General features: G+C 36.2%; 1 long non-coding RNA gene and 3 pseudogenes across 1 annotated transcript; 1 reads left to right on the top strand and 3 right to left on the bottom strand.

The window, feature by feature from the left end:
• Positions 1 to 16,616: 16,616 nt before the first annotated feature.
• On the bottom strand, positions 16,617 to 20,194 carry LOC142635373 (subtilisin-like protease SBT5.6; annotated as a pseudogene).
• A 22,947-nt stretch (positions 20,195 to 43,141) lies between these two features.
• On the bottom strand, positions 43,142 to 51,559 carry LOC142637262 (uncharacterized). The gene is made up of 2 exons (XR_012844586.1): positions 51,071 to 51,559; positions 43,142 to 43,463 (listed from the first exon to the last, which is right to left on the bottom strand). It is a non-coding gene; the product is annotated as an uncharacterized LOC142637262 (long non-coding RNA).
• LOC142637261 (pentatricopeptide repeat-containing protein At4g18975, chloroplastic-like) lies at positions 51,524 to 54,754 on the top strand (annotated as a pseudogene).
• Positions 54,755 to 65,943: 11,189 nt separating this feature from the next.
• LOC142635372 (alpha,alpha-trehalose-phosphate synthase [UDP-forming] 1-like) lies at positions 65,944 to 71,371 on the bottom strand (annotated as a pseudogene).
• Between the last annotated feature and the right edge of the window lie 718 nt (positions 71,372 to 72,089).

Below are 72,089 nucleotides of genomic sequence, written 5' to 3'. Positions count from 1 at the left end.
TAGATTTGCTCTAAGTCTACCTTAGGTTGCTAGATTTTAAGGGCAGGCTTACTGGTTTCCCTCACTAAGGTCTGATGGAAAAGGGTAAGCTTCTGGGCTTTGATAATAGGGTCTTCTATAGCCTCTATGAGGTCTAAAAGAAGTTCTTCTTGTCTGTTCAACACATTGATGGTTTTGTTTCTGCAACAACCATCTTTGCATGGCGTAGGTTCATCCGGGCCACTAGAGGTACTGGTACTAGAGGAATCAGAGAATGACCTGTATATTTGCCTAAGCTCACTGTCATTAGCACTGCTAAAAGACTCTCTGTCAGAGTGGTCAAGTTCTAGTAACTTGAAGATCTCATTCTTGCTGGGTTGGTCACTAATGAGGGTATTGATAAGGGATTTGGCCTTAGCTCTACACTCACTCTTGAAATGACCTTTCTTTCCACAGTTGTAGCATCTACCTGATGCTTGTGGAATGGGTTCCTTGGATTTTCCTTTCTTATAGAAATCATCAGTCTTGTACTTCTGTTTTCTATAATACTTGGTTGCTTTCTTCCTATAGGATTTCTCAAAGGATTCCTTTCCTTTGTGCTGGGATTTCCTCTTGGAAGGTTTGACTGAGGGTAAGCCATACTGAGTACAGAAATGTCCTATTTCGTACTTGGCTTTGTTCTTGTTGATATGGCTTTGGATTTTGAGATCTCTGCACATCTTCATTCCTTCACTTCGAATGGTGCTAGAGATGTCTCCATAGGTTAGGTTATCATAATCTATGACACCTAAGGGGCTGCAAAGGGTTTCCTTGACCTTCTGGCTGAAGAGGGTTGGTAAACCATTAATAAATTTCTCTTTCCAAAATGGAGAGTTACAATCTCTTCTGTGCATGACCCTAGTGGTAAAGACATCTTCATACCACTTGTAGTCTCCTAGGGTTTTACACCTAAGGTTACTCAGCTGCTCATAAATCCTAGCTGTGATATTGCTGGGTTTTCCTATGAAGTGTTTCATGATTGTATAAATCAGGGTATTGACTCCATCAGGAATTCCTTGTTCTATTTCATTGATGATGGGGTTTCCTTCCTCATCTTTCTGGATGGCGTACTTGATGTCTTCTTTAGACACTTCAGTAAGGCAATTGTTCCACCATTGCTGGAGTTTGCCTGTAAATCCTAATGTCATCATCTCAATGACTTCTTTATGGGGACGGCCTTCGTCCAGGTAGTTGTTGGCTACCATAGTCATATGCTGGATTTTGTTTAGGATTTCCTGTTCTGATAAACCATCTATGTTCCATTCATAGAGTCTACCAGAAGATACAGAGAATTGGTTACTAACATTCCTTTCCTCGTACCGGAGGTCAGGGGGTGATGGCCTAGGGTACCAATTCTTGGTTGAGCTGGTTGGATCGGGATGGTAAAGCCGTTTTACCTCTAAATCCTGAAACTGGTTTTCTAGTTGTTCTAACTCCTGGTCAGAGGCTTGGCTAGAACTGCTAGAGGCTGATTGGATATCTAGAACTTTAACTGATGAAGGGGTGGCTGGTTCCCTCTTCACAAGCTCATCCAATTTCTGACTGACTATCTCTAAGGTTGACTTTTCCTTAGGATAACTAAGGCTGGTGTGTCTAGTCGTGGGTAACTTGACTAAAGGTTTTTCTAGAGCTTGGATCGGCTTACTAGAGTTTCCTGGCTGGAGGATAACTTTGTTTTCGATCCTATCTTCTATCCTGTCAAGCTGTTTTCCTATGACATTTAGACACTGGTTGGTGTAATTGTTTTGCTCAATAACCTTGTCAACCGGTTGGTGCCTATCGGCGGCGGCTTTGAAAGGAGAGGCTATTATCTCCGTTCTCCGATGATTAAAGGTTATGGCTTCTAGTGGTGGATGACTAGACCTTACAACTTCCTTGGTTGCATTGGGTCCTTCTATGGTCCAGGTTTTGGTGAGGACACAAAACTGCTTGTGCTGGCCAAAATACCTTTCGAAGTAGATGAAAAAGGGGACATTACGGGATATCTCCCTCATGAATGCCGTCCATGAATCAAATACTTTTTCTTTTTGATCTCTGGTATAATTGGCTTTGTAGGCTTCTCTTTTAGTCCTGTTTTCCTCAGAACTAAACTCCTTACCTAATTCTTCTAGGTCAGGAATGATTTCTCTGTTTAGGACCAAAATGTTCAGAGATTCCTCTTGCTGATCTGGAGGCTGTTCCATATCAGTTCCAGATGGGGATGGGGGGGATTGCTCACGATCGTCATCCTCATTGACAATCGAATCCTGTTTGGCTGTGTAGCAAGGTGTGGTGAGTTGGGAATTGGTTCTAACTCCCTGAAGCTGAACACCTATGTCTCTTCTAGACCTTGGGAAAGGTGATCCTAAAGGTCTGGTTGAGCAATACTGGGATGCTGGTCTGTCTCTAAGGTAGACAGGTGACTGCCTACGGGACTGACTTAGATCGGTTGGAGATCTAAACTGGAAAGGACATTCCACCAATGAAATCCTTGATAAAGTGCAAGATTTATGGGAAGACTACCATCATGTTGGTAATACAGGAAGAATTTCTGTTTTCACCAACAAACCCTATTCTGCTGCTATTCCAAATCTCCAAAGGGTTGATTACATGAATCTCAACCGGTTCATCACTAAGGAACCAGTTTATGAGCCATTGATGTATTGTGGACTTTGCAACCATTATGCCAGTTATCACGAGCACAATTTTGATGAAGATTCCCCATGGGATCCTTACGATGGATATCCATCAGATGCTCCTGATACTGACTAAAGCATCCTGACTCAAGCAACTCAGGATAACACTTCTCATCAAAGCAACGAGGAAAATCCCTCAGATGAAGAAGATGATCAAACAGTTAACCCTACAGCTGACCTTATCCAGGAACCCAGCAAAGAACTGTTTGTTGATACCATCAGTAGGATTAACTTCCACAAATGGCATTCCAAAGTCAGGATTGTCATCAGCAGAGAATTTGAATTTGAGGTTTTAGCCTTAATAGATTCAGGTGCTGATCTTAATTGCATTCAAGAAGGAATCATCCCCTCCAGATACTTCAAGAAGTCTAAGGAGAGATTAACATCCGCAAGTGGCGAAAGAATGCAAATTGATTTCAATATCCCACAAGCTGAGGTTTGCCAAGGCGGCATATCCTTCATGACAAAATTTGTCCTTGTCAAGAACATGACAGATAGAGTCATCCTAGGGAACCCTTTCTTGTGTTTATTATATCCTTTCATCACAGACACTGAAGGAATCACAGCCCATCCCTTTGGACAGTCAGTAAAGTTTGAGTTTATGAGAAGCCCCGAACCTTGGGAAGTCTGCTCCCTCCAAAAAGCTTCTATATCAAAAACTCTCAGTACTATCACCATCCTTCCATCCAGTAATCAAGCCCAGCAACTTGATTCAGCTAAAACAATTGATCATCCCTTTGACTCCAATCAATTGTCATCATGCATTCATCATGAAAATATTTGCATCTCTGCATCCATCAAAAAGGTTTTTAACAATTATTTGAAAGTCTCAGTCAAACCTTCCAAGAGGAAATCCAAGCACAAAGGAAAACACTTCTAAGGCTGGACAAGACCATGGTGATCTAGATTTTCTGATGATTCCTTTCTTAAGGAGGTCCTCTATTTCAGCTTTACAAGTATCCATAAGTTCCTGGTTCATTTGGATAGGACGAGCTTTGGTAGGGATATCCTTTTCATTGAAATCTTTGACATATGGGAGAGCTACCTCGTGTCTCTTTCTATGCCAAAAAGCTGTGGGTAGATCAGAGCAGACTTCCTGCTTAAGTTTTTCCTCGAACTTTCTGATCTCTTCTTGGAGGGTTTTACGAGTCAGTTGGTCCTCAACTTTCTTGTATCTTAGTTCCTCCTGAAGGTACTTAAGATGCATGGACTTGGCACTAATCATGTTCAAGGTTTTAGAGGCTGTATCAGCTTGGATGGTGCTAATGTTTCTAGGCACTGGTTCACTAATAAACTTAAACTTGATGGTTTGGCCAAAGGGTTGGGTGGTGATTCCTTTACTATCCACTGTGAAAGGGTAAAGGATGCAAAGGAAAGGATTTCCTAAAATGACCTTGTCTGTCATATTTTTGACAAGAACAAATGTGGTTTTGAAACACATATTATCTTGGCAAACATGTGCTTTAGGAAGTTTGAATTCAATCTGCATTTTTCCGCCACTTGCGGATGTCAATCTTTCCCTAGACTTCTTAAAATACTTGGAGGGAATGATACCTTCTTGGATGCAGTTGAGATCAGCACCTGAATCAATTAAGGCTATGACCTCGAATTCAAAATCTTTGCTAATGACAATCCTAACTTTGGAATGCCATTTATGGAAGTTAATCCTAGTGATAGCATCTAAGAACAATTCTTTGCTGGGTTCATAGATGAGATCTGCTGTAGGGTTAACTGTATGACTAACTTCATCATCTGAGGGACTTTCCTTATTGCTTTGATGAGAAGTGCTTTCTAAGGGTTGAGTTTCTTGGAGGGCGTTAAGACTCTGCTTTAAGGCCCTAATTTCACACCCTGTTTCCTTGGTTTCTTTTTGAAGGTCGTTGATCATAACTTCCTTCTTGGACAGAACAAATCTATTGAGGGTTTGGTCCAAATCTACCTTGGGTTGATGGATGCTGGGTTTAGGTTTACTTGGTTCCTGTACCGAAGGCTGTTGGGTTTGGCTAGGCTCCTGAGGCTTGATAATGGGGTCACCTATTTTTAGGTGAGAGGTTCTGGAGCTACAATCTTTTTTGAAATGGTCACGCTTGCCACAACTATGACATTTTCCAGGCTTATTCTTCTTTGTTTCCCTATAAGCTTTGGAAATGGGTCGATGAGCTCTTCTAGCCTGTCTTTCAGGTCTTTTTAATCTTAGGCGTCTCCATTTGGCTTCTAGGGTTTCATCTTCTGTTTCAGAGGAGGAACTACTAGAGGCTGTACGGATTTTTAACACCTTAAGCTGACTTGTACCTTTTTGTGAAGGAACGGCTGGTTTCTTAGCTAGCTCTTCAAGTTTCTGGGTAACTATTTCTAAGGCTGATTTGTCCTTAGCATAACTGGGGTAGCCGACTGAGGCTATTTGATTACAATGACTGAATGACTGAGTCACTGGAATTGGACCTCTGAGGTTGCTATCAATTGTTTGCTGGGACAATTGGACCTGTGGAAGACTGAAGTCTTGCTTCCCTTAAATAGGCTGGAGGGAGCATTGGATGCTGCTGGACCATTGCTGAAATTACGGAGAGTAAATTGCTTTTACTGAGGTGAAAGCTGTTTCCACCGAAAGCAACAGTAACTCTTGATGATTGTGTCTGTGAACAGTAAAACTTTCACTGTTCATGCTACAGTGATTTGTCCTTTTGCCTTTTCACTGTTGAGATCTCTGCACATCTTCATTCCTTCACTTCGAATGGTGCTAGAGATGTCTCCATAGGTTAGGTTATCATAATCTATGACACCTAAGGGGCTGCAAAGGGTTTCCTTGACCTTCTGGCTGAAGAGGGTTGGTAAACCATTGATAAACTTCTCCTTCCAAAATGGAGAGTTACAATCTCTTCTGTGCATGACCCTAGTGGTAAAGACATCTTCATACCACTTGTAGTCTCCTAGGGTTTTACACCTAAGGTCAAACCTTCCAAGAGGAAATCCAAGCACAAAGGAAAGGAATCCTTTGAGAAATCCTATAGGAAGAAAGCAACCAAGTATTATAGAAAACAAAATATGGGGTATGGGAGATCTATCCATGAAAATAATTCAAAATAATTATAATGCCAAAATAATCTGGATAACTATGGCGGCAGTGCCGACCAACTTGATTATATGATAAACAGTAACTTACAATCCGACCGGGCCAAACTTGGCTCTGATACCATAAGGGGGTAAGTTACAGGCTAAGGCCGGTTGAGGCCAGTGTGCGGAAGGTAAAAGGTAAAATACAACTGAAAGCCGACTGAGGCTATTTGATTACAATGACTGAATGACTGAGTCACTGGAATTGGACCTCTGAGGTTGCTATCAATTGTTTGCTGGGACAATTGGACCTCTGAGGTTGCTATCAATTTTTTGCTGGGACAATTGGACCTGCCGAAGACTGAAGTCTTGCTTCCCTTAAATAGGCTGGAGGGAGCATTGGATGCTGCTGGATCATTGCTGAAATTACGGAGAGTAAATTGCTTTTACTGAGGTGAAAGCTGTTTCCACCGAAAGCAATAGTAACTCTTGATGATTGTGTCTGTGAACAGTAAAACTTTCACTGTTCATGCTACAGTGCTTTGTCCCCTTGCTTTTCTGGATTCGGACACTGTTGAAATAGTAATTTGTCGGGGAATCTGCTGGGTGCGGGTACTGTTCATATCAGTGGCTGGTGCTGATTTTGAATAGTAACCGGATTGCTATCTTATCCTGAGTTGCTGAGTCAATCGCTATCCAAATTATACCCGCTGTAAGGATCTTAGGAATCCTGGAAAGGGTCAATTGGACTGTGGTTAACTGATCCTTCAGAAGTAGTTGGAGAGACCTGTTCTTCCGACTCTAGCTGCTGAGAATGAGCCATTAGCTGCTGGGCTAATTCTTTTAACTCTTTGCTGGATTTTCCAGCAAGCTGGACAGAATCTAGGCTAGTCTGAGATCTTGTCCTGTGGGCAATGGATTTCTGGACCGGAGGAGGATAATCCTTATAAACCTGACTGATGATTGGTTTAATCCTAAGGCTGTCCCACCATTTAACTGAGAATTCTCGGTCCAAAAGGTTGCTGTTAATTGTGTATTTCCACATACTGATCCAGTGGACCTTGTACCTCTGGGAGAAGACCAAGATTACTGGGAACTGGGATCTGTGCTTAGAAGAGCTGCACCTTGAATCAAAGTACCTCAAAGCATCTTGTAATGGTTCTGGGAAGATCTGGGGGATGGATCCAAACATCTCCCACCACTTAAGGAACCAGGAGGGGGTCTGGCTATCAAAATCTTTACTGAACATTAAGAACCATGAATGGTTGAATTTTTGGTTCTGGAAGAAAAGTGCTTTTTCAAAAGCATCCATGTAGTCATAATAGCTGTAATGGAGTACTGAGCCTGACGGAGATCTATAATTTTTGAGGATCCTTAACAGGGAAGGATGCTGTCCCCATTCTTTACTACTGATAAAACCTGTGATGATGAACTTGTGATAGAGGACAATTGGGGGGTCCCCTTTGCTGTAGATGTTTTCTATTTGAGCAGACTTTTCCTGGGAGAGGATGCTCTTATAGAACTGGATATTTTTCTCTGGGTGTTTAGGTAAGAAATGCCAGTTTGGTGGCAAGACTTCCATGGCCAGGGCTAAGGGATCTGTTATACGAACCAAGTGGGGTTCAATATAAGAGATATGCTGGGTAAAGGTCTTTTTGACATAAGAGGACTGTCCTCCTTTCTGTGTTGGATAGAAAGAAGGCCTCTGGGTTTGGATATGGCTAAAATGTTCTTCTATCTGATAAGGGTTGATTGGTGCTAGGGAGGCTAAGGCTGAGCTGGGCTGCCCATATGACGGCCTTTCATAATTTGGTTTTGGGAATGGAACCAAATAACGATTGGCAATATTTGATGGTGAAGCAGGGTTATCCTGACTGGGGTTTTTTGTGAGGACAATTTGGCTGGGGGTGATTGGGACAATCTTTCCTGTGGTTTGTGATTGGCTGGAACCAACAGGATTTTGCTGTTTGGGGTTTTTAAGGGGTTGGGGCTGTTGTACGAGTTTCTTTCCGGACATCTTGGTTGTGATTCTGCAAAAATTCACGGGTTAGGAAATCAGGGATGCTGTTTTGACTTCCTTCAATGAATTCTAAATCAAAATCGAAAACTGAAAGGATGGCTTGCCATCGTGCAAAAATCTGTTTTGATGCAATGTTTTGAACATCTTTTTCTAAAACATGTTTTGCAGATTTACAATCAATCCTAATTAAAAACTTTTGATTTAAAAGATCACTTTGAAATTTTGAAATGCATAGTACTATAGATAGTATTTCTTTCTTGATAGTACTATAATTAATCTGAGTGGAAGTCCAAATTCCCGAATGGAAACAGACTATCTGTTCAGGAGAATTGGGATTAGCACGCTGGAGGAGAATGCCACCGTAACCTATGTTTGAGGCATCGGTCTGGACAATCTTGAAGGAATTGTCAGCAGGGATCCCTAAACAAGGAAGAGTTTTGACATATTGCTTGATATGCTGGACAACTGTAGTATGGGCTGGAGTCCAAGGGGATGGATTGGTTCGAAGTCTATCAAAAAGGAGTTTGCATTGCTGCCTGAGATTTTGATAGAAATCTGAGATGTAATTGAGAGAACCTAGAAATCTCTGAAGTTGAGTTTTATCTAGGATTTCATCTGGAAACTTATCTGCAAACTGGATAGCTCTGTCTATGGGTTTGATAACACCATGATGAATATCAAAACCTAAGAAACGAACTCTAGTTTGGAAAAGTTTGATCTTGGGGGCTGAAACAACAAGACCATTGAGTTTGATGGTGTTGAGGAATGCTCTTAGGTGCTTCCGATGTTTTTCCAAAGATTCTGAGAAAATGAGTACATCATCGATGTACACAATGGCATGACTGGAGAATGGATTAAAAATCTCATTCATGATATTTTGGAACTCAGACGGTGCATTTTTGAGACCGAAGGGCATTACATTCCATTCATAATGACCAAAGGGTGTGGTGAAGGCTGTTTTATACTTATCAGGCTCTCTGATTTGTATTTGCCAAAATCCACTTTTCATATCAAACTTGCTAAAGACAACTGCTTTGCTAAGCCTGTTAACTAAGTCCTTTTTGTTGGGAATTGGGTACCTTACCCACTCTAAGACTTTGTTAAGAGGCTTGTAGTTGATGACTAATCTAGGAACACCTCTTTCTATCTCAGCATTTTTCTGGACATAAAAGGCTGGACAAGACCATGGTGATCTAGATTTTCTGATGATTCCTTTCTTAAGGAGGTCCTCTATTTCAGCTTTGCAAGTATCCATAAGTTCCTGGTTCATTTGGATAGGACGAGCTTTGGTAGGGATATCCTTTTCATTGAAATCTTTGACATATGGGAGAGCTACCTCGTGTCTCTTTCTATGCCAAAAAGCTGTGGGTAGATCAGAGCAGACTTCCTGCTTAAGTTTTTCCTCGAACTTTCTGATCTCTTCTTGGAGGGTTTTACGAGTCAGTTGGTCCTCAACTTTCTTGTATCTTAGTTCCTCCTGAAGGTACTTAAGATGCATGGACTTGGCACTAATCATGTTCAAGGTTTTAGAGACTGTATCAGCTTGGATGGTGCTAATGTTTCTAGGCACTGGTTCACTGATAAACCTAAACTTGATGGTTTGGCCAAAGGGTTGGGTAGTGATTCCTTTACTATCCACTGTGAAAGGGTAAAGGATGCAAAGGAAAGGATTTCCTAAAATGACCTTGTCTGTCATATTTTTGACAAGAACAAATGTGGTTTTGAAACACATTATCTTGGCAAACATGTGCTTTAGGAAGTTTGAATTCAATCTGCATTTTTCCGCCACTTGCGGATGTCAATCTTTCCCTAGACTTCTTAAAATACTTGGAGGGAATGATACCTTCTTGGATGCAGTTGAGATCAGCACCTGAATCAATTAAGGCTATGACCTCGAATTCAAAATCTTTGCTAATGACAATCCTGACTTTGGAATGCCATTTATGGAAGTTAATTCTAGTGACAACATCTAAGAACAATTTGCTGGGTTCCTGGATGAGATCAACTGTGGGGTTAACTGTATGACCGACTTCATCATCTGAGGGACTTTTCTCATTGCTTTGATGAGAAGTACTTTCTAAGGTTTGAGCATCTTGGAGGGCCCTAAGATTCTGATTTAAGGTCCTGATTTCACACCCTGTTTCCTTAGATTCTTTTTGAAGGTCATTGATGTTAACTTCCTTCTTTGACCTGATAGACCTATTGTAGGATTGGTCCAAATCTTTCTTGGGTTGATGGATGCTGGGTTTAGGTTTACTTGGTTCCTGTACCGAAGGCTGTTGGGTTTGGCTAGGTTCCTGAGGCTTGATAATGGGGTCACCCATTTTTAGGTAAGAGGTTCTAAGGCTACAATCTTTTTTGAAATGGTCGCGCTTGCCACAAACATGACATTTTCCAGGCCTATTCTTCTTTGTTTCCCTATAAGCTTTGGAAAAGTGTCGATGAGCTCTAATAGCCTTTCTTACAGGTCTTTTTAGTCTTAAGAGTCTCCATTACGATTCTAGGGTTTCATTCTCATTTTCAGAGGAGGAACTACTAGAGGCTGTACGGATTTTTAACACCTTAAGCTGACTTGTACCTTTTTGTGAAGGAACGGCTGGTTTCTTAGCTAGCTCTTCAAGTTTCTGGGTAACTATTTCTAAGGCTGATTTGTCCTTAGCATAACTGGGGTTGGTTACAGGAGACTTGACTAGAGTTTGCTTAAGGGTTGGTCTGCTAACCATATCCTTAGTTGGGTTGGGTTCAACTGAGATCCATGTTCTGGTGAGAACACAGAACTGCTTTTGCTGGCCAAAATACCTTTCGAAGTAGATGAAAAAGGGGACATTACGGGATATTTCCCTCATGAATGCCGTCCATGAATCAAATACTTTTTCTTTTTGATCTCTGGTATAATTGGCTTTGTAGGCTTCTCTTTTAGTCCTGTTTTCCTCAGAACTAAACTCCTTGCCTAACTCTTTTAGGTCAGGAGCGAATTCTCTGTTTAACACAAAAATGTTCAGAGATTCCTCTTGCTGATCTGGAGGCTGTTCCATATCAGTTCCAGATGGGGATGGGGGGGATTGCTCACGATCGTCATCCTCACTGACAATCGAATCCTGTTTGGCTGTGTAGCAAGGTGTGGTGAGTTGGGAATTGGTTCTAACTCCCTGAAGCTGAACACCTATGTCTCTTCTAGACCTTGGGAAAGGTGATCCTAGAGGTCTGGTTGAGCTATACTGGGATGCTGGTCTGTCTCTAAGGTAGACAGGTGACTGTTTACTGGGGTGCAGTAGATCGGCTGTCGATCTAAACTGGGGTATGTCCAGAGGTTGCCTACACTCATAATCTAGGGGAGTGCTAAGTCTAGATCTGTCGAAACTTAACCTAACCGTGCCGTCGGCTAGTTGTTGGACAAATTCTAGATCTGGATTCTGGGCTGGGTTTTGGATCTGTAGAGTATGGTTCTCATTCTCTAGCATCCAATTGGCTGGGAAAGTGATTTCAGACCATTTAAGGGTTCTAGGAATCCTAATTTTGGCACTAGGGTCCGTGGTCTGGATGAGGGTTGTCTCACCTTTTTGTCTCCTATCAAGTGCTCCAACATTCATGTTCGTTCTCATGCACTTGTAGTAAACTCTGTATATCAAGGCGATCTGACTGGTTCCCTGTGTCATGAGGGTTCCATGTGTCTTGATATTGAGGGTGAGGGCTTTGATAACTGTTTTGTCATGGAGAAAGATGCTAAAATCTGGAAAACAGTTAAAATGGATGGGTCCGTTACTAAGACTGGTTTCTATGGTTCCTAGGAGGCCGTCATCGAACCTGATGTGACGAGCATCTCTAAGGGCCATGAGGATCGAGCCGTTCAAACCTCTTCGGTGAGTGGTTTCACTCCAACTTGGACTAATCCTATATGTAGGAAGTTATGTCCTTTGTCTTTATGACTCTGGATAGCTGAGGGTGATAACAAGTAGCACGTTTCGTACTCCTTGTTGATTCCATAGACTTGTTCTATGGTCTTGACATGGTAGTCTGCTTTGAAAGCTGTTTTCAAAGACCATGAAGACTTATAGAATTGGCTGGTTGAAACTTTTGGGATATTCCAATCTCCTATGTCTAGATCTAAATCAGATAGCTCATAGGTCTCCGAATTAATTGCTCCTACGTCTGCTGGGATATCTGGTATGGATGTGGGTTGGGAACATCTGCTGCTGGTGGAAGAGTAACTTCTAAACAACCTATTCATGATTCTGGGGTTACAAGTTTAAATCAACGATCACAACCTAGTCACCTTTATCCTCAAACTTCTGGATCTAACCTTTAGATCTGAAGCAAAAGTATACAACTATGGGATAGACACCTGATCTGTGACCTCCTTTCCGCCGGACTCTCCTCCAATAATGGGGACCACCCTAACACGCCTTCTCTCGGCTTCAACGGGCTGACCAAACCAAACCTAGGAAGATTTTCGGCCTCTTTAAAGAACAGAGAACACCACAGATTTCGGTAACAAATCTCACAGGTATAAATCTGCAACAAACTTTTGGGCTAAACACAAAAATAGGAAGAATAGGGATAACAGGGAAGCAAAGGTTAATCTGAACAAATAATCACAGAATAACAAATAGAATGGTTAGAAGGAGGCTCAGCCTACCATTTGCAGATGTAATAGAAAATAATGAAGTAATAGCAGACGAAGAAATAAATAAAAGGGAACGGAAGAGTTATCAAGAAGTAGATGTAAAACAAAATATGGGGTATGAAATAGCGTTGAGTTCCATTTTGATAATTGTGTTAAAATGTTTAAGAAACACTTATTTTATATGTTATATGTTGTTGACATTTTTATAATATCAAATATTTAAGAAACACTTTTTTTATATGTAGTATTTTGTTGAATATGAAATAGATGTTAGTTTTTATTTTCGTAAAAAAAATTTGTTTTAAACTTTGGCCTCCAAGTTCAAATCCTTATTCTGTCCCTGGTTGAATTCATATGTAATTAATATTTAGTGAGTTTTCCTAAATTTTCACAAACCCTTGTTTAATCTATTAATCAATATTCTCAGATTGTTAACCTGAGAAGTTGGGGCGGGATGCCAAATCCTGCAGTTAACGTTATTCTTTTTTTCTTTTTTAGAATTTTTGTTAGTATTGAGAATAGATTTTCGATGGTTTAAGAATGATGATCAGTTTTCGGTGTAGTTGATTTTCATTTTTCTAATATATGATTGTGCTGGTGCATGCAATGAGTTGATTATCAAATGTCAGTTTGAAATCGGTTCGTGATGGTTACTTTTCAAAGTTTTCTATATTTAGAAAAAAAAAACGATGCTTTTAAATTTGGTTAATAACTTAAAAAATTTTGTAATTCAATTAACACAATTTAATAAAATAAAAAAACCCATCTAATGCAGGGCTGGGCCAACCACTATTAGACAAGAGGCCCTAGGCCCCAAGATGCTTTTTAAGTATTTCCCCCCCCCCCCCCAACAAAAAAGAGAGAAAAAAAAGAAGAAGAAGAAGAAGAAGAAATATGCTTTTTAAGTTTGATCAATTACTTAAAAGAGTCTTGTGTTTCAATTAATAGCATCTAGTGCAAGGCTTACCCGACTACCATTAGACAAAAGGCCCCCAAGTGGAAAAGACCTCAAATTTTAACCATTAGAGTCTCATATATAAGTCAAAAGATAATAAATAAAATAATTAGTAAAAATGTTAAAGTTATTACAGATTTTACTAGCTTAAAGCATAAAAACTAATGTGGCTATAAATAAAAATTATGGATTCCAACCATCTGAGAAATGCATGTTTGATTTTTATTTATTTATTGTAATTAATGATATATCAATTTATAACCAATAAAATCTGTAGCATCACTCATAAACATTTCTCTTCGTGGGCTATGCTCATGACTTGTTTTCTCTCATAAACATAAACAAAAATCTCTCTCATCAAAGCAAAACTTATAGTAGTACTTTGATAGAACCTATAGAAGTAGCTCTTGGAAACCAATAATAGTTTTGTAGTATAGGTTTTATCAAAAACAAAAGAAGTTGTGCCAAGTACACAATATTTTCACAACAATTAAGGGATTAGACTCTCACAGATCAAAATAAAAAATTCGATCGAGATCCATTACAATTTGAAATAAAGTTGAGAAAATGTTGTGAAATTTTGTTATGTCCATACAATTTCTCTAACAAAAAAGAATAGTTATCACTCTACTATATACTCCTTTTTTTTTTTTTTTTTTTTAAATTTACTGTATGAATTTTTTTGTTGCTTTAAAAATATATACACCAATTGTTAACAAAAAATAAAGGTTTTTGAAAAATAAAACATTAAAAAGAATATATAATTATTAATAAAAAAATAAATTTATAATTAAAATTTATATAATTTCATTGAAATTCTCAATCATAATTTTCTAAGATTTGGTTGCTTAATCCAATAGACAGCGTTTCATTTAGTTGTATTGTTTTCAAACCAATTCATTGAGTAATTTGATAAATATATCTTTATTTATGCAGGTTGAGACTATTAAATAATTTTATGATTTATTTTAAAATAAAATAATTTTATGGTCAAGTGAAGCAGTAATAGTACATTTTATAAATCAGTTGCTATTGATGTACACATGAATTATTTTTATTCTAGTTATTATAATTTTGTAGATAGATTTTTTTTTTTTTTTTTTGTAATCAGTAATTTTGCACATAACAAGACAAGAAGAATATATTTTAAATAAACATTATATTATTGATATTTAAATATATATACATTTGATTTAATTATCGCCTTAGGCCCAAAATGCATTGAGTTGGCTCTAATTTAGTGTTTCCTAATGAGATTTCTAGGGTTCAATACTCCTTCTCCATTGTAAATATGGAATTATAATTGTTTTATTTAAAAAAATAATAATCTGCTTAAGTATGGGCTATTTTGAGTGCCATGAGTCACTGTTTATCATCCTATTTTTGCTTTATGAGAAATAAACAATCGTGCAAGACTACAACAATCTAGTGTCATAGGCCCAAGCAGAACAAGCCTACATCCCCTTCAGCCTGACATGAACAATTAACAAAAAGTGCAAGCCTACAACAATCTTATGTCACAGACCCAAGCATAACAAAGCCTACATCCAGTACAGCCTTATATAGCGCTACACATACTGCCACACTTCTCCCAAAACCAGATCAAACAATATCAGGTGGCACTTATTTGGCTCTAAAATTAAAAATGTAAAAAAAATCACACATTATATATATCACTGATTATGCTAAGTTGTACTAATCTTCACCATTCTTCTTTCATTCCTTTTTTTTTTTTTTTTTTGTAATTTTTCATGCTTTGAGGACAAATATTGGCTTAATTGGAGATACAATGTGTTTTATTAAAGATTAATAGAGATCTTTGGAAGGGGAGAGCTCAATCCCATTTGAAGCCATAAAAAAAGTTCATTCAGTAGGCTATGATAACTGAAGGTGCTCACTGCCCACATTAAGTGCCCGGCCTTTTCTTTTGGAGTCTTCTTCTCGGAGTCCAGAATTGTGTTAAGTTTGCAGAATGTAATGAGGGCCTGTTATTTCTTTAGGTATTGATTTTAATTCACTAACTGAGACCTGATAAAGCATTTAAAGCAATGTCTTCTCAATTATATCATTAAACTAGCATGTAATTCTATGCAAATGCATGAATGCATTTAAAATTAAACAAAATTTTTTATTATAAAAATATAAATAATTAGTCAAATTAAATTTTTTTAAGCATGTAACACATGCATTCATGTATACATATAAATACATTTAAACATAATTTTTATCGTAAAATATAGATAATTTGTCAAATTACTTTTTGAAAGTAAAGGTAATTAGTCACATATTAAAATTCTTACCTAAATTTAATACTACTTATGATAATTTTTTTTCTCATTTTTAATAAGATAGAACATGTGATGATTTTTATTTTATTTATTTTTTGAGAAACATGTGGTGATTTTTATTGAGTATATGTGATTTTTTATTTATTTAATTTTATAGTTCATTAATATTAGTTTCTTAGTATTTTGTACTCATTAACTCATTTGACACAAAAATTAAAAAACTTAAGTAGACACAGGGCACAAGCTTAAGTGGATAATTATGGAGTAGTTCCCACATAAATTTAGACACATGGCGCAAAATTATATTATAATTTCAAATTCTAATTCAATTTTCTCTAAACTTTACCTATTAATATATATATGTATATATATATAGATGACTTATAAATTTGGATTTTTTTAGTTATATGTTTATATTTTTTTATGGTTTATTATATTGAACTCCTCGTTTCTACACTAAATTAACTAATTTGACACAAAAATATAAAAAATTAGATTAGATGGGACACGTTGCACAAAATTAAACTCTAATTGAAATTTAATTTTTACACTAAATTAACTCACTTGACACAAAATTCTAAAATTTAGATTATATGAGACACATGACGTAAAATTAGACTCTAATTGAATTCCATTTGAAATTTAATTGGATTTTCTCTCTACTTTACCTATTATTATATATATAGATTTCTATTTGCTCAAAATATCTTAAATAGTACAGTAATTACTTACCCTAAAAAAGAGTTCTCGAAAATGTAAAACAAACTTAAACATGGAGAAAATCAATTATGTTTCAGAAACATGCATCTTCTCCCTCACAAGACGATGTGACATTTCTTATATCTTGTCACAAGCCATTTACAAATACTTTGCTTATAAATAGCACCATTTTTCTAATCTATTCCCCTATAATTTGACCAAGAACTATCAAACTATATAAAAGTAAGACACATAGGATAAATATTTAATCCCCAAGAGATCGTAGTTAAGCTAAAGACACTGCCATTGAACTTCTTACAAAACGCTGTCCATTAGTCCAAGTATACCTCCCAAAAGCATACTCATGCTTATGATCAGGCTTGCTGAGCATTTGAGTTATTGCCTTAACAGTGATTATGAAGCTCCTCTTCCGTCCAACATGATCAAAGGACAAAACACTAGGGGAGGCCTTACTGGAGAATCCCATGGGCGGTGGTCTGGCAGCAAAGAAATACACACTCTTGCCAGGACCAACGTTTGTGACTGTCCTATTAACAATCACGGTGTCAGAGTCTGTGGATTGCTATGGATGGGTAGTTGAGGTTGAATGTTGGGTCAACTTGCTGGACTGAACTACCAGTTCTGCAAAAGTAGAGAAGGTAGTCTGTATATGAGGCATCATATACTAGACCAGGGCCTGCTGCTTTTGTGGGGCGCAAGAGGCCAGACCCATATGCAAATGGTGTAGCTACATTGCCAGATTCATCACTCAAAGGCAAATCCAAGTTGTTTTTTAACCCAGCTGCGAAGTATAAGTGTGAAACATTAGAATATGTGAGCCATAGCAAGGAAACTAAAGTACTTACAACTAGAGCTTGAGACATACATATATAATATAGGGATTACAAGGTCTATTTCACGTTTAAGATTAAATTTTCTGGATAATTTGGTACAGAGTGCTAAATCATTTAAAATTTTAATTATTATAGCAATTTGTACACCTTTAAATTTAATCTATTTATGAAATAGATCATTTTCAAATACTTTGAATAAAAAAGACTACGCTTTCATTTACCCAATTCAGGAAATGTAGTAACATATTCACACATTTATACCTGTTATCATGAGGGCAGATCTTACTGCAGCACTACTCCAAGTAGGGTGAATTACTTTGAGAAGGGCAGCTGCAGCAGACACATGAGGGCAAGCCATTGAAGTTCCAGAGAGTATATTGTACTTAACAATTTAGTGATCTTGATGTGGCAACATTGTAGGAGGATTGGCCTCGCTCCATGCTGCCAGAATATTCAGTCCTGGAGCTGCGATGGCAGGCTGCAACGCAAACCAATAATTGAAGGTACTAAAATTAAATCCATATTGTATGGATTTAGTTATGTTAAATCTGTATGCTAGTAAAAAACCAAGGGGGACTTTGATATAAAAAAAAATAAACAATATGGCTGAAATTTTTTTATATGCCTTGAGAATGTTAGGCTCAATTACATTAGGACCTCTACTTGTTAAAGCGGCTATGACAGGTGCTGGCTTGGTACGTATTATGGTTTTCCTAGGTATGATGATTGCCATTGGATTCTTGGTAGAGTTGGTGTACTGATAAATTTTTATTGCTTGGTCATAAGTAACTGCGGTGGCAGGAAGCGCATGAGCATCACATACTAACTCAGCTCCAATTATTGGACTATTTCCAAGTATAAAACGAGCACCACCAGCTCTTTTCACTTCTATGCCTTTTCCAATTCTTGTCCCACTGCCTTTCATGCACAACACTATATTTTCCTTGGCTTTCTCGGGTGCAAGCTAGAGAACCGGGAAGGCATTGTCTGTAATAATCAATTAGTCCAATTTAAAACAAGTTATTAACTAAAATAAAATGAAAAATCTGTCTTTGTATTCAAATGAAACTAAAGCCAAACTAGAGAGAAATATTACCCTATGTCGTCGTCTTTGGTCACATTTGGCTTAACTATATCTCCTGCGTAAACTAACGGGTACAGCTTTTTCCCCAGCATGTAAGGAGTCGCAGTTTGGCCCTAGCATTAATAATTAAAAACAAAATTGTGAAACCAACCCAAGATATATAAATAATTTAAGAGACCCAACAACAGAAAGAGAAAAAGAACGTATTAGTACAGGTTTGATTAATTGATCAATGAAAATTGAAGTGATATAAACCTCCAAAAGACATCATACATTAATAGTGAAAATATACTGCGTGTCCCCAAATTTCTCTCCCTTAACCGGGCCTACTGTTTGGGCTCACAATTTACTTATAACAGGAGTATTGGATTTCTTACTATGGGTAGCTCTTGGGCGAGCTTCAAGAAGGAACTCTCAACCGTATTTCTCTCTTTACGCTCTCGTGTTTGCCTGTGTACTCTCTTTTTCTCTCACCCAAAATTGCCTAAACCCTTTCTCTTATTCTTCCTCCTATCTATAGCTTTAGGATAATGGAGGAATCATCATTATCTTCTAATCCCGCATGTGTGGGTGGGACCCAAATTGATTATTCCTGACAAGGAATATGCTCCATCAGAAATGAGTTGAGAAAGTTGGAATTGGTGCTAGCCTCCAAAAACTGTTCGGCAGCATGATTTCCTAGGGCATTCCCGGGCTGTTGGTGTATTGCCGAACAACGCAAGAATACCCACCAACCATTCTATACGCAAGGCATGTTCATAGGCCGAGCGTATTAGTGGTGGGCCAATCATGACGTTGAGCTCGGGTTTGGTAATATCCAGAATCACTTTGGGCCTAGACTCGAGATAAGTGGGCCAGCAGCCGTACACCGTAATATACAATTGGTCCCTTTAATTTTGATCGAAGTTATACATTAATTCCTGAAATTTGAATAATCCATTTTTAGTTTTCAAAAATTCATAAGTGTATTAAATTAGTCCTTCTATAACCTTGTTATCATAATGGAATGCAATGTACTTAGACTTTGTCAAATTCTTTCATTTTTTGTCACGAATTATAATAGCATGACAATGAGGTTGAGATCACGACTTTGCATCTAATGCAATAGCTTTCAATGACTAAGATTGAGAGTTGAAAAAAAAAAGTAAAAATGTAAAAGTGGAAAAAAAATATTTATGAGTGGGGAGGGGGTAATTGCACTGCGTACAATACCTATTACCGATCTAGAAAATAAAATGACTTAGTACTGACTTTTCAAAGTTTAATTATGAACTAAAATAGTACGTCAATAATATATTTTTTTGCTAGAAATTTTCATATCTTATATAAGCCCTGACCTTAATTCTAATGCCATTTCCAAGCACAACAGGAGAGACAAACTCACGTCAATTACTAGCACCAACTTTGATAACTATGGAGCTGGGTGGGATAAAGTTAAAGGTTCTGGGCCAGAGTTGCCTGCAGAACATGCACCACAATGTTTTTCTTTGAAGCACAGAGTGCTCCAAATGCAATACTATCCTCAAAATAAGGAAGAGGATATTCAGTCCCAATTGAAATGCTTAATACATCAACACCATCAGCTATGGCATCATCAATGGTTGCCAACTTGTCTGCGTTAGAGCATGTGCTCTTCTCGCCTGGTTTCGGCCAGCATACTTTGTATATTGCACGGCAGACGAGTGGTGCTCCACCAGAGGCAGTGCCATGAAGCAAAGCCGCCGATGGCTGAGATGTTAGGGACCCTTCGATAATCCTCACTGATGGGCTTTCTGAGAAAATGTCAAATGAATTATGATCAGTTTTATAAATAGAATATATGAAGTTAGTATTAATCTTAAATAAATTTAGATGATGACAATGAATAGATTTACAAATTATAAAATAATCTAACTCAATGGTCTTGACTCACTCAAAGTAATACATTTTACTGTATTTCATAATATTAATTCCCTTGAAGTAATAACATTCTCAATGTCTGATAGGAAAAGTTGAAAACTATAAAAGAAGCACTTGATAGTTTCTGTGAGTTATATGGGCAAAAGGTAAATAATGGAAAGTCTCAGGTTTATTTCTCGCCAAATGTCTCCGGGGAAAGGAGGGAAGAATTATGCTCTTGTCTCGACCTTCACTTATGGCCTGTTTGGGGGTTTAGAGAGGGAGGAGAGTAGATGGGAGTAGTGGGGAGGAGAGTAGAGGAGAATGATTACCCTCCACATTGTTTGAATGTTTTTATAATTAGTAAGGGGGAAGGGAGTAATTAGCCATTCCCCTTGTTTTTAACATTGTAATTTTATAAATATAATAAGGGTAAATTAGGTAATTTACTTTATCAATAATTTTATGTGCTCTACTCTCCCTCCAAATCTCTCCAATTTGGAGGAATTAAAAATGAGGGGGTTGGAGGTAGTTGAAACCCTTTCAAACCCCTCAAAATCCCTCCCTCTCCTTCCTTAAAATACTCCCAAATAAGGTAATTGAATTACTCCCCTTCCCTCTACTCTACTCCCCCTCCTTTTTTAAACATCCAAACAGGCCATTAACTCCAAATCTTGGGAAGTATCTAGGATTCCCATTGAAGCTTCCGGATACAACAAATCAAGAGTTTGATTTTGTTATTGAAAGAGTGCAAGGGCGATTAACTGGCTGGAAAGCACATCTGCTATCCTTTGTTGGGAGAGTGGTCCTCACTCAGTCGGTTTTGTCAGCTATCCCAGCTTATGTCATGCAAGGAACTATGCTACCAGGAAATACCCTTGAAGCCATTGATAGAGCAAGTAGAAACTTTGTGTGGGGATCTTCGGTGGAAAAAAGGAAGCTGCACACTGTTAGTTGGGCTAAGATCACTAGGCCTAAGAAAGAGGGAGGTCTTGGGTTAACCGTAGCAAAACCCAAAAATTTAGCCCTTCTAGCCAAGCTGAATTAGAGGATGCATAAAGAAAGTGATAGTCCATGGGATAAAGTGCTTAGAACCAAATATTCAAACTTGAGAAGAACATGCTCAAGAACCTGGTCTGCTGTGAAGAAAGGTAAAGAAGTTTTTGTTCAAGGCACCAAATGGGTAGTGGGTGCAAATAGCTCACTAAATTTCTAGCATGACAAATGGCTGAATGAAGGCTCCTTGAGATGTCTGATTGTTGGGCCCCTTAATACAGGGGAAGATCAATTGGAGGTGGGGGAGGTGACACAGGAGGGGGGCTGAAACTTTAGGTGCTACTCCTTTGTCTTTCCTTGTAGCTTGTTGCAAAGAATTAAGGCCATTCCAATTCCTTACTCAGATGCGAGCTTGGATAACATTAGCTAGGCTTATTCCAATTCTAGGGACTTTGATGGAAGAAGTGCTTACAAACTAGCAAAAGGAGAAAGCAATGTAACGGACGAATTCACTGGGGGTTAGATCTGGAAGGTGGATACGCTACCAAAAATCCAGTGTTTCATATGGAAAAGCTATCTCTTTAGTCTGTCAGTTAAAGATCTGCTTGTTGCAAGAGGCATTGCCGAAGACAATAAATGTGAAGGGTGTGGGAGAGAAGCTGAGACTATTATCCACGTGCTTAGGGATTGTGATATAGCAAAAAAGTTTTGGCTAGACACAAGAAACAGGAGGTGTGATAACTTCTTCACGTCTGGTCTATGTAGTTGGTTGAAAGAAAATCTACGGTCCTCCACAGAGTTGGTGGAGGCAAATGTGCCATGGGGAGTGTTATTTGCCTTTGGTCTATAGAGATTATGGATGTATCGAAACAAGAGAGTATTTAAGCAAGCCACACCGAATAGCAGATTGAGCAAAGAAGTGTATAACATGGCTTTGAATTACCATTATTGTGCTAGTCGTGCTAAGCCTATGAGAACCAAGAGCCCAATTAATGTAAGATGGAACAAGCCAGAGATGAACTGGTACAAGCTAAACATAGATGGCTTAGCTATGGGAAACCGAGGTAAGGCAGGTGGTGGAGGTATTATCCCGGATCATAATGGAGTGTGGATTTCTGGATTTAGCAGAGCCATTGGAACAGCAACAAGTGTAGAGGTCGAGCTATGGGCCTTAAGGGATGGTCTAAAAATTTGCAGCTCTTTAAACATATTAGCAGTTGATATAGAACTTGATGCCAAAGTCGTGATGGATTGGGTGTCGGGAAATACCACTAAAAATATTGCTCACTCTGCTCTTATATCAGATTGTAGGCAACTAATGGGGCAAATTCCTAATCTGAAGGTCAAGCATTGCTACAGGGAGGCAAACTAGTGTGCAGACAGACTAGCGAAAATGGGAACAACTTAGCAGCAAGACTTTTTGTTATTTTCCAGTACCCCACTGGATATTATTTTGTTAATGTTTTATGATTTAGCTGGTGTATGTTATGAGAGGCTATGCCTAAACTCCTCTAATTTAAGTTAATGAAGAGATTTCCGTTCTCTACCAATAAAATAAAATAAAATAAATAAATAACATTCTCAATAAATATATAGTGTGTAACATATATAACATTGAATTTTGCCTTGAAATTTATTAATTTTAATTTGAAACACTAGTCACATACCCGCGCGTTGTGCATGATAATTTTTTTAGGATGATCTTATTAAATATTTTATTAATACTATAATTTTATTTATTAACCATTGATTTTTCATTAGTTTTTAAGTTAATAAAAACCTTAAATATTCATTTTTTTTACCTTTACACACACACACAGTGAATCTTTACACATACCTTTAAGAAAACTCTATATATTCCACTTTTTTCAATGCGTAAAATTATAGACTACTATTCCATAATGATAGTGGCTAATTAATTTGATATATATCTTTTAGTGATCTCATTTGTCACGCTTCTTACCATTATCATATATTTACTAACTAATGATTTGCATAACAAAGACGATAAATTAGAGATAGCATTGTTCATTAGATTTTCGAAAGTAATAGTGTATGAAAATTATATATATATATATATATATATATATATATATATATATATATATATATATATATTAAAAATAAGGTTAAATGAAATGTCAAAAAATGGATTTTTAAATTTTCTAACTTTATTTCTTATGTAATTTCTACTACTATCAGAGAACATCTCTTTTTTAGTTATGATTAATATGGTTTCCATAGTTAGAGTTTGATTAGTTTTAAATTTAAATTTAGTCCTATGATTGTATTTAATTGTTGATTTAATTTTTATGTGAATTTAACAGTTTATGTTACTACACTGTAAAGTTTTTAATGTTCTCCACACGGTAATCTCTATTTTATTTTTTACTTCTCCTTACAACCTCTTTGTTTTCCAATTAACGATTATTAATTGATGTTTGGTTTTTTTTTTTTCTTTATCTACTCTTTATTACTTTGTATTGGGTTTTTTTTTTCTATACCATCTCTCTCTCTCTCTCTCTCTCTCTCTCTCTCTCTCTCTCTCTCTCTCTCTCTCTCTCCATTGGCAACCTATCGTTTTCCAAAGTTTGATGATGATTCTATGACATTAAATATGAATTATTAGTTTTTTTTTTTAATTTAGTGTTTCTAACTTGATTTTTTTTGTATTTCATTCTTCCTTTGATGCAGTTTGATGATGATTCTATGACATTAAATATGAATTATTAGTTTTTTTTTTTTAATTTAGTGTTTCTAACTTGATTTGTTTTGTATTTCATTCTTCCTTTGATGCATTGGGTGTGAGAATGAGTGTTTCCCTAGCATTACTCCACTTAATGTAGACAATTTTATTTATTTAATTTAGGCAAAATATTATATTTTAAATTTTTTAAAATAAAAAAGGAGTGGAAATATAAATAATTTAATGATATATATGGGGGATGTGACTGAATTTAAATGTTAAATAAAATGATATGAGAAAAAAAAAATACATAACAATAAACACTAACTTATCCAAATAATTCTATGTAATATAATAATAGTACATTCTTATATACTATTTTTAATTATTTATAATGCATTATGATAATATTTAACAATCAAAGTCATAAAAAAAAAACTTAAAACACAAAGCTAAATCCCATCAATATAAATAGAGTTCTAAAGAATACAAAACTTTATCAAGCTAAAATAGAGATGCAAGAAAAATAAAAATAAAAATCCACCAAAAAATTGAGGGAGAAAGAGTGAGAAATAACCACTTTTTTGTGAGAGAAAATTATACAAAGAATGGAAGAATGAACGACAAATTTATACTAAGATGATGATAATAAAAAAAAACAAAATAAAGGAAGATAAAAGGAAAGAGGAAGAGTGATATCAAGGTAGAATGTTTTGGGAGATGGAAAGGTAAAGAAATTGAGAAATGTCGGAGAAAGTGTAAATATTAAAAAAAAATTAGTACAATTTTGATGAGCTCAATTTTCTTTTATTTGAATTTAAGTAAAATATTACATTTTTTATTTTTAAAACAAAAAGAGAGAAAATATAAATAATTTAATGATAAGAAGGATGTGGTTGAATTTCGATATTAAGTAAAATAGAAGATAATAAAAAAAAATAAGAAAAATTAAAAGATATAACAATAAACACTAAATTATCCAAATTATGCTATGTAATGGAATATTATTTTATTTTTATCTACTATCTTTAATTTTTTATAATGTAATCGGATAAAATTTAACAATCAAAGAGCAAAATAATAATAATAATAATAATAACAACAACAACTTAAAACACAAAACTAAATCGTATCAACCTAGATTAGAGTTTTTGAAAATACAAAAATTTATCAACCTAAAGCAGAGATGCAATAAAAAATAAAAATCCACCAAAACATTGAGAGAGAGAGAGAGAGAGAGAGAGAGAGAGAGAGAGAGAACCTTTTTGTGAGAGAGAACTATGCATAGAATGGAAAAGAGTGACAAATTTGTAGTAAGAGGGAAGGGATAAGAAGAGACAAATAAAGGAAGATGAAGGGAAAGATGAATAGCAATAATAAAGTAGAGGGTAGTGGGGAGATAAAAAGGTAGGAGAAGAAGAAGGGTTGAAGAAAGTGTAAATATTTAAAAAATAAGTGAATGCAAAAAAATTATAAGAAAATTGGAAATAAAAAAGAAATATATATAGATGTTAAAACCGATAAAGATGAATATGTAAAGTCAATAATCTATTTATATTTTTTTTGTAAAAAAAAAGGAATAAATAATAATTATGTGGCGAATGACGTGGCGATGAGGTGACGCAACAAGAGCTTAGCAGCATTAAATGTCACGCTTCAGCTTTTAGTAATATATAGATATAGATGATATTGATCCATTTCATTCGGAGAAAATCATTTTTGAGTTAGTTGAGGTATTGTTCGTGACTATTTTCAAAGTAAGTATCGAAGGTAGTTAACTAATGAAAGAAAAGAAAAGCAAGCTTCACTCAAGATTATAAGTAACATACTTTACTATTTAATTGCATAATGAGTAATGAGTAATGACTTTCGACGTAAAGAGGAAAGAAAACCAAGATTGCATAACTTTTTCTAAAGCTTCTTACGCTCAATGTGCTTCTAAGCGATACCCTCCTCTATGGGGTTCGCTAGGTTATGGATGCATAGTGCAAACTATAGTGTATAGCTAAGAAAAATATGATTCAACCAATAAGTTAGATTTACTTATTTTATATATATATATATATATATATCCTCACAGTCATAAAGAGGAAAGACATGTTTGTCCGGCCATGAAAGAAAATTCAAAGTCTATTGCTTCCCAATTATTGGCTTTAATGCTAAAGATGCCCATACATAATCATCGTAGAACACCCAAAAAAGCAAATTCCTTAACACAGGTTGTCTAAATAAAAAAGTTATAAATAGGTAGATAACCAAAGTAAGATAATAATAAAATAAAATAAAAAGGACAAAACACAAAAACAAGCATGGTCATATCAAGAAGAAATCAAATTAACCTGCATGCTCCTTACCTTTTAAAGAAGCACTCACTCACCTATTACAATGGGACGAGCTAAAGGCAACTCCGGTTTGGCATATTCTCTTCCATGATTTTGGGATAGGCCCCATCCCTTCATCGCTGAAGCTCTTTGATTGTGGCCACACACCCGATCAAAACCACACACATCACAAGCTATTATATCTCTATTCCCCATATCCACATGTGGTTATACTTATATGTCATATGATAGGCCAAATTTGTATTGACCCCTTATGATTGATTAATTAATTAATTAGCCAAGTTATTAATTAATCAATATTAATATGCAAAGTGCGTGTTAGCACAAATAAATCACCAATTAAACTAAGTATGCAGCGGAAATTAAATGACACGGTGATTTGTTTACGAATGGAGAAAACCTACAAGGCAAAAACCCCACCGGGTGATTTTAAGGTCACCACTCCCAAAATTCTACTATTATCACAACAAGCAGTTACAAGTAAAGGAATCCCAAGTACCTTACCAACCTACAGTTGAACCCTTACTCCAATACCCAATTGGACTTGTTTTGTAGTGACAATTTCTCCTTTTAATGCACGGCTCCCAAGTACGTGACTAACCAATTGTGCGGATCCTAGTACACGACTTCAATCACCAACTAGAGAAGATTGTTGGATGCAAAGTTCTTCAATTCATCCACACGATGAAGATCAAGAAGATGCTTGGTTACAAAATCCTACGGTGCACATTACACAGCAACTTCTTCACAAGAGAGATGAACTAGGGCAAGAACTTTGTCTCTGGTCACAACTAGCTTGAACAAGGATTTCTCAATGCTTGTGCAACTTGTGTATCCTTTGACGGCCCTTAAAATAATCCTTTTATATGTCTAGGGTTAAGAGAAAAGAAAGCTCAGAGACACATTCACAGATTGGAATCAAAACAGAACTCAAAATCTGTCTTTCTTAAACCTTGACAGATAGAGGTGTCGAGATGCTGTCGAGCCACGGGGCTGGAACAGCTCTTTAAACCTCGACATATGCTAGCTGTCAAGCTTTAATGAATTTACACTTTTCAGCTTGTTTCTTGGACAGACTTGATGATTTCAACACTTGATCTTGAAACACAGTTTCTTGAAGCATTAAACACATCCTAAATCTACTCAATTACAAGTAAAGTGCGTTTTGTCAAAAGATTAGCCAATTACATAACAGAATGACATATGTTCTAAATAAGTGAAACACATATGTCCTAACAATCTCCCCCTTTGGCAATCCGTGACAAAATCACAACAAAAAATGAACATATGAGAGAAGTCATAAAACACTCAACTCATATTCACTTGTTGAATACAATAAAATCTATCCTAACACAAACTCTTGAAAAATTTTGCAAGAAGAGATTTTATGGCAAGTAGACTTTGACAACCTGTATTTCTAAAACACTTTAAACAAAACTCATCAAGGCATCTTATTATGAAATAGAATTAATAGATTGCATATAAATAATAAGAATCATGTGTATGAAGATAAATAAGAAATAACACATGTAAGGATAGGTGAAAGAAACATACATCAACATATAAAGAAGATAAGTCCAATGTATGTCATAAATGGTCACAAGACCTCATGTACAAGAATAAATGTATCTAAAGTAGAGAAAAGAAAAAGATACAAGTAATCCTCACTACATCCCTTGAAACAACAACACTCCCCCTAAGTATAACTACTCTCATATCCAAAACTACTCCCCCTTTTTGTCACAAGTGACAAAGGGTAGAGTGTTAAGTAGACATCTCATCGGTAGAGCTAGTCAGTAGAGCTAGCATCTCCATCATCATCATCCGAAGCATCATCGTCATCACCATCATCATCCTTAGACACAGAAGCCACAAGAGGTGGTGGAGGAGAAACCTCGGGAGCAAAACCACCCATGGTCGCTTGTCACCGAGCAATACGACCAACATGAACATTCACCTGATACAACTCTGTAGAGAGTGTATCTAGGCGAGCATCCATGAGCTGAAGCTGCACCATGATGTCTTCTAGTGACACATCGCTGGTAGAAGAGGAGGGAGCAGATGTGGCTCGAGCAGATCTAGATGGAGTTGGACGGGGGGAAGAAGCTGCTGAATTCGTATGTCGCGACCTAAATTGTGCCTCACTACGTTTTATGGTAGCGGCGTCTATAGCACACATGACATGGAAGTGGTCGGACACGGGAAAAGGGACGAAAAAATGGCGTATAATCCTCGTGATAGCGGAAGGAAAGATGAGCTTATCACGGGTAGCCGTATCCCTATAGACATCTATGATAGAAAGAATAAAATGTGAAGGAAAATCAATGGAAAGATCCTCAAGAAGGGATAATAGAAAACGAGCACGAGGCTCTGTGATGGAGTTGTAGTGAGAGAGAGGATACAAAACAAATGTCATCACCATGTTCAAGAATCAAGGACCTTTAGCAAAAGGTCGACATGATGTGAACTAACGCTCACCCTAATCAGAAGGGCGCTTACAGAACGCAGAGATCATCTCGTCTTTGGACACAGTCCGTAGACGCTCACAACCGGGGAAGTCAGGATGCTCAACCCTCGGAATATGGAGCACATCAGATACCAACTCCGGTGTGACTACTATGCGCGTACCTCGAACGTGAGTGTGAAAGAGAGATACTGAAGTATCAGTTCCATGTATGTTGGAGTAGAACTCCTGGAGTAGCACGGAAGGAAATGTGATCGGAATGTCACACAGTGACTCCCAACCCCGACTGTGAATGACATCGGGAAGGTCAGTGTCAGCAAAGTCTGCCAGAATAACTTGGCGTTCCGAATGAACACCTCGTTTAGAAAAGTTCTCCGAGAAGTCCTTTTGGGCATCCTCATCACGAAACCGAACAGAGGAGGAAGTTGGATCAAAAGACAAAGAGGCCCTAGAACGAAGAGGGTTCCAGGATGGAATGGACTTACGTATTGGTTTCATAGACACTACTAACGTAAACAGAAAGAGAGGGGGGAAGAAAAAAACATTCAAAAAAGTCCCAAAACAATTCACATATAGCAAGTATATTGAAAAGAGAGAACGTATGCATGGGAAATGCATAAACATGTGACATGCAATATGAAAAGCATCAAGGGCTTAGCCCAATCCAAACCTACCAGCACACAACCAGTTTGCAACATTTAAATGCATAAGAATATTGTTAGAATGCTAATGTGATGCAATGCATGGTGTTTTTAAGATCAAATCTTCAAAACCCATCCCAAAGATTGCAACAATAACTCATCAATTTTTCAAAACCCCAAATTTTTTCAAGAACCCAAAAACTAGGTTTCAAAACCTGGAATGCATGTAAATGAAGAAGATAAGAAGCTTACCAAGTGAAGGAAAGCTTGAAAAAGCTTGAAGAAACCTTGGGTAAAGGTTTTGAGTGAGAGAGAGAGGTTTGGGAGGTGAAAGGACAGAGCTAGAGAGAGAGAGATTGAGAGAAGTGAGAAACCGGATCGCACAGAACCTTAAATAGAGGTTTAGTAAATCTCGACAAATACAGGTGTTGAGAGGTGTCGAGCCATCTGTCGAGGAAGGTGTCGAGAGAAACATCGTCAATAGATAAAGCTATCAAGAAGGTGTCGAGGAACAAAGCAAAGACACGAGAACAGAAGCTCGATCGATCCACCAGCTGTCGAGAAGCTATTGAGAGGACAGAAGTTTTCTCAATCGATCCACCAGCTGTCGAGAAGCTATCGAGATTACGATAAGAAAAAGCTAAGAAGCTCGACAGACAGCTAGGTGTCAAGGAGGTGTCGAGGAGGTGTCGAGCCAGCTTTTAAAGGCAGATTTTCGAGAAGAGAAAAACACATACAAGAATGCAATCATGCATGCAACTCAACCAATGATCTAATCAAAAGATTAGTCTCTCAAAATCATCTCTCAACAATAATTTTAAACACATGGATTTCAAAACACACACACACACACACACACACACACTAAACAAGTCTAACCAATTTTATATTTCAAAAACAAGTCAAGACAGTTTAATGAGTATACATCAATGCATGTAAACCTTGTGATGGCCAAATCATATTGAACCTGCACATATATCAAAAGTAGCAAAGAATTTTGCGTGTTGTATGTGAAAAATATCACAAGAGTGCATAAATGTCTCAAAGTTATGAGGATTTGAGATATGAGAAAATCACTTTAACTCACACACAATCATAACCGTTTGATGGGGACTATCACCTTTAAGGTACATCCTATAACTCCCACATCTCCTAGAAAACACGCTTGCAATTATGTTTTTTTAAAGCATTTTGATCTTTTTGCTTTTATTTTCTTTGCATATTTTCTTTTATTTAGCAAACCATGCATGAGTATATAAAGGAGAGAAAAGAAATACCCAATTATGTTAAGCTTTTGACATTGCACTTTTGCTATGTCGAAGCATACAGATGTCATTTCATGATTGGCGAGCAACAATGATGAGATGGTTATTAATGCCTTTCTCTTAGGATTTTCTAGTCCAACCCGTCAAAAAGAGTGATACAAGTGTTAAGTACAAGAGATTGCTTAATCTTACTCATCACAAACAAAGAGCCACAAAGCTCACTTGCTTAGTTGTGTATAGAGATGCTCATCTAAGCTACAAACAATACAAAGTTTAGAAAACTTTGTTTCAATGGCCATTTTAAGGTTCACAAAAACCAATGTACACGAACACACATTGTTTTTGTATTTTTTCAATTTTTTATTTTATTTTTTATTTTTATCTGAAAAACAAAATAAAACAAAAACTGAAAGTAAGCAAACAAAAACATGTTAATCAAATCAAAACAATGCATAATACTAGACTGACTCAAAAACAGTAAAGGAAAAACACAAGTAATGCAAAAGCAAAAACAAGAAAGGGAGAGAGGAAAAAAGTGATTAAATCACTTAGAACCCTTTTCCTTCCACACCTTGGAAGAACCTTTCCTTTTTGCAAACCCTTGAACCAGTGATGAGGGGGAAGAATTAAAACCGTTCAAGTTCGAAAGGAACATGAAGGCTTTGAGAAGATCTCCAAAAGGAGCAAGAGAGGTTTGAAGCTGATTCTGGTTCCCAGATGCTATCATGCCATTGTTCTGTTGAGTGGCTAACCACTTACAGAAATTAGGCCGAGAATGACCGGCAATACCACAATGATGATAGAGATGATGCTTCTTCTGTTTAAACTTTTGAGAGTTAGCCTTCTTAGTCCTAGGGTTTTTAATTTCCTTCTTCTCAAGCTTAGGGGGTGCTCCTAAGATAGATTTACCGTTGTTTAGGTTCTTACTGGCTAATTCGGTTTTAACATCATTGTTCTCAATTTTAATGTCATTAGCAAGAGGAACAAAAACAGTAGTACTAGCAGAAGCAATATTAGAAGAAGAGAAATCATATCCCAAACTGGTTCAATCAGAAGCAGATTTTTGAATGCTGAGCATCTCATCCAGCTTCGCACTTGATGTCTTCTCCAATTGAGCTCTAACTTGAAACAGTTCTGCTTCAAGCTTCTTGGTATTTTCAGCCAAGAAATTGTTCTCGAATCTCAGTGCCCCAATGGTCTGATTGGCTTCATCAAACTTAGTGGAAAGTTCCTCATGGTTAAGGTCCACATCACTAAGCTTCTTGGTGGCCAGCCTATAGAGTTTCTCATGCTTCTCAGAAAGCTTGTACAGTTTCTCACAAGTTGTATGGATATCATCTTGATCATCCATCTTTTCAAACTTAGCATCCACTAATTCTTCTTCTTCATTTTCATTTTCTACAATCCCTTCAGTAGGATTGACAGTGGCAGTGAAGGCATTCAAGATTCCGTCATCCTCATTGTCGGAATCATCCTCAGGCTCAGTGTCACTCAAAGTAGCAGCAAGTGCCTTGCTCTTCCCAATGCTCTTGAGATATGTGGGACACTCTTGTTTCATGTGAGCGAAGCCTTGACACCCGAAGCACTTAAGTCCTGCAGGAACAGTGTACCGACCGCCATCCCTATCATCCTTCTTCCCTTTATCCTGGCTCTTGAACTGAGAAGAACTGGATTGCCTATGGTCCTTGTTGAAGCCCTTTCCATTGGCATTTTTCATGAATTTCTTGAATTGCCTGGTGATGTAGGACTTTATCTTAAAGTCTTCATCGTTTGATGACTCATCTGTCTCACTACTCTTAGCCTTCAGTGCCATGCTCTTGCCTTTACCCGACTTGCCAATTCTTGTCAACCCTAACTCATGGGTTTGCAGATTACCAACCAGCTCAGTCAGAGGAATATTGTCAATATCCTTTGATTCCTCTATCGCCGTGATCTTGGCATGGAATCTCTTGAGCAGAGATCTGAGCACTTTTCTCACAATCTTGGGTTCAGATATGGTTTCCCCAAGATTGAAAACTGAGTTCACTATGTCCTTGAGCTTGGCATAGAACTCATCGAATGACTCATCCTCCTCCATCTTAATTTCTTCGAAGCTTGTAGTGAGCCTCTGTAGCTTCGAATCTTTGACAGCCTTTGTTCCCTCATAGGTTGTCTGGAGGATGGTCCATGCTTCCTTAGCAGTTTCAGTGGAGGATATCTTCTTGAACTCCTCATTAGTGACCGCACTAAATAAAGCATTCAATGCTCTGCTGTTGAAGTTTGCCGCCTTGATCTTAGCATCATCCCTATCGACCGGCGCTTCTTTAGGCTTGGTCTAGCCTATCTCCATAGCTTGCCACACCTTCTTATCTAGAGACTGCAAGAAAGCTCTCATGCGTACTTTCCAGTATGCATAGTTAATACCATCAAACAATGGAGGTATAATAAGAGACTGACCTCTATCCATGACAAACAGGGGTCAATGGATCACACACACAAAGATTAACCCTAATCAGAGTGTGCCTGCTCTGATACCATTTGATAGACCAAATTCGCATTGACCCCTTGTGATTGATTAATTAATTAATTAGCCAAGTTATTAATTAATCAATATTAACATGCAAAGCACGTGGTAGCACAAACAAATCACCAGTTAAACTAAGTATGCAGCGGAAATTAAATGACACTGTGATTTGTTTACGAATAGGGAAAACCTACAAGACAAAAACCCTACCGGGTGATTTTAAGATCACCACTCCCAAAATTCCACTATTATCACAACAAGCGGTTACAAGTAAAGGAATCCCAAGTACCTTACCAACCTACAGTTGAACCCTTATCCCAATACCTAATTGGACTTGTTCTGTAGTGACAATTTCTCTTTTCAATGCACAGCTCCCAAGTACGTGACTAACCAATTATGCGGATCCTAGTACATGACTTCAATCACCAACTAGAGAAGATTGTTGGTTGCAAAGTTCTTCAATTCATCCACACGATGAAGATCAAGAAGATGCTTGGTTACAAAACCCTATGGTGCACATTACACAGCAACTTCTTCACAAGAGAGATGAACTAGGGCAAGAACTTTGTCTTTGGTCACAACTAGCTTGAACAAGGATTTCTCAATACTTGTGCAACTTGTGTACCCTTCGACGGCCCTTAAAATAATCATTTTATATGTCTAGGGTTAGGAGAAAAGAAAACCCAAAGACACATTCACGGATTGGAATCAAAACAGAACTCAAAATCTGTTTTTCTTAAACCTCGACAAATAGAGGTGTCAAGATGCTGTCGAGCAGCTATTGAGCCACGGGGCTAGAATAGCTCTTTAAACCTCGACACATGCTAGCTGTCGAGTTTTAATAAACTTGCACTTTTCAGCTTGTTTCTTGGACATACTTGATGACTTCAACACTTGATCTTAAAACACAGTTTCTTGAAGCATTAAACACATCTTAAATCTACCCAATTACAAGTAAAGTGCGTTTTGTCAAAGGATTAACCAATTACATAACAGAATGACATATGTTCTAAACAAGTGAAACATATATGTCCTAACATCATACACACATATGGGTTACTAAACTAGCAGGATGGTAGTGTTAACATGGCCAAAACTGTATAAATATTAGTTTGAATTGGAATTGGTATGTACTAGTATCCAATAGCCCCACTATAACATCTTAGCCATATCTTGCTTTGGACAATAAGTCTCCTCCTCTCCAGGAATCCTTTATTGGTTTTGTCTCTCCCTGTTCTAAGCTTAAAAACTCCAATGACCTTGTAGTGTGCAAAGAATACTTTCTTGGGTTGCTTTGATATACCGATACTACTTCCTTCAATTCTGTTCAAAACCATTGTTTCAATATTAGATATATATATATATATATATATATATATATATATATATATAAACAGAGATTAATGATTGGAAACAAACCCATGTGATGTTTTTGTTTATTAATAGATATTTTGGCGGCTTCTTTAGGTTAATTGACAAATTCATTCTTGAGAGGAGGATTCGAAAATTAGTTCTCCCCACAAGGGAGACTAGACAATATCAATGAGTACTTATAAAGATTTTGGCGAATATTTTGAAGTTAATTGACAAATTCATTTTTGAAATTATGATTTGGAAAATGTCCTTCACTATTAAAATGAACAAATTCACTTTTGAAATTTTCATGGGAAGGATCTTAATTTCATCTCTTTTAAAATAAATGAAGAAATTTAATTATGAAACTTCAATTGAAAAAATCTCCACATGCCTTCTAACGAACAAATTGTTAAGATTTTAGTATTGGTCCATTCCATGACTCTTTTTTTTTTAGATAGGACATTCCATGACTTTAATTGTAATGAAATTCAAGATTTTTATTTATTTATGTAGTTTTCATAAATCTATTAAGATTGACGAAGCTACTCAAAGAAAGGTTGTTTGAAGAAGCTCACTCGAGCAAATGAAAAGACTTGCTCAAGCTAATAAGTAATAAGTAAACATGCTTAAGCAAAACAATAAACTGGTCAAGAGTTTGCATGTCTCCTACTTGAGGCTTGCTTGAGCGAGGCTGAGTGTTTTTTTTTTTTGGACGATTTTTTGAAAGATTTTTTAGGCTACCACACTCAAATCCATCGAGAGCAAACTATATGCCTTTCGAATAATAAAAAACTATGTTTCTTTAGCCACTCGTCTTGTGATCCTAAAGAGAGTGTTGAGAAATTGAAACCACTAAGTTTTTTGTTTTTTGTTTTTTTTTATTTCTTTTTTTCCAATGAGGTTCAATGCAACAAAAATTTCGAGGAGATTTTTGGAGTGCCAAAGATTATAGTTTGTGCGAATGAAGAGTTTATGGACGAAAATGAAGAATTCAATTTTTAGTATATTAACTAGCTGCAATTTAGAAAGAAAGAAAAAAAAGTATATTAACTAGCTGCAATTTAGGAAGAAAAAAAAAAAAAACCTAGCTGCAAGGGAAAAATGAATAATTCAATTTTTGATTGTCATATGACTTGGACGTAACTGTTAATTTTAACAATCAATTAGGAGGTGTAATTTGCAAAGATTGTTACAATTGAGAATCATAATTACAAGTTCTTATAGTAAAAGAAAGCAAAAAGTACGAGTACCCGCACAATTTTGGTTGGTTTTCTGCAATTAAGTCAAAAATTAATTTAGAATCCTAACTCCAATCATGATGACACTTTACAATCCCTTTGTCCCAAAAAAAAAAAATGGAAGTTCACAAAATTGCAAGCGCATTAATGAAACAAAATAGTATAATAATATTTTTTATGTTTGCAAAGAAAAAAGCCAGTTCATTTGTTTTAAAAAGTCAATTCAAACTTAATATAAGAAGTTAAATGAATAAATGGTTACATTGTTAGAAACTCCAATTCTTTTTAGGTCAACTTCGAAAGGAAAACTCTTTGTCTATTTTAGGACAACAGAGAGATCCAGCACAACCAGCATTCAAGTTGAAAATATACAGTAGGGCAAGGCAATTCTAGAAACCTTAGGGCTTGAGGCTGCAGCTTGAATGGTTAGAGATGAAGTTTTACATCTTTCACTAGGGTTGTAAACGAGTCTAACTAATTGTTGAAAGATTAAGATGGATTGATTTTATTTTATTTCAAGAATAAACCAAGCTCAATTTTATCACATAAGTAGATTACATATTTAAGCTTTATTCATTTTATTGTCAAACAAGTTTAGGCTTGATCACAAACTACTTGATAAACTTTTTATTTTTCATATATACTAAAATTTTATACTTTTTCACAAATATATACTAAAAAACAATAACTAAATTATAATTGAAATTATATTTTTTTGACTTAATTAAATGCCAAGATGTGATAAATTTATAAAATTAGATTCACTAACCTTTATTGTTATAACAATATGAAGGTTTTTTTTTTTTTTTTTGAGAATGATAACACTATGAAGTTATTTGTTTATTTATTGTCTATAAATTACAAATAATAATAACTTATAAAAATCTAAAATATATAAAAGTATATTTGTAAACATGTAAACATATAAACATATACAATTTAATATTTTCACATGGAGAGCCTTATACTCATGAGTTTGTTCACAAACATCTTATTATGTTTAAGTTCAACTCGTTTAGTAATTGAGCCTAAACCTATAGGTTTGAGCTTACTCATTTGTTAAATAAACAAGTTTTTTTTTTTAAGGAAAATGTAGAATGTCCAAATATAGTTCAATTTATATACTACCCCATCATCTCTCACAACATATTTAATATATATGAGCAAGAACCTTATCCATAGTGGTTTAAGGTTCTGCCAAGTGACGGATTCCTTGAAAATGAGGAAAAATTCTCTTCATTTAACATTGCACATTTACACCACCGCATACCTTTGGTGCGATGGTCACTCCACAAGTATAAGTGCTTGTGGTATACTTGTGGAGTGTGCTTGTGGGGTGTGGGGGGCAAGGGTTGGGGTTCAAGTTTTCAGGAGGAGGCTTCACACATATATACACTTAGATTAGGCTAGAGTAGAATTCTATTTTGTATCCAAAAAAAAAAAAAAAACATTGCACATTTACACCTCATTTAAATCTAAAATTTTCATTTATGTTAATATATTAATTAAAAGCTATGTATTAACGGATAAATGCATTGATTTTCTTGTAATTTATATCTATAAATGGTGCAAAAATGATTTACATAAAAGGAAATTATTATTTTTAAATTTATTTAAGAATAATTTAATGGTTACTTAAGATTCTTTTATGTTTGGTCAATAACTTTTTTTTTTAAGCGAAGCATTGTAGCTCAACTATCACCATCTTATGTTTCCTTGTAACTATGAAATTATAATTTATTTTTAATTTAAAAGAAAATTGCTTTAAGTTTGTGATTATTTTGAGTGTCATGAGTCACTGTTTAGAGCATCCACATTTGTAGATCTAAAAAAACTACTTTATCTATTTTAACTTATAAAAGTTTTGGCTCTGTCCCTGCTAAAGTAAAACTCAACCTATGAAAGAAAAAGCCCATAAGCATTCAAATATACAAAGCACAAATTTCTAGCCTGTGAAAGCAAAACCAAAAAAGCAAGGATCAATGGTGTTTGTTTAACCTATTAGGGAACTTTCTTGGTTGTTTCTTCATCCAATGAATGCGTTGCTATTGTTGTACAAAGGGAGCTTGAAAAAGAAAGCGATAACAAGAGAGACACAGAGACAAAGTGACGAGTGACATGTGGCTAGGTTTGTGCTGGGTTATGGCTGGGTTTGTGGCTAGGTATTGTTGGGTGGTGGGTTTGGGGTCACGGTGGTTGCTGTGTGGAGGTGTGGTTGAGAGAGATTGTTGGGAGTGGTGTGGTTGAGAGTGTCAGAGTAACAGAAATTAGAGAGAGGAGTGATAGATAATTTTAAATCATTTTACTGTATAATTTATATTATTTTGATGTGTTGTACTTGTATGGTAAAATAAAAGTTGGGATGTTAGGTGTATTATAAAATGGTATGATATAATAGATAAAGTAGCTTTTGAGATGGTAAAATGAGATATTTTTTAGAAACAAAATACTGATACTCTAAGAGCACTAGCATTAGATGTAAAATATCCTCCGGTTGCTATTTTAGCAACCAATAAGCCAAAACCCACCCACATCTAGGGGTGGGTTTTTACTTTTTTATACCAACTTTGAAAATGGGAACCAACGGTTCACAAGGATGTAAACAAAAAAAAAAATTTATTTTAATGAGAAAAGAGGGACAAAAGGGCAAAGAGGAAAGAAAGAAGAGAGAGAAATTGAATATTTTATATTATTTGTTGCTATAGTTTATATTATTTTAATGAGTTATATGTAAAAATAGAAATTGAGATGTTGAATAAGTTGTAAAATAAGATGGTAAAATAGATAAAAGATGGACAAAAGGGCAAAGAGGAAAGAAAGAAGAGAGAGAAATTGAATATTTTATATTATTTGTTGCTATAGTTTATATTATTTTAATGAGTTATATGTAAAAATAGAAATTGAGATGTTGAATAAGTTGTAAAATAAGATGGTAAAATAGATAAAGTAGGTTTTGAGAATGCAAAATAGACACTTTTATGTTTCTTCAAATGCTAGTGCTCTAAGAGCATCCACATCAGTGGATGCAAACTTTCCATCTATTTTGCACAAAAAAACTACTTTTTTCTATTTTACACACCCATTTATGCAAAACACCTACATCAATTTATCTATTCTACACATTTATTCAATAAAATATTCATTTATTTTACAATTTTTTATTATTCTCTCTCTCACAGACCCAACAATACCAACGATCACTCCATACCTGGCCACCATCATCACCCACCCAACTAGCATCATCAAAGAAAATCAACCCACTCAATCCAAGAAACAAACACTCCGAAACCCACTCAATCCTAAATCCAGTCAATCCCAAACTCATTCAATCCCAAACCCAGCCATGACCACCGGCAGGATCAACTTCATCACCAACTCTAGTCTCATCACACCCATCGACGCCACCCCAACTCCACTCTTCGCCATTCCGTACGCCACTCCCATACCTGGGAAAAAAAAAAGGACAAAGTCACCCGATCAATACCATACCCGATGAGATCCACATCAACAGAACCCGAATTGTAAGATATTGAAATTTTTTATTACAAGAGAAGACTAAAGCGGTAGCAATGCCGAGGAAGCCAAAGAATGGGGGCTGTTTCATTGCTGCTTAAACCTGATGAAGAAGACTTCTTTTTTTTTTTTCCCGATCAGATCTGAGATGAGAAGAGAATGAATTTTTGCTTTCTCTTTTTTTGTTTAGTTCTCTTTTTGAATGGCTTTTATTCTCTATTTTATCAAATGAGGAAAAGGGAGAGTGAGGGTTTGATGATCGGCGGCAGTGGAGGCATGGTTTGATCAGCAACAGCAGAGACATGAGGAAAAGGGAGAGAGGTGAGAGTGAGAGCAGAGACAAGGAAAGAGTTAGGTGAGAGTGAGAGTGAGAGCAGAGACAACAAGAGAGAAAAAATTATTAAAATATTAAATGCACATGTTATAGTAACCGTGCATATATGCACGGTTACTGTAGCAATTGTGCATTTATGCACAATATTACACCCACTGATGTGTGTGTTTTTTTGCTCAAAATGTGTAAAATCAGTTACTTTTTCAATTTTGCATAACTTTGCACATACTGATGGGGATGCTCTAAGAGCACTTGAGCATTAGCATCCGATGTTTAGAAAATATCTCATTTTACCATCTCAAAAGTTACTTTATCTAATATACCATACCATTTTACAATACACCAAACGTCCCAACTTTTATTTTACCATACAACATATTAAAATAATATACCTATACAATAAAATAATAAAACCCAATACCCAAATAAAACCCCTTGTTTATAAGATGGTACTGTAACACAATTGTAAAATTTTTTACCGTTAGAGTAATGGATAATGCACATTTTTAAGGTTTGGATACTATAAATTTACAATTTGGGGGTTTAGAATCCTTAATGCCAATGCTCAAATGTGAGGTGTGCCAAATGTCAAAACACCAGAAAAATAAATCTCACATGAGAGGTTAAAAATGCCAAAATATTTGTCATGAATGATCAGTGCACTCTCAAATTCTCTCCCTCTGCTCAACTTCTCTACCTCACTCTCTGACGAAACCCAGGCTGGAGCATCAAGCCAGGCCGATCTCTCTCACCCTGGTGATGGGCGGATCGGTGGTGGTGGCTTCCGATGGGTGGGACAGCCCTTATCATCTTATTTATGCTTATGAGCAATAAACAACAAGTGCAAGCCTTTCTTACCGGTTTCTCAAAAAATAAGTGCAAGTGTACAACAATCTAGTGCCATATGCCCAAGCATAATAAGCCCTCACCCCTGAAGGGCCTGAACCCTCTCTTGCTTGCCCAAAGCCTCTACCAATACGAGAAAGTATATAGTGTTTCTGAAACTCCAACTCAGCACACATGTGGAGTTTCTAAGACCAATGAAAAATTGACAAATGGATTAAAAATTACAACTCACCAACTCAGGTTATTTTATAAAAAAAAAAACACAAATACTCTCTAAATTTTCAAAGCCCGCCATCAAAACAACACTTCCCCTTTTTTTGAAAATCAAAATTTTCTCTCTGCTCTCTCACCGCTCTCTCTTCCAAACCTCTATAGCCACTGCCCACTGTCTAGCATCGTCGTCGGAGCTACGCTGCCAGACATAAACAGCTTCAAAAATACCAAATTTCACTAACCCGCCACTCTTTCATTTCCCATTCTCCAAAATAGCAAATCTCAGCTCTCTCTGTTTCTCTCGCACCACCATACCACACCGGCACCTCCATCTTCCCTCTCTCAACTCCAAACTTGACAGTTGCTGCCTAGCATCGCCGATCGTCACCAGTTCTGACGAGACTGACCTTTGTCTCATTGGAAAACGCCTAAAATTGTCTCTCCGTTGTCTCCAACCACAAAATTTTCTTCACTGCTTTCAACTTCTGACTTTGCAAGAAGGTTTTCTCCTCACTTTTTTTTCATTTTATTTTATGAATTTTCTTTTTACATATGTGTCTTAATTTTTTTTTTCCAAAAAAATTTACATATACGTTCTTATGTAGTCTTATGTAGAAAGGAAACTTGTACTGTTTGATAAAATGCTTCCATGAGTATAGATGCACTAATATACAGTAAAAGGTTTTTTTTTTTTTTCAAAAATTTTTTCTTTTAGATTAGATTAAAATTGTTATTTTTTCTTCTTCCAATATTGAAGCTGTACGTACAATCTTGTTTTGGGGTTGTACATATTTCTCATCTTTATATTTATATTGTAGTAATAAAGAAAGGGACAAAATAAGATTGGGCTGCCTAGATTAACATTGATGGTTCCTTCCAAGTAATATATGATGCTACTGTAGTCAAACTTCATGCTGGTCACTGAGATGAAGTCAGTTCATGTATTGCTTGCAGTGTACTTTGTTTCTTGCATATAGTCTAAGTCTATATTGCCTCAGATTTAAATAAAGAGGAATTTGGTACATTTTGTTAGATACTTTTGGATTAAATCAACATCAGTCATGTTTATTATTGCCTTTATATACTCTGCTTTTTTTTTTATTTTGCATCATGGCACCATGTGGCGCCAGTTGTTGTTATGGAACCTTGCTAATTGTTTTTGGTATGTTGCTTATTTCTGTTACTAAATGAAATTGTGTATGAGTTTGGAATTGATCGCTAAGAAAGTTTGAGAAAATAAGGGGACTTTGTTTTAAATTCTTTGCTTGAGTTTCCAAACAAAGCTATGTGGAGGATTACTTCAGCTTGTGGAATTGCTAAGATGTGCTTTGTATTTGGTTTTGATGGTAATAGGTAATGGTAGATTATATTGAGTGAATTTGAAGGATGGATTCCTACTTTAATTATACTATGCTTACTTTGGAATATTTCCATTGGGATATATTCTTGCTAACTATGCAACTTGGAGATTTTGTTAGATTTGCATATGCTAGAATTAATCATGTTAAATGTGCTCAGTTATGTCAAAGGCAAGAGAGTGCATCACCAGCTGCTACATCAGTACAGCTCAGCATGCCACACAGTGCAGCAGCTAGTGCACCAGGTGATGCAGCATCAGCTGCCACACTAGTGCAGCCCAGCATGCCACACAGTGCAGTAGCTCGTGCATCAAAGCTGCCCACAAGCACTTGACCAAGCAAGACAAGTAAATCAGTTAGTAGCTGATGTAGGAACAGATGAAACTCAGATTGAAGCTTCAAGTAGAAATCCAGAGATCTTACCTTGTGTTCCAGAGTAGAAGAAATTGAAGAAATGTGCAATTTCATCTAAACGACAATGTAGCTTATCTGATATATGTACAGAAACAGTGTGTAGTTTTGTTTTTTGTTTTCTTACAGGTGGGGGGGAAGGGGATTTGTTTTTTATTATTCCAGGAGAGAATTGTACAAGTGTGTTTACAAGAAATATATTGATGATGAAAAATGAGGATAATTCAGATGGTGGAGAGATATGGGCATATTGAACATTTTTGTGGTGAAAATTTAAATGTTCATTATTTATTTGAGATTGTTTTGTATATGAAAATGAGAGTTTGGCATTATGTAATGTTCAAATGCAGGAAAATAGTTTTGATTTGGATAAGGCATGGACAATTTTTTTTTTTTTTTTTATTATTTTTTTGAAGAATTGCATTTTTCAATAGATGTATTGTTACTATAATTTTTTACTCTATAAACAAATAGAACTTTGTTAAAATAAAACCATATGCATAATAACTGTTTTCATAAAAGCAATGACCAACATCTATTGTTACCCCCTCAAAGTATGAAATGACCAATACATTTTGGAAATACCTATTTTGTCAAACTTGAAAATATGTCATTGCAAATTAAAATACTTATTCTATCAAAGCTTGAGCAAGATTTTTTCCCTGAACACAATTCTGAAATTTAGATTATATATAATGTGTTGCTTGCCGTAATACCTATAATTTAGGTTATATAAAATGCAACTGCCTTAATCAATGGTGCTGTTTTTCTTTGGTACCCAATGATAATCAAAGTTAACATAAAGGTCAATTTTCATTGAACCTAATGCTAACATAAAGATAAATTTTCATTGAACCAAAAGCTAACATAAAGATAAATTTTATGATACATCACTATTATTGGCATCAATATTCAAAAAGTTACATCAAGGTAACAACATTTAGGCTGCTTTTGTTTTGCTAGCATACATAAACACACCAAAACAAACTACAAAACTAGCCAAGACCCTATTGATGCCTACTTCAGCTGCTTCACAATTATTTTGTATTTATCCATCATTGATTGATACTTCAAAGCTTCAATTTATCCCACTACTTCATATTTGACATCTTCATCGCTTTAATGAAAAATCTTACATAGTTGACAACCCCCTACAATAATGCAACAAGAAACAAAAATTTAATAATTAGTATAGCCAACAACAATACCAGATTTTTTTTTTCTTTTTTTTTTCGGATAGGTAAATTAAACTCCATTGCAATTATGATGAAAAAGTACAAAGAAAAAGACAAAGCAGGCAATGTGCAAAGAACTAGAAAAATAGCAAACTAGTAAATAAGAAAGTATAATTATTTAGCAAGTCTGGTAAGGAATTAAAAGTAAAAAAAAAAATTGAAGTATGGTCAGGTCACTCTTTGTGCTTACTGCCTCACTCTTTGTCCTACATTGTATCTTCCTTTCAAATAGATATAGAAGTTGGTCATGCATATGAGTGAAACTTTAGCTACCCACAAGGTTATATTGTGTAAAACATCCAAAGACTGCATATTTGGATTTACTTGTTCTGTGGGTTTGGGATCCTCAGCCTGTTGTGACTACCTTAATCGTGTATACCCTCCTTTATGTGGCTATGTTTTTGAAACTGTTTCAGTTTTCCTAATCAATATTAAATTTTTTAAGAGTATAATTAGCAGCTATCACCGTAGTTTGCAAAAGGTCACACAGGATCAAAACATAATTATCTTTCTTCTGTTGCATTCTTAAACATGGATGAATCGCAAAAGCATGCTCGCAAACAAATTGTTGGTTTCCCTACCACCTCCATCTGAACTTAAAATTCCAATCCTCTTGTTATAGCTAACCAATGAAAGACTTGAGGTGTTATTAGTTTGTGAAAGAGACTTGATCAAGGAAAATTATGCATTTAGGCTTTTGGATGATATATGAAACATTGTGATTCTATAAGCAAACCATATATAGCTACCCCATTCTCCAATAAGAGATACTGCTTTCTTTCACCCACCTTTTGGAATGCACTCTTCCCTAATTTCAAAGCAGCCTCACCAAATAAGTTACAACTTCAAGACATAACTCGTTCATGTGGACTGTGGCTGATGAAGAAAATTTATCAACACTGGTTAAGACAAGGGACATGATCGGTGAAGTTGAACCTGATTGGGGGAAAAAGGTACTTACTACTGTATTCAACAATTCCATCAGATCAGCACTTATCCTATCATCCAATTGAGGAAGCAATAAACATAGACAACCAAAGTTTTTTTTAAAAAACTTTTGGACAATGTAGAACAGGTTATAGCTAATTCTCATCAATAATCTTAACAAAAGCCAGATAGATATCTAAATAAAAGCTAAATGTATCACAAGTTGGGCCACATTTTATTTTTTTTGATAGGTAATCAAAGAAGTAATATTAATAATGAAAAATAGTATAGGATGTTCATGATGATGAACAGAAAGATACAAAGAAAGAAAAACTAAGGGAAGGAAAATCTATGGGAAAACATGAACTCTGAAAGAGACGAAGAATCAGTAAAACCCCAACAACGAGACCACTCAAAAAGGCTACGCTGACATAAAACCGTTAACTCATCCAATGTCTTCTCCATGTTCTCAAAGGAGCAACGATTCCGTTCCAACCAAACAATCTACATTAAACACCTTGGAATCAAATTCCAAATATTCGAGTTATGCTTCCCTAACCACTGATGCCAACAAGATACCAACCCCGTCACTGATCTTGGCATAACCCAGTGGATACCAAAAGCTTGAAGCATAAGAGACCATAAGGTATGAGAAACAGTACAATGAAGAAGAAGGTGGTCAACTGACTCCCCATCACAACAACACATACAACACCGATTTGCCAAAGGGCGACGACCCCTAATCATGAGATTATCCAATGTGAGAATGCGACCGTGAGTAGCTGTCCACAAGAAGAAAGCTACTCGCTTAGGAACCTTTGGTTTCCAGACACCCTTCCAAGGAAACACAAAATTCAAGGAACCCCGAATTGCTTGGTAATAGGAGCGGGTGTCAAACTTACCATTACCTTTGAGCCGCCAACAAAGAATATCCCTCCTATCCCCCCGAGGAATATGAGGTTGGATAAAATGAAGAAGAGAAAAAGAAGCAACAAGCTCCCAATCTTCAAAGGGTCTAAAAAACCTTAAATTCCACACTCTAGTAGAACCTCCTTCCGGAAGCCACAAAACTTCAGAAATGCAAGCATCCTTGGCAACTGAACACATATAGAGCTCAGGGTAGAGATCTTTTAGGATATAATCCCCAATCCACCTATCATGCCAGAAGCGGATGCGAGTGCCTTCACCTACTACAAAAGATAGGTGCTTAGAAAAACTCTCCCACCCTTCATGAATGCTTCTCCAAAGGCCACAACCATGGGTCCTCCTGCACACTCTAGTACACCACCCCCCTTGACCCGCACCATATTTTGTGGAGATAACTCTCCGCCAGAGATGGGTAACTTCTTGCCCTAAGCGCCACAACCATTTCCCTAAAAGAGCTTGATTAAACGACGCCACACTCCTTATCCCCAGCCCCCCCAATTTAACAGGTGAACACACCTTATCCCAAGCCACCAAAGGATATTTGAAACTCCCCTCAACAGACCCCCAAAGAAAATTCCTCTGAATCCTTTCCATTCTAGCAGCCACAGCTTTAGGAATAGTGAAGAGAGATAAAAAGTACGTAGGAAGACTCGATAGAGTACTTTTTAGTAAAGTGAGCCTACCACCCTTAGCTAAGTAGAAACGTTTCCACCCTGAGAGTCTCTTCTCCATCTTTTCCAAAATAGGATTCCAAGTCGAAGCAGTCTTAAAAGAAGTTCCCAAAGGCATCCCCAGGTATTTCATAGGCAAGCTCCCCACTCTACACTGAAGAATGCTAGCCAATGCAACTATATTATTCACCTCCCCAACAGGAACAATCTCACTTTTCCCAACATTGACCTTCAAACCCGTAAATGCTTGAAAACAAGACATCGCCAACCTTATGGATAGCAACTGATCCCTAGAGGCATCACAAAATAAGATAGTATCGTCCGCAAACAACAAATGGGAGATCTGAACACCAACAGAATTCACTGCTCCCACATGAAACCCCCGAATAAGATTATTCTCCTCTGTCTTCTTCAAAATTCTGCTTAAAACCTCCATAATCAATAGAAACAGTAGCGGGGATAAAGGGTCTCCTTGTCTCAACCCACGGGAGCTTTCAAAAAAACCTTCAGGGGAACCATCTACCAGGACAGAGAAGCGGACAGAAGTAACACAAGCCTTAATCCACCCCCTCCATTTCGACTCAAACCCCATCTGGTCCAATAGATAAAACAAGGTCTCTCAGTTTACATGGTCATATGCTTTTTCAATATCAAGCTTGCAAACCACACCCGGTAACCGACTCTTCAACCTACTATCCAGACACTCATTTGCAATGAGCACTGAATCCAAAATCTGCCTACCACCAATAAACGAATTCTGAGACTCAGAGATAAGTTTATCCAAAACCACCCTTAACCTATTAGCCAAAACCTTGGATAACAACTTGTACACACTGCCCACTAGGCTGATAGGGCGGAAATCTTTAATGTTAACAGCATTACTCTTTTTAGGAATTAAAGTGAGAAAAGAAGCATTCAAAGACCGTTCAAACACAGAGTGACAATGAAAGAAATCAAAGAAATCCATGACATCCTTTTCCACCACACTCCAACAATTTTGAAAGAAAGCCATGGTGAACCCGCGAGACCGTGGGCTTTATCTCCCTCCAACTCCCTTAAGACGTGTAATACTTCCTCCTTTGTGAACGCCTTCTCAAGGGTCAGCCTCTCCTCCTCTTCAATGCAAGAAAATTCTAATCCATCCATAGTAGGGCGACCCAATTCAGATTCCTCATACAACCCCTGATAGAAGTTTTAACTAACCGAGAACGCACATCTGACTCATCCTCATAAAGAACACCATCCACCTCAATCCTCTTAATATGATTAGCATTTCTATGAGAGTTTGCTAATCTATGAAAGAAGCGAGTATTCTTATCTCCCTCCTTCACATACAAAGCACGAGATTTTTGTCTCCAGGAAATTTCCTCAAGAGAAGCCAACTGTTCTATGTCGGCCTTTGAGTTGAATACGATGAAGTTGATCCTCATTTGAGAGATCTTGCAGCTCCTCTCTCACATCAAGACCCCTCATTCCCGGTCGGCAATTAATTTTTTTTTTTTGAGTGCCAAGTCACCAAACTCCTCCCTATTCCACTTTTTTAAATCTGCTTTCAAAGCCTTCAATTTTTGAGCCAAGATAAAACTTGGTAGACCCACAAAACTATACCTGTTCCACCATTGCTGAACTCTATCAACAAAACCCTCAACTTTCAACCACATGTTTTCAAATTTAAAAGCACTACGACCCCTTCGAACAGCACCAGCTTCCAACAAAAGAGGGCAATGGTCAGAAATAACCCGAGGAAGCACCCTTTGAGAAATATTCTCGAAGTGATCCACCCAGTCTAGGGAAACTAAAACCCTATCAATTCTAGACATAGAGGGAAGGCTAGAATCTCTGAACCAAGTGAAGGAAGCACCTTCTAGAGGTAAGTCTACTAAGGAATTCCTCTTTATAAAGTCCGAAAATGCAAACATAGCAGGGCTAAACGACTCACAGCCAAGCCTTTCACTTGGGAACCTAATGATATTGAAATCACCTACTAAGCACCATGCCATGGGCCATCTGACACGCAACTGTGACAACTCCTCCCACAAGGTAACTCGCTGACCATCCTCATGGGGACCATACACACCTGTACAAGCCCAAACAAAGTCATCCACCACACCTCTCAATAAGACACTGATAGAAAACTGTCCAGCAATTACATCCAATTTCTCAAAAACCCTCTTATCCCAAATCAACAAAATCCTCCGTGTCCGCGCACAAGATCCAAAACAAAACCCCAATCAATGAAAGGACTTCCCCACAAACTCCGAACAAAGGCAGCATCAGTAGAAGATACTTTTGTTTCTTGAAAACATACAATATCACACTTCCATTCCTTTAGGAGATTCTTACAAACCTCTCTTTTCTGGGGATTGTTAAGCCCCCTTACGTTCCAAGAGAGTAAACGTAAAGTCATTTACAGCTACCAACAACCCTTGCAGCAGTCAAAGAAACTCTGCTCTTACTCCTAGAAGATACCCCATCGTAATTAACATTAGAAATAAGCCCCTTAAGTTCCCTGAGTCCTCGAGACCCTGAGTTTGCTGGTTGCTTGGGCACCCCCTCAACAACCACCTTAAGACACTCCTGCTCCAAAAGGCAAAACAAAGCCAGACATTGAGCCTCATGTTTCACAACAGGGAAGCCCACCATGTTACAGAAATTTTTCATCAACTGGGACACCCAATTTGAAGGTGTCCTTGACTTTGTAACCTGAGGTCCTTCTGCAGAGTTCTGAACCAGCACCAAATCTCTGATTTCATTGGGTTCCCATGAAGACAGAGGGTCACACTTCAACACCCCAAAATCGTTCTCTCCACTCCCACAGCTATGGTCAGACCCTTCACTGGTCTCCCACTGATCCTCATGATCTTCCCCTTCCACAAACCCTTCATCAACCCCATTACCCAGCTCTGAGAGAGGAGAGAACCGATTTTGAATCACCCAAGGATACTAACCAAGGATCGGCGATACATCTTTCAGAATCGGCGCCTCAAGCACCACCGACGGCGAGCTAACCGCCAGGTCACTGGAGAGCCCGGAGTCTCGGATGCCTAAACCATGAGATTCCTCAGCATCAGAGATGGTGTCCAAAGGAAAAACAGCCTTACCGAAGTCGAGAAGGACCGCGACAGAGCTGCACCGTAACACCGATGGAGTTTCGATCACAGGAGCTCCCAACTCTCTCAACGGGTTGGAAGCGAGATGCTCCGAAGAAATATCGGGGGTAGATATCGGCGGTAACCCAGCCGACACACCCTCAGGCAGCACCGATAAAGCCAATGACTTTATCGGTGGCTTAGAACTCTCGCCCACCACCCTCGCGCTCTGATTGTGGAGTATACATGCACCCATTCCATGTTGAAAAGGAAGCCCATTCTGGGCCTTACCTCTCGGGTCAGCCAATTGGGCTTTGTCATGCCCAGATAGCAAAATTGGCCCACTAACAATAGCCTTGTGAGAATGGTCTTTATCATGTCCAGATAATAACACCGGCCCACTGTTAGTGGGCTTATAAGTAGGAAAGTGGTTCAACCAAGTTACCAAACGTTTGCCTCCAACAGATTTAGTCACCCTCAGCGCCAAATTTGCAAGAGTCAACTCAAACCTAAAGTCACGCGTGAGTCTTCCATTAATAGAAGAGACAGTGACGCCAGTAGCATCCTTCAGCACGTTATTTCCCGAATCAGCTCTAAAAAATTCAAAATTCCTTAACTTTCGCTGCTTCTTGATCTTGTGAGATTTCTTCCCAAAATGCCCACCACCTTCCGTCAGACCAGGACTAGCTCCAGCACCAACATCTACATCAAAAGTCCTCCCTTTCACCCAAACAGTGTTTGAACCTGAAAGAAATCTAGCTAATTCTTTTGAAAACAAACTCCATCCAGACCGGTTTGAACTCGCAGGTACCATAATCCAACCACGACGAGCTCCACCATAATACACAGCTATCTCCACAAAAATACCAACCTTATTTGATCTTCCACGAAATTCGAAAAACTTGTTATTTTCTCTATAACGTTTATACAAATAATCCTTTCCAGGAACCCAATCACGGATATCAGCAAAACAAGAGAGAATCCATTCCAATCCTTTACGACCCAAACCAACGGAACTATTAAAATTCCGACGACTTTCGTGAATAGCATAAGAGTCAGCCTGACCGTCGTCAAACGAGAAAGAAAAAGTTTTCGAATCTATGCGAAAAGAACCATTACTGCCCCCTTTGCTCTGGGGAAAAAGTTTAGGAGGGAGAGGCAAACTGTTAGGGAGAGGTGTGGATGAAGCAGTAGTGATTGATCTAGGCCATACCTGTGGTTGTAACGGCAAGACAGATGGGGGTGGGGTGTTCAAAGAAGAAGGATATGGTGGGCAAAGAGAGTGAAATGGAAAGAAACCAATAGGTGATGGGAACGGTGATGGAAAGAAACCAGGGAGAGAAGGAGGTGTCTGGTTGAAGGGCAATGGTAGAGAGGGGCACAGAGGAGGGAAAGGTGTTGGCTGTGTGGTGGGGAGGGAGGGGGGAGGGGGAAGGGTGCCAATCATATCTAAAAATCTCTATCTTTTAAGCAAGTTATGCTATCAATTGTTCTACACATGCTCTTTAACTAGACTCAAACTCAAAAGACATGAATCTCTTACAACATGTACCTAAAGTTCATATCTTCTCTAATTCAGGAATTTGCTAACAAAAATTGTAGAACTGACTATGGAATACAAGCGTTTCTTGATATCCAAATCATTAGCCACAATGTACCCAAACAAACATGGTGACCTTAACACATATCATTCTAATTAACCTCAAGTTTGTAGAAATATATCACAAACCCATTATAAGTAGCATAATATTATGCAAGAATTATTCTTAAAATTCACAAAAAAAAAAAAAAATAGTAAAGTTATGGACTACGCGAAAAAAGACATTTTGGCCAAATATAAAGTTACCCACAAAAGAAAAATGGTAAATTTGACATGTATGGGAAAATTATACAAGAGAAAGAGAGTGACCTGGTTTTGTCATTGATGTTTGGTTTCTCAGTTTCTTCATCTTTTTGAGGGTCGAGAGCTCGGATGGGAATCGTGCTTCTGACCCTTGTCCTTGAAGAAGAACTTGATTGTACTGGTTCTCTTTGCAAGAAGCGGCGAGAAAACTTCTGGCGTCGGTGGTTGGAAACAACGAGAAAGAGAGACAGTTTTGGGCGTCTTTCTGACGAGACAAAGGTCGGTCTCCCTAGGCAGTGGCTGTGGAGCTTTGGAGTTGAGAGAAAGAGAGAGTGAAGTGAAGATGGTGGTGCGGTGAGAGAAAGTAGAAATGGAGAGAGAGTTTTGATTTTGCTGAAGAAGGGGAAAAGGGTGTTAGTAAAATTTTTCAGGGGGTATATTTGTCTTTTCAACCATCCATCTAGGTGCTGATGTGGAGTTCCTGAAACATCATATACTTTCTCCTCCTGGGTCTGGACTTGCACTTGCTCGGTCTCATCATCCACTCCTCTCAAAAATACCCATCTGGCTTAATGTTATGCTCTCGGGTTGAACTTGCTTGCTGTTGTTGTTGATGATGATTCTCATTAGCAGAAACTCATTTTGTTGCCAATTCTCCTCCTTATCATTAGGAATGAGTCAGGTGATTTGTTGGGTCACTTTAAATTCTTTCTTCTTCTTCTTATTCTTCTTTGTGTTGCCTTTAATACTTATTGTACAGTCTCATCAGGTTAGGAAAACTGAGGTGGAGTTGTTGTTTTTGGGGTCCAAGCTCTCAATTCCACTATCCTCACTACAAAGGCAAGCACCAATTTTATTTTATTTTATTTTTTTAATATTTAAAAAACGAATATTTCAATTAGAGTTAGTTAGTTTGTTAATTTAATGATCTTTTATATCTTCAAATTTGTCCCCCTGTAACATGTAGGCAACCATGAATTCCCAAGTCAAATGCTCCCTTAGTCAAAGTGGACAACTGATAACTAATTCTAAAGCTGTTGAGAGGTACGCCCCATATCTATTCCTTCATGTTTGTCAACAGTTTCTGATTTTAAGCCAGTTTTACTTCCATCATCTTGATTCATTGTGTAAAAATGTTTGGTTGCGCTGTGCTTGTGCTTGACTTTAACTCTGAATGAAATGTTGGCATGGTTATTTCCTTTGGCTGATGAGCTTTAGTTCTAATAGACTTTCTTCTCCCATAAGAAAGTGTGGAGGGTGAATTCGTCGGTACAAAACTCCCTGGGTGCCTGTGTAACTTACAAATAAAGAAAAATGTCAGCATAGTTGTTTGGAAAATAGTTGTCACGGGTATGATTGATTTTTAGATTTTCACAGTTGCTTCACCTAGATTTCTTCACTTGAATACAGGAAAATGATAAAGAAGGTCAGTAAGAGAGAACAGCACTTGTGGAAGAGAAGAGATTCAGCTGGGTCTGGGCAAAAGTCACTTAATCTTGTCAGAATTGTATGTTGATTGATCATTTCTTATATTTTGATTCTGTTTTTTTCCTGTTGTCATGTTTTTATGTGATAATTAAGAGCACTTGCTATTAGGTGTTGATGGAAAATTACTAGTTTTAGTAATTGAACTAGATAGGTAAGTGTTAAATGTTTTCTATAGGTTGGATGTACATTTTGAAATACAGGTTTCTGGGCTTTCTAATGAGAAGGAAGCTGTTTATGGAGCATTAGATAAATGGACTGCTTGGGAGACAGAATTCCCATTGATCGCAGCAGCCAAGGCTTTAAGAATCTTAAGGAAGAGGAGTCAATGGAAGAGAGTAATTCAAGTATGAAACACCTATTCCTTTACCGTCTGCTGTAGTTAATCTATAATGGCATGCTACAACCTCTATGAACTTGGATACTATATCAGTATATTGCAATTGCAGTTTATGATGTTCCATTAGAGGGATGCTCCAGTCACTGTAATTCGTTTTGCAATATCTATATAGTTACATTTAGTAAGGTGTACAGTTCAGACTGGTTAGAGCTGAGACCTCAACCAACCTGACTCCCTTGAGTCATTATTGTTTGCTTGTAAACATAATTAACAGATATAATTGATAGCATGAACTAAGTTTGCTCGCTGTAGTACCAACTTCCAAGTGCAGGATGGCCTAATCTCTATGTTAGGCAAAGCCATTAAAAGGTTTGTTCCATTGGCTATGATAACTAAAGGTGCCCACAACCCAAATTATTTGCTTGGCCCTTTCATTTATAGTATTTATTTTGGGATAAAGAATTTAGATAAATTTTGTAGACTGTAATGGCCTTAATGGGATTATACCTAAATCGAGTGCCTATTATTTCTTTAGGTATTGAATTTAATTCACTAACTGAGACCTGATGAAGTAATGTCTTCTCAATCTGAGTTGGTTTGTGTTGCTCTAGCAATAGCTATGTAGTTCACTAGATATTGACTTAGGCTAGGTTGGTTCTAGGTTGATGATGAACAGAACTGAGTTGTATCACTGATGATTTTTGCCATTCAAATATTGTAACTGCACTATCAAGCTGCCAATCTCAAACATGGTGGAAGACGAGGGCAGTAATAAAGAAAGGAAAGGGAAACACTGACAGTTATGCCAAGAGTCTTGTGGTTCTGTGGCATTACCCCGTTCTTCCTACTGGAGGAACCAAAGTTCGAATCGCCCTTCACCTATAGATGTAGTAATTTATACAACTGCATCAGAAGATAAATCAAATGATCGTATGCTCTTAAGGCTACTTTCTTGATAATCATCATATTAAATGAATATATATCAATTATGTGATTGTTTACAGCTCATATAATAATTACTATTCTTATGTAAGGTGGCCAAGTGGATGTTGAGCAAAGGTCAAGGGGCAACAATGGGAACGTATGACATCCTTCTATTGGCATTTGATATGGATCAGAGAGTAGATGAGGCTGAATCTTTGTGGAACATGATATTGCATGTACATACACGCTCTATCTCAAAGCGGTTGTTTTCTAGGATGATTTCTTTGTATGATCATCATAACATACAGGATAAGATAACAGAGGTAAAAGGACTACCATGACACTTGCAATATCACACCTTGCACAGATTCTGTTCATGATGCTAAACTTTAATTCTTTTTTAAAAATTCAGGTTTTTGCAGACATGGAGGAGTTGGGTGTAAAACCAGATCAAGATACTGTCAGGAGAGTCGCACATGCCTTTCAGAAATTGGGACAAGAAGAGAAGCAGATGCAGGTTCTTAAAAGGTACCAGTCTAAATGGAAGTATGTCCACTTCAAAGGTGAACGGGTGAGAGTGAGAGCAGATGTGTACAATGAAGATAATGCCTGAACCAATTGAAGTTGGAACTTTTGGCATTGAGACATGCCAGGTCTGCCTTCCCTCTTGGACCTTGCTAATTAGAAACAACTACTATTGAAATTTTACCGTTTTTGCAGCTAGAGATCATCATTTCAAGGTATTGTTTTGGTTGAGACTGAGGCAAGCATGCCCACCACTGATCATTAATCAATCAATACTTGTTCCTTTGGAACTTATGGTTCTACTACATATTACTTACCAACACAATCTGGACAGACCTGTTGATAGAGATATGTGCAGAGGATTCTTATTCATCGTTCAGGTCATGTTTTCTAACCCCCAATCTATTCTAAATGGTTTTGTTGTAATATAAATGTACAGATAAGGAGCAAGATAGAGGATTTCTATTCATCATTTAGATCATGTTTTTTAACCTCTAATCATTTTGAAGTACATAAGGCTCCGCTGTGTTATTCTGAGGGAATCAAATGCTTTTCAATGGATGCATTGAAAATAATAAGATTGTGTCATGTAGAACTAGTTCCAGGGTGCGCAAAGCACAAACGTGTTAATGTGAAAGTGGAGAGGGGAAAATAGCTTTAGAGCTTTAGATCAATCCTGCAAATAATGTAGCACAGTTTCTTTTGTAGAATCTTCTCCATTTCGGAGGGATGAAATTCATTTGTGGCATATGAGTTCTCTCAGGGCGACAGAGCCACATTCTTGGCCCAAAACAATGAAATGGTTTCTGTAACAGTGTCATACTAAGGACTTTGCTTTTTCAGTTTCTGCAGGAATTGGACTTATCTTGACATATTGGAAAATTATTCATACCATTTTGGAACTAATATTTACTCATTTGTATGGCAGTTCCAATAATGAATTTTACTTGTAGAATTCATCATTATGTGTGAGGAGAGACTATGCTTTCATAGTATTGGAATAATCACTTCATGCAATGACACATTTCTCTCTCTCTCTCTCTCTCTCTCTCTCTCTCTCTCAAGATTTGACACCCATATTTCATGACTCAAACATCAACGTGCTAACGGAAATAAAATCATCTACTCCTGCTAAAATGTTGCCAGAAAAGAATTTCCTGTTATGCTCCATTTATCCCTTTCAACAATAAGATTATGATGTTAATTTGTGCTATTATCTGAAAATTTAGCTCAAAATATCTTGTGCTTGAAAGAATTCAAACTAAGCTCGAGAATTTCCAGAGCAGGATTAGAATATGATTGAGAATCCTTGTACAAATAAGGGACATCCTAAGTCTTGTTGTTCATGTAAACGTATCACAAATTTCTATTTGCTCAAAATAAGCCTTCGACAAGCAAATAGTAATTGCTTATCTTAAAAAAGAGAAGCAAACAGTAGTTATTGTTTATAATCATGGAAAATGTAAAACAAGACCCTGTGACATTTCTTACTGCCACAAGCCCTGTACAATTCCTTATTTATAAATAATATCTCAAAACACATATGATGAATCTTAGTCACCAAGAAATTATAATTAAGCAAAATACACTGACACTCGAGTTCTTACATTACGGACTCCATCAGTCCAAGTATATTCCCCAAAAGCACTCTTACCCTTGGGAGGTGGCCCAAGCGCGTCAGTTTGCACAGTGATTGTGAAGCTCTTCTTCTCGCCAACTTGATTAAAGGGCAACTGACTTGGAGAGGCCGCGACGTACAGTCCATTAAATCGTACAGATTTACATACGTACACATTCTTGCTAGGACCAACGTTTGTGAGTGTCCTAGTAACTTTTACGGTGCCATTGAAATTGCGGATTGTTAGGGGTGGATAGTTGATGTCGTTTGCTGTTGGGTCAACCTGTGGTGGCCAAAAACATGGTGTAAAAACTAAACATTTCGCCAAATAATGAAGCTTAAAAACAAACAAAACAAAGCGATTCATTTAAGGAAAAAAAAAAAAACCTGTTGTTCTACACATGAGGCTAAGAGTGGAAGCAGAAGGAGGATGAAGATTATGGGGATTCTCTTCATTGTTGCTAAAATGCTAATAATATGAGGGTAGTATATCTTAAAGTAAACTCATGTATAACTAGTATTTATATGTGCTTAGAGAATCTTATCTTTCTAAAGAACAACTCATTCTCTCTAAAAATTAATCAGTCCAACTTTTAGAGTTTCTAGTAGAGTAGGGACCTGGATATTTGCTGTCTGATGAATATTGTGGACTATGTATAATTAAGCTTTCCTTTTATATGGAATCATGGAGTTCTCTTTTTTGGTAGGCTGTAGATGGATAAGGATTAACAGTCTCTCTCTCCATAATTAGAAGATTAAGACTGTATGGAGTTCTTAACTCTGCCACATAGGTTGTTAACATCCCCTACAGATCCTACCCATATAATTTTAGAGGGATCGGTTTAAATTTACCAGGTCATAAACATTTAAAATTAGATTGACCAATGAAAGTCGTGCATTAACGGACATAATACTAGAAGAAGCTTGCTATAATTGGTTAGCCTAATAACAACTCTCTCAAAAAAAAAAAAAAAAGTACATACCAATATTTTTTTTTTTTTTTTTTTTGAGAAGGAAGACTTTTTATTAAGAATACTAAAGAGGGGCCAAATCAGCCTGAACAAAAGGTAAGGTGCAAGGTGGAACATCCTCCATCCACACCGTAGAACTCTGTGTTGTCAAAGCTAGTCTAGCTAAACTATGAGCAATTTTATTCCCATCTCTCTTAACATGAGAGTATGACAATTGAAAATAAAAACCTGAAAATAGGGACACGTCATTCAACAGCTGGCTGTAAGGAGTCAACCCACATTCCTTGCTTGTTAGGGACTTAACTACCACTGCTGAGTCACCCTCAATAATGGCTCTCTGAATACCCAATTCGCTGCCAAACTCCACAGCCTTACAAGCTGCCATTGCTTCAACTTCCACGGGTTGGTAAGCTTGGTCTAGCTGCTGAATGAGTGATGCAATTGGCATAGTGGTTCGGGACTGTCATGGAGAGGTCATTGCATCACTCATTCTACATACCAATAATTGATTCTCCAAAATTCAAAAAAAAAAAAATACATACCAATAATTCTTCTTGAAAGTTGGTAATTAATTTACATTATTAGTGGTTGAAAGACGTATATTGGAGCCACATAGCAATTCTTACCAATATTAACTATATTAATGATGTATTAAATATATATGAATTACTTGTATATGACTTTCTCATATTTTCCTTCAAAAAAAGGGACTTTATCATATAAGTTGGCAGGCTTAGCTACTTAACACTTTTCTTAAAAAGCTAGTCAACGTTAGTGATGCGTTTCTACTGTTCAATCATAATTCATTGCTTCTTCCTCAAAAAAAAAAAAAAAAAAAAGTCTTAATTCATTGCTTTTAAGATTTAACCATTACCTTAACTAGTCACATACCCGCGCGTTGCACGTGATAATTTTTTTAAGATGATCTTATTAAATATTTTATTAATACTTTAATTTTATTTATTAACCATTAGTTTTTAAGTTAATAAAAACCTTAAATATACATTTTTTTACCTTTACACACACACAGAGTGAATCTTTACACACACCTTTAAGAAAACTATATATATTCCAATTTTTTAGATACGTAAAATTATAAACTACTACTCCATAATAATAGTGGCTAATTAATTTTATATATATCTTTTAGTGATCTCATTTGTAACGCTTCTTACCATTATCATATATTTACTAATTAATGATTTGCATAACAAAGGCGATAAATGAGAGGTAGCATTGTTCATTAGATTTTCGAAAGTAAGAGTGTATGAAAATTTTATATATATATATATATATATATATATTATAAATAAGGTTAAATGAAATCTCAAAAAATGGATTTTTAAAATTATAACTTTATTTCTTATGTAATTTCTACTACTATCAGATAACATCTCTTTTTTAGTTATGATTAATATGGTTTCCATTGTGAGAGAAAACTATACATAGAATGGAAAAGAGTGACAAATTTATAGTAAAAGGGAAGGGATAAGAAGAGACAAATAAAGGAAGATGAAGCGAAAGATGAATAGTAATAATAAAGTAGAGGGTAGTAGGGAGATAAAAAGGTAGGAGAAGAAGAAGGGTTGAAGAAAGTGTAAATATTTAAAAAATAAGTGAATATAAAAAAATTATAAGAAAATTGGAAATAAAAAAGAAATATATATAGATGTTAAAACCAATAAAGATGAATATGTAAAATCAATAATTTGTTTATATTTTTTTGTAAAAAAAAAGGAATAAATAATAATTATGTGGCGAATGACGTGGCGATGAGGTGACGCAATAAGAGCTCAGCAGCAATAAATGTCACGCTTCAACTTTTAGTAATATATAGATTGGCTGAAGTTATTTTCATTAATACATAAATGTTTGAGTAAAATGTTTGTGTATATACCTCTACCTAAAAACTCATGAAATTGACTATAATTTATTTGGGTAAGACTTAAGTACAGTACTTAGGTGTTGTTCCTTAGATTCTCCTTTTAAAATTCTGTCATTAGATTTTTGCACATGAGATAGAAGTGTATTTTTTAGTTAAGTAGCCACATAGTTAAATCTTAAGAGGAGAATTTAAAAAACAACACCTAAGGTACTATACCTAAGTTTTGTCCAAATTTATTTATCATGTTATGAGATAATTTAAAGTACCATTGAGATAATATCTCTCAACTTTTTTTTTTTAAAGATAATATCTCTCAACTTATTCTCTAATTTTATGGTTAATACAAATTTAGTGAAATATCATTATCTAAATTGTTATTCTATAAATTATAAATTATAATTTATTTATTAATATATGTTATGAGGAACAACACACTGTAGACACACAAAATGTGTACAATGTTTGTTTACATTCCTATAACGATCTAAATTAAGAATTTTCCATCTAAACAAATTCTATGCTCTTGTTTGTGGCCCTCCTTTGCTTCAGGATAGGTACATTTTAAATGGGATAGAGGGATTTGAATTGTAGTTGTCTTCATAAGTGAGACTAGATAATATTATATCATTGAACTATAAAAACTCTTGACAACTATCTTTAAGTTAATTGAAAATTTTATTTTTGAAATTATGGTTTGAAAAGTATCCATCTCTCTTAAAATAAATAAATTCACTTTTGAAATTTTCATGGGAATGATCTTTCATCTCCTAAAATAAATGAACAAATTTAGTTTTGAAACTTCCATTTAAAAAATCTCCAAAAGCCTCTATAAGCACAATTTTAAGTTTGGAAATCAAACAATCAAAATAGTTTTACAAATTTATTTTTGTATTGTTGAATTTGTAAGTACAATTCTCTGTAATTAAATTCTATTACAACAGATTAATATTCTGATTTGATCTCCTTGAAAAAGTTTTTGATTAAGAATTGTCTTAATTCGAACACAAATGGCGGTCCACTTTGATTGGAAGAGTTTTTGCAACAAAATTATGAAGAATATCTAGTTGTGTACTTGTTAGAGACTTATCAATCAAAGTCTATGAAGTTTCAAATCCTGCAGATTTAGATTTGTTAAGAAATTTAGATCCCAGTTGATAGAATTAACAACTTTTAAAACCAAGATGTTAATTAGATCTATTATGAATAGTCTTTGGTTAAACAAACAAATATCAATACCATGCACAACGGAATGGTAAATAACACAAGATATAATCAATTAGGGAAACCAATAAAACAAACTAGTTTCATAGTAAAAAATATATATATATTAAGATCTTGTACAAAATATTAATAAAACAAACTAGTTTCATAATAAAACAAACTAGTTTCATAGTTTCATAGTAAAGAAAATTTTAAGATCTTGTACAAAATATTTGTTCCTAGACTCTACGGTCCCAGCAAATGAACTTACAATAGAAACTTTTTACTGCATTAGAATTTCCAAACTTTTCAATATATGAACGCTCCACGGATGACACACCTACAATCACAATCGAAACCTCTGATTGACTCCAAGAATTTCTTTAAGGTTTTCTTAACATCAGCAAGTTTGTGGTGATTGTTATGGTTTCAGCTTCTTCACTAAACAAACTAAAGATTTACTTTCACTACAAAACACGCGGGTCTTAGGCCGCGTTTTTTTAAGCCGCGTTTGCAAAAACGTGGCTACAGATAGGCTAAAGCCGCATTTTTTAAAAACGCAGCTCGAATTTGAAACTCTTTGATATGGTGGAATTGATAGAACTTAGTTACAAAATCCCTCGCCACACAGACGGAGTGTTTCTTTATCTAAAAAGCCTTTAAATAGATGGCATATAAAGTCCTTTAAATAAAGGTTCAAAAACACTGGTTCAAAATTATCTCAATTCTTGTTTAAAACAAGCAAGTTATGGGTGTTTTCGCAATGCTATTTTGATAAGAGCATCAGCAATGATTTTTTCTAATTCTATCCTATTTTACCATCTAAAAAACTACTTTATCAATTATATCATACCATTTCATAATACACCCAACATTCAAAAACTCTATTTTTTTCCATTTTATTTAAATATTCTTTTTTAATCCTTTCTTTGCTATTTCTCTTTTTCTCCTCCTTTCCTCTCTTTCTCCCTCAACCTCTAGCACCGGCCTCATCCTCTAGCAAACCCGTACCCAGCAAACAACAAGCAAATCACAACAAAAAAATCACCCAAATCAAACAAGTACCAGAAATCGCACTGTAGCTCCATACCAAAATCTAAAAAACCATACCAAAATCACAACAAAAAATCATCAGCAGCCCAGCAAATCACAACAATCCCAAAAAAAAAAAATTTGCAGAAAAACCCACCATCAACAACCATGCCGATCGCCTACCGGACCCCAACAAACCACCAACCCAAAAGTCCGATCTCCACAGAACCTAAAATCCAAAATCAAAATCAAAATCAAAACAAAATCAAAACCAAAAACCCACCACCGACCCATGCCGCCATTGCCGCCCCGCACCACCTGACCCACGGCCACATCAGTCACAAACCCACCACCGCCAGAAACCCACACAACTCTCCGATCTCCTCCGCCACCGCCGTGGCCTCCAGCGACGCTTACATGGTTCCACACCACCATCAGCCTTGAGATTGGGATTTTGATTTTGATCTTAACCCAAACCGTGTCAGCCTTGAGATCTCGGTTTGAAGAGAAGAGAGAGTGATAGAGAGAGGGTTGGTCTGAAAGGGCTTCACCGATGGGTGAGGGTGAATTTCGAGATGGGTGAGGCTGAATCAGTGATGGCAAGGGAAAGGGGATGAGAGAGAAGAGAAAGGCTTGATGAGCTTTGGCAATGGGTGAGGTGAATCGGCATGGCAAGAGAGAGGGGATGACAAAGAAGCAACCGGCTTGGTGTGTGATGAAAGAGCTCAGCAATGGAGAGATAGAGAGCAAGTGCAGCGGAGAGACAGAGATCAGACACCACGGAGAGAGAAAGGACTGATATTTTACAATAGAATATTAATATAAAGTATACCATTGAGCTACAGTGCAATTCTATGTTTAGAATTGCACTGTAGCTCCATGGTATTTTTTTTTTGCAATTCTTACAAAACCCAACATTCAATGGACTTGTCTTTTGGGCCTCAATGCTATGCTATTCTATAATTTGGCATAGACAATGGGTTTAGCCCATTCACTGCTGGTGCTTTAACACTCTTTAAAAAACTGAAAGAAATATAAAAAGTAATTGTAAACTTAAATTATCTTCAATAATTAAATATTTATGAATTTAGTTAAGTAATATGTTCTTATATTTAATTATGTTATTCTTAACAATGTACATTTTCTAATTCCTTTTAGTGACATGTAATATAAAACCAGCATTGTAGTAGTCTAAATTTGTACTATATAATTAAAATAAATAATAATTTGGTAAATTTATTTTATTTTCAAGTATCAATTATTCATAGGTGGTGCATAAGTATTTATGAATATAAATTTTTATGATTATTTTTATAAGATTTATATAATACCAATTGATTTGGAATATAACATTATTGCTCAAATTAATTGAATTAATTTGGCAACAATTAAAACAAAGTATAGAAAAAGATAAAAGCTAATTTAACTATAATCAATTATATATATAAAAAAAAGTTGTATGCTTATATTAGTAGAAATAATTGAAAATTTTTCAATTCACTAAAGTGATTGATTCATATTCTTGATTATCATCTCCTTCTAATGACAAAGTAATATAAGTCAAGTTTTTTTTTTTTTTGAGGGGATAATATAAGTCAAGTTGATTCATCTAATATAATTATACACATTAAGAATTATACAAGAGACATAATATAATTTCTTATAAATGTTTTAAAATGCACCATGCATTGCATGGGACATCGAATAATAAGTGCTTGCAGTGGTGAAGTTAGAATTTCGGTTTTGGGGAGCAAGATTAAAATAAAATATTGAAAAAATTAATTCAATGTTTTTTTTTTCCTTAATATAGAAAATATTACTTAATTTATTAAACAAAAGATTTGACTAACAAATTTGGCTTATTACTTTTTAGCCCTCTTTCACCAAAAAAAAAAAAAAAAAATTTGTTAGTCCTCTTTTAAAAATATTTAGGAAGTACGGTAGCTCTGTTTTGGAACTCAATTATACTAAAATCGAGTTCTAACTAAATTCAGCTAAGGTAGTAGTGGCTAATGTGGCTATTTCAAAAATAACATGGAACTCACTCTCTTAGAAATTGAGTTCCGCTTAGAATATTTTTCCATGGAACTCGATTTTACTATTATCGAGTTCCACCTGGCAATTTTTTTTAGAAATAGCTACATTAGCCATTGCCACCTCAATCAAATTTAATTAGAACTTGATTTGTGTGAAATTGAATTTCACGAGTTCCAGAACATGGTTACCACCCTAAAATGTTTCAAAGGGGGACTATTTGGCTAAAAAATTCGCTAAAGATAGCTAATCAGCCAAAATGCCCATTACAATATAATACAAATTTAAGTTATAATTTTTTTTTTTTGGCGGTTGGATTTCAATTTATTTTTTGAGCCATAGAGTTTATATATTTCAAACAAATATAAAATACAAATAAAAACAATCAATATATAGTCATTAATATTTTAATTTAAAAACTTAATCTAAATATAAGATATTCAAACAGATAATTTGAATACCTAAAAGTAAAAGAAAATAAATTAATTAATTAAGTTAGTAATAGTAACAGTATGATTATATACTTAAAAAAAATTGAAAGTTCATTTTAAAGAGGTTGTACAATGGTTTTATTATTAAAATTACTAAAAATTATCTTAGATTTTATTTTCAACTATCAAAAGATTCGTTGATTGCAAGAGCACTTAAAAAGAATATTACATTGTATAAGATTTTTTTTTCTTTCATTTATATAGAAAAAGAAATGTGAAATTCAGCACATTTAGTTAGGAATCATCGCAATAATATACTAGTTTTAAGGCCATATATTGGATTATTTATTTGACTACATTAGAGAGTCAAAAGTTATTTTCTTATATTATTAAACAATTAGAATCTTAATTTTTAATAACGCCTTTGTGCTCAAAAGGACCACCAAATCCATGACGTGCACAAGAGAATTGGCCCAGAGGTTATCAATTTTGAAAGGTTTAATTTACGTATGTAATTATTTGTTTCGCATAATTGCTTTGTGACCACAATAAAATGTCATAATTTTTCATAACATTTAAAGTGTCAGTCCATCATAAATAAAAATAAAAATATATAAAATAATAAAATATTATACCAAGACTTCCTCATCTAAAAACATAGATATTGTAAAATATTTGATATTATGTTGTGTCCCTAAACTTTCTCATTATTCACTATGAACAATGCTTATTAGTATATCGAAGTTGCGTATTCTATGCTCCAATTATCCCATACTTACTGGTTGATATTGGCATGTCACATTTAATGTAATGTGATGTGACCCCTAGCCATCTCTCTCGGCGTGTTTGCTCGCAAGCACAATGTCAACTTCTGGACCATTCTGGTACCAATGCCAATTGCCTTTTCCCCAAGGCATTAGATTAGCTATTCTCTAGTTGTGGAGAGAGTTCTTATAAAAATTGTATATATATAAGTATTCTTGTTTTCAAAACAAGAGCAATAAAAAGCTACTCAATTAGAAATCCTCTTGTCGAGCTTTGAAACATGAGTTTGTAACTAAGTGGGGCATTAAGGTAGTTGAAAATATGGTGAAATTGGCTTAGTTAGGACTCTGTGATTTGTTGGTCTAGAGTCTACCTTGGCATGCCCTCTGGTCCTTGGATTAATGCGCCAAAAAAATAAAAAATAAAAAAGAAAGATCAATGTCTTTTCTCAAACTCTCTCTCTTCTTGGTTAAGACGAGCTTTTTCTTCTTGCATGATTATGTTACACTCTGTATACCCTTTTTGTATATATTTTTTTTAATAGATTCTTCTTACTCAAAATGATTTATTAAGGAATTCATCACCAAGAGTGATTTGCTTGCATACCATGTAGAAAGTTGTATTACAATTGTATAGAGAGTAACTGGTAGGAACATAATATATATATATATATATATATATATATATATATATATACACACACAACATACTTGTCCCTTATCTTTTAGACGAAATGCAGAGATTTATTGATGGTCTGCTTACTCGAAGATTCATAAACAATGTTTAAGTGAAGAATTTGCAACTTTACATAACATGAATGAAATTGTTGTGTTACAAATAATGCTAGACAAGATGAATTTCATGAATGATTTTCCCCAAATTCTCTCTCTCTCTCTCTCTCTCTCTCTCTCTCTCATACAATTTTCTTTTTCATTAGAGGAAAAAGGAAAGCGGACCATAGAGCCGCAAAGGCAATTGCGACTTCCGTGCATACCAAGAATTTCGCAGTCACCACATCACAAGTTACCTGATACCTCACGACACCTCTTAAGGTTCTTAGAATTACTTGCTTGTCTAGAATCTCCTTTTCCAATTTTCAAAAATTAGGCCGCCTTTCCCACTATAGCTTTCGTCAGCATTGACATTCAGTAAAGGTACTCTCTTTTTGGATGCTCAAATCTTTTTTTTTGGTGCACGGCCATATATGATAAGGGGAAAGGGGGAGAATGTGCTAGTGCATGAGAACGACAACATAAATAGTCTGGTTAAGAATAGTAAACATGGTGGAGGTGGACTGCCCCACTTTGGAATTTGGATAATTGATTGAATCCTTCCATAGGATATTACAGTTCTTCTAAGATAATAACTTTTGTGCCACAATTCTGATGTAGTTAATTATATAAATGGTTGCCTGTCACTTTCACATAAGCTAATTACTTTTTTCTCTACCAATCACACTCAAAGTTGTGCCACAAAAGTTGTCCATAGACTTTAAGCATCCCAAAAGCTAAAAATTGGCTCCTGTGTCTAGCTCTAGGCACAAAGTAAATGAACCATTCACTTGGCACGGAAAGATCTGACAAGGCCTGGCTTGCAGACACACACAGAACAGGAGCGTCTATGATGAACAAATTATGTTAGCAGTATTTTGAATGACTAAAATGGCAGATCAGAATCAACGTCAAAATGGGGTGAAAAGTATTGATAAGATTTGATCTCTAGCCTTTCCTTTTTTTTTTGATAAACATCTCTAGCCTTTCCTTTCTTTGTATCATTTGTGTTTTATGAAAAATATGATTTGAATATTTCATGTTCTAATGTAATATGTTCAAGCTAAAATTGATGCCGCTACCCAGTAAAAATTAAATTTCTATGGACATTTAAAAAGAAAAAGGGGGGCGGTGGATGATCTAGCTATTCAAACTCTAAGATCATTATGCACATGTACAACGAAATCTGGCAACCACCACAAAATAGCCATGCCATGCCTCTACCTTCAGAGTGGCAGGAACATTTGCAGTAGGCATAATGTGATCATGATGAACACTGCGCCAGTTCCTCAAGGAGGGTGACAACATCATCTGATGATCCAAGGAGATATCGTGCATTTGATCGCTTTCGTCCAACAGCACAAGAGAAATAATTGTCACCTTTGAGATCAAGTACTGAAGAACCCTCATACAATGATGTTTTATCTTGCAATATAGGTTCTGGTGCAGTCCCACTTCCATCATTGGCTGCTTTCTTTTCTAAAGCAGACAATGAACGTTGTTTCCTTAGGCGAGCTGCTTTAGACCCACTTTTACTGGCTGAATTTTTTGGCACAGATGTCCTGACAAGATTGGCTACCATGGCTCTTGATGCAGGTGGTGATTCAGAAGGAAGCTCTGGCTCAAAATATGTATAGACATCTTCATCCTGAAGCATCAAAAGCAGATGCAATACTTTAGTATTTCCATCATTCAATTACAAAGAAATATGTTTCAGTGTATCAGGTTCCTTATCCTAGAATTATCTTGAAAAACTATGGAAAGACTATGGAAGCTTTAAAAATAAATCTGACATGGTGAGAAAGGTTCAATAACTGAGGATTAGCCACCAGTGTTTTAAAAAGAGAACAATGTACAAAATAAGAAATGCTCGAAATTAATAATTATGTTTTCCAGAATGTAGAATGGTAGAAACAACGATTAAACCTTACAAATATAGTCTCCTTAACAAGTTATGAGAGTCAAAGCTACTGGGATAATGGGACGTCTCAATCTTTTTTCTTTTTCATTGTAAGACAGATGTCTCAAGTTACCATACACCAATCCATTCTGTATAAACATCTTGCACAAACTGTATATTGGCACTTCTGCCCAACAAGAAATTTGCTTACATTTTCCTCATTGTCAGAGGAAGAGAATCCAGCTCCATCAGTTGACAAGATTGTGAATAATGGCACAACAATCCATATCATTTTAAATTTGATTAAGGACTCTGTTGTTCATAAATCATGGTTTTCGGTTTAAGAGGTATATGCAACTCCAGCACCCACGCAGGATTGAACTCATGACTTCACTCTAACCCATGCTTCTTTTTTTTATGATAAGTTCACAATCGAAGCCAGGCTTATGACAAGAGTAAGCCATTTAGTTCAAAAACCATTGGCTCCTCTAGAATACACTCCAAAACCCATATGTTTTACTTCATATCTTAAATCAGCATTCTATGTGAAAACATAGCCATGGTGTAAGTTGGGACAACAAAAATAATTGTTTTGGATGCTTACTAACAGTTTGTAACTGCTTCTTATACATAAAGGTCGAAGTAGAAATAAAAGTTGTGAATGAAAATTCAGCAAAGATACAACTGCTCTGTCTTCAAATCAAAATATTCATATATAAGAATACTTCTAATGACAGGAATGCTCCTCTTAAAATTAAAAAAAATTAATGAAAACACACCTTTGCTATAAAGTGCCCAATACACAGGCATAATCAATAGGTGACTTCATGCCTTTGTAATGAACTATCTCTCCCAAGATACGATCAATAGCTGCACCGTGTATACACATAAAATCATTGAAAATGAAATATTGACATGTGATTTTTTTCCTGGTTGCAAATAGAATAACATGTGATACGAAAAAGCACAAAACAGTTATGAGAAGACTCCCAGCTACCTTCGTAACACCAACTGCTCGGACCTCAACAGATCGGCCACCTTGGATGACATCAACAGATGCATTGGAAATTGGACCTGTCCACAGATGCTGCAACATATCCCTTGCTTGAAGCCTTGCAAATTCAATATCTAATGTGGTAGTTACATTTTTACAAAGATTAATCAGCAAATGAACAAAATAACAAACACAGCACAGTCAAAATATCTTAACCAAAAGAAAATATGTGCATATATATATATATATAAATTTCTGGTACCTGCGTACTTGTAGTTCCATACAAGAGAAGTTTCACGAACCTCAAAATGGGATCGCGGTGTTCTTTCAGTAAAATACTCAAAAACATGCTGAAATCATGAACAAAGCATCAGAAGTCATAGAAGTCAATAAACCTTCATGTAAATAGTACTACTTGTAATTTTCTATTAAAAAGTCATGTAATTAATATACAAACCTTAACACTGTCAACCCAATCCATGCGTAAATTTTCTGGCATTGTTGTCATCCATTTGCCTTTGGTAAGACGTAAAAACATCCCATTTTCTGCTGCCAACCACATGTTGTATTCACCAAAGTTCTGAACAAGAAGTTATTAGTCCAAAAGCATAATTTACATGTGACAGTATTGTTAGAGAGTTCGAGAAAATTGAATGTACATCGTCCAAGACAGTTCTGTCACAGCCACTGAGGACAACAATTGTTGTCTTTGGGTCATCACAAAGCTTCTTTAAAGGTTCCTTTATATCTGGGTGCAGTTTAAACTCCAGTTCTTTTATTTGACCATTTCTCCCTAGGGCATCCACTGGTTCAGTTAAAGTAGAATTGAATCCCTGTGATGTGAAAGCACGATGATATGGAATTTATTATGTGGTATTGAATAATAAATTACGTAATTGAGTGAAATATGAAGTGAACTGTTAAAACACAGAGATTGTCCAGTGAAAAAATAATTACCAGAATGAGCAATCGATTATTTGATTTCAAATAACGATCAACGGCAACGTTCGTTGGAAGTAAAGGTGGAACTTGTCTTGTCCTAAGTTGAGCTTCAACAATGGTAACATTGAGTTCGCTAAATAAAAAAGACAACTACAGAATTAGAAGAAAGCATGAGAAAGATTTGAGTTGAAAGAAAGAAAGAAAAGAAAAGAAAGGTGAAAATGCAACAAAAGAAAAATGGTAGAAAATTTTATTCTTGTGAATGAGAAAACAAAACAAACTGTCACGTGTAACCATAAACAGCTTTTTGGAACTTTTAAGCAAATTCAACATTGGAAGTGAACAGTAAAACTATTTCAGTATCAATGCCTATAGAACCATTACAAACAATGCAATTGCCAATATCTTCCTTAGGAAAGAAGTTTGTTTCAATCATTTCCTTTTTTCTATTTATATTGTTGGGAAAAATTCTATATAACTGTGAATAATTTCAGCAAGCACAGCAGAAGTACAACCACATAATAACACAAAAATTTACGTGGAAACTCTTTCTCTTTTAAGGGAAAAATCACGGGACAAACTTCGAATAATTTCACTATATTAAATAGAGATTACAACACTTAGAGATACAACTTGAGCAATAAAAAAATCCATTTTTTTCTTTTCACCTATGAAGCACAGGTGCGTTTCGGGATTCGGGTGCGGGACTCGGCAATGTTTGAAAAAGTAGGGTGCGGGTGCAGCGGGGTGCGGCGATTAAAAAATTATTAAAAATATTTTTATTTATATTTTTAATATATTGCTAAACATACTTTTTTCACATTATATAAATATATACCAAATTTAAGAGTAATGATAAATAATAACTAGAATACAGAAAATAGGAGAGAGTCTAGTTGAAGAGTGAAGGTAGAGAGTGGGAGAGAGGCGCAAGAAAAATGAAGAGGGAGAGGGTTGGGTCTTGATTTTTTTCCAAACGGTGCGTTTGCACCTTCTTTTTTTTTCAGCCATACGCACCTGTTGTTGTTTTTTTTTTTTTTTGAATTTCGGCCGATATCGGCATATTTCGGCCGGTATCGGCAGATTTCGACCGGTATCGGTCAATTTCGCCGGTATCGGCCGATTTCGGCAGGACCAATTTCACCCGATACAGACCGATTCGGGCCGAATCGGCGCGAATCGGCCCGATTTCGCACACGTCGGCCCGAATCGGCGCCATATCGGTGCGAATCGCGCCGAAAAAACTAATTTTTTAATGTCCGACATGGCACAAACGCACAGGCAGCGGCGTCGCCTGCACGTCCCCGCATCGGGCCGCGTCGGACGTGGGTGCGGCGGCCCAAACGCCGCACCCATGCTTCCCAGCTTTTCACTCACTGCTCTCTTTCTCACTGTGTATCTCTCATAATTTTCTCTTACTCTCTCTATTTCTCTCCTCTCTTTTGCTTGCTCTCACTCACGCAATTCTTCAAGTCTGCAGTCCTCAGTCTCACTTGCTGGGACTTCTCTCTTTTCTCTGCATCTTCAAATGGCCGAATGGCCTTCGTTATATTTCTTCATTTTTTCCTCTTTTCTTACTTTCACACTCTTCACATTACATCACCATAAATGCAAGCCTACTTACTTTGACTTTGCTTCAACCAAAATCTTTCTTCAGCTCTCATTGGCCGAATGGCCTTAATGCATCAGCCCTTAACTTCTTTTCCTCACCGTGTCCAACACACCAAAGCCCATAAACTCCAATAACTCCTGCTGACTTTTGTACATAATGAAGAGAAGGTAAGAGACATGAAAGACTTGCTCATTAAATGAGCATGTCTATTACGTGGGCTGGACTCATGGTGCAGTGCACCCAACATATATGCCCCCCCCCCCTCCTCCCACTCTCTCTCTTTGGCTGCCATTTACATGGGTTGTTGTGCCAAAAGGTCATTGTTGTCACTTCATCTATATTTTAACTCCTTCAATAAAAACAAATGAGGCTCTGCGGGAGACAATGATAAAACTTTCTTCTCTATATCCATGCATACACTCCCTACAAACCTAGATTCAGGATTAGAAAACGTAAATGACAACACCCTGCAGTTAAACTATTTTATTTTATTTATTATAATATCTTATGCAACAGAAATATACTTAAGCATAACCTATGTCCCTTTAGAAATTAGAATTAACTCTTTCCTATACAGAGGTCTGATAAGATCATGCAGGTGACATAGAATCCTCCAAGATCGCATGAGATAGGTGAAAAAACATTTAGAAATTAACATCTTGAAAACAATAGAGCACATTTTTCTCATTAGAGGAACATATAAGGGGGGGCTAAAGAAAACTGCTCAGGACCCCTTTTATTCCGTCAGTAACCATGTAAGAGCTCATTTGTTGCAAAATGAACTTAATTCCTTCCTTGTATGTGTATTACAGAGGAGAGGGTGTAAATGCCAAACAAATAGACAAATACATAAACAGGACTGCAGTTCAAACTCCATGCATAATGAGCAATTTGCAGAACCAAGAATATGATCAACACCTTCCAAAGGTTGCAGCCCATTCTTGAGACGTGTGAGTAGTCACCTGCTTGAAGTTATGCTGGATTGCTGGTGCCTTTTTTCTCTTTCATCAGCTGGCATATCCAATGCGTATTTAATGGAAGCAGCAACGTCAGTGATGTTCCAAGGGTTTACCAAAATAGCTCCAGCGCCAAGAGACTGTGCTGCACCTGCAAACTAGAAACAAAAAGGAAGATTTGACAAAAGTCCAACTTGATAATATCTCTTACCTGGACTACTAGCAGACTTAAATTGCATTTGCTGAAACAAATCACTAAACTTTTTTTTTTTTTGAAGAAATTCCAAAATTACTTAAATAACCAAAAAGTCATTCTCCTACTCACATCCTGCAAAAAATTCCAAAACAATGAAGCAGTACGGCAAATCAGCTGCAACCACTTAACTATAAAAACAGTCTTATAGTAAGCTGCTTGCCTTAGGTGAATTAAAATCTCTCATTCACCATGTTTCTCGATTACTACTAATTCTTCCAAAAAAGTATATAGCAAATTACTCATGGTAATGTTTTCTGATGATAAGAATACCAGAAACAGGTTTCCAAACGATCATATCCTTGAAAAATGTCCACCAAAGTACTCAAGCAAAGTACTCAAGGAAATTTCATCAAGTCTCAGGATTCCACTGACAACAGATCAAAGTCCATTGATATTCTGGGATAGAAAATTTTGAATTTGTCTTCATTCCTTTATTAATTGATAT

The sequence above is a fragment of the Castanea sativa genome, chromosome 5 (assembly GCF_040712315.1).
Source record: "Castanea sativa cultivar Marrone di Chiusa Pesio chromosome 5, ASM4071231v1".
Taxonomy (NCBI): domain Eukaryota; kingdom Viridiplantae; phylum Streptophyta; class Magnoliopsida; order Fagales; family Fagaceae; genus Castanea; species Castanea sativa.
This window is presented reverse-complemented; position numbering and strand designations above follow the sequence as displayed.